The sequence below is a fragment of the Pipistrellus hanaki genome (assembly GCF_964339955.1).
Source record: "Pipistrellus hanaki genome assembly, chromosome: 3".
In the NCBI taxonomy this organism is placed as follows: Eukaryota; Metazoa; Chordata; class Mammalia; order Chiroptera; family Vespertilionidae; genus Pipistrellus; species Pipistrellus hanaki.
Genome location: NC_140505.1, coordinates 17083343 through 17154446, shown reverse-complemented (window position 1 = coordinate 17154446; position 71104 = coordinate 17083343). Strand labels below are relative to the sequence as shown.

The 71104-nt window shown below is 45.9% G+C and overlaps 2 protein-coding genes across 6 annotated transcripts; both read left to right on the top strand.

Moving 5' to 3' along the window:
* The first annotated feature begins 29209 nt into the window (after positions 1–29209).
* On the top strand, positions 29210–37320 carry DUSP26 (dual specificity phosphatase 26). Of its 4 annotated transcripts, none has more exons than XM_084877785.1 (4): positions 29210–29547; positions 32423–32711; positions 34774–34988; positions 36478–37320. In XM_084877785.1, the coding sequence occupies exons 2-4, from the start codon at positions 32491–32493 to the stop codon at positions 36675–36677; spliced, it is 636 nt and encodes a 211-aa protein (XP_084733911.1). In that variant the 5' UTR covers positions 29210–29547; positions 32423–32490; the 3' UTR covers positions 36678–37320. The 4 variants fall into 4 exon arrangements, with proteins under 4 accessions (XP_084733911.1, XP_084733909.1, XP_084733912.1 ...); XM_084877783.1 differs by lacking the exon at positions 29210–29547 and adding an exon at positions 30349–30651; XM_084877786.1 differs by lacking the exon at positions 29210–29547 and adding an exon at positions 32141–32394 and having other exon boundaries at positions 32553–32711.
* Positions 37321–53832: 16512 nt separating this feature from the next.
* Positions 53833–66609, top strand: RNF122 (ring finger protein 122). Of its 2 annotated transcripts, none has more exons than XM_084877079.1 (6): positions 53833–54271; positions 59407–59563; positions 63709–63754; positions 64110–64151; positions 65073–65152; positions 65561–66609. In XM_084877079.1, exons 1-6 carry the CDS (start codon positions 54247–54249, stop codon positions 65673–65675), a joined length of 465 nt encoding a protein of 154 aa, XP_084733205.1. In that variant the 5' UTR covers positions 53833–54246; the 3' UTR covers positions 65676–66609. The 2 variants fall into 2 exon arrangements, with proteins under 2 accessions (XP_084733205.1, XP_084733204.1); XM_084877078.1 differs by having other exon boundaries at positions 53834–54271; positions 65070–65152.
* The last annotated feature ends 4495 nt before the right edge of the window (positions 66610–71104 follow it).

Sequence of the window (71104 nt, the reverse complement as noted above, 5' to 3'; positions counted from 1 at the left end):
CAATTCCAATCAAGGGCATGTACTTTGGTTGCAGGCTCCTCCCTGGCTCAGGCCCTGGTCAGGGTGCATGCAGGAGGCAACCAATCAGTGTTTCTCTCACATTAATATTTCTTTCTATCTTTTCCTCTCTCTTCAACTCGCTCTGAAAAAATCAATGGAAAAATACCCTCAGGTGAGGTTTAAAAAAAAAATCTTTAGAAATATTTTATCTTGCAAAACTAAAATTCTACATCCATTAAACAAATCCTCATTTCTCTTGCCCTAGCCCCTGGCTACCACCATCCTACCTTCTATTTCCATGAATTTAACTACTCTAGATAACTTATGTAAATGGACTCACAAAATATTTGCATAAATGACAAATATATTTTTAAATATGGGAAATGTTGCTTTGCATCAACTTTTAAGGGACTCACATCTTTAGCACTCTAAGAAATACCAAAACAAAAGGCCATTCAAAGGCCAGAAAATAACCAACCTTATCACATCCTGAAAATTTTCTAGAGGCTAATTTGTGTCTCTGTACCTCCATTTCCTCGTTTATAAATTGGGGATTATTATTATCCCCAATAATAATACATTCTTACTATAGATTGGGCCTGTGGACTGAAGGGCCCCAAGTTTGTTTTTGGTTAAGGGCACATACCTCAGTTTCAGGCTCAATCCCTGACCCAGTCAGGGCACCTGCGGGAGCCAACCAATTGATGTGTCTCTCTCAGATTGATGTTTCTCTCTGTGTGTTTCTCTCCCTCCCTTCCACTTTCTCTAAAAATCAATGGAAAAATATCCTCGGGTAAGGATTAACAAACAATAATAATACATTCTTCAGAACATTTTGGTCAGAATTACATGTGTTAATACATGTAAAGCATTTGAAACAGTGGCTGGCACATAGTAAGCACTCAATAGGGGTTCAATATCATTATTTGTACATGTGGCTCCTGGTGTCTGGTGACTAGGTTTGCATGTATTCTATCAGTATTGTGAATATACCAGGATAAAGACACATGGCCACTCTCAAGGAGCTCATTGTCTGCACAGAACTCAGAACATGCTAGAAACTTGTCAATTGTTATTGTTTAACTAAAAGCCCAATTCACAAAATTTGTGCAAGAGTAGGCCTTCCTTCCCCCTGCTGCAAGCACTGGCTTCCCTCCGGCATCCGGGACCCAGTCCTGGCTTTATCCTGAAGGTCATTCGAAAGGACATCTGGAAGGTCATCCAGAAGGACATTTGGTCTAATTAGCATATTATGCTTTTATTATTAAAGATAGGGCATTGTTCAATAGATAAAATTAAGGAAATAAAATATATAAAAAAAATAATTTCTACAGCTGAACACTAGCAGAATGGCTATAGCCTAGCACAATAACTATTTCCAGACTATAATCTCACCAAGATGTAGCCACGAATATTCTTTTGTAAACATAATTAAAAGCAGTAGCTTTATTTTCACTGGGCAAGAATTGAACAAATCTTTACCTCTGACTTTGAAATATTAGTAGGCACCCGGGAACTTATAACACTGCTACCGTATTTGCCTGTTCTAGAGACAAATTGAAAATGTAAAATTATTGTAATAGCAATAAGAGTGGTCTTTCTCTTCTTAATGAAATTCTAAAGAGCTACAGTATCCTGTAATGCAAACAAGCATTTCTGCCTTGGCAGATACATCACACAAACCCAGCCAACCATAGCTGAACAAAGATTGCAGCCAACAATGCTGCCACCTGCTGTATGGAAGTGAAATTGATCTTCTCAAAGGGAAAGAATTTTTTAAAAATCAGTGGCATGACAAATCAGTGCTGCTGGGTTTATATGTAAATAACTCTATCATGCCAGTGGCTCAGCATATTGTTGAAGTAAGTTATTCTTTTACCTATCTATACTCACCTACTTATTGGCTAACTCACCCCTTTATTCACTAACTTGCCCCATTATAAAACAGTTTGGCGTCTTGTTTTCTTTCCTTTACTCGAGATGAATTACTTAATGTCGAAACACTGTCTGTAGGGTCAGGATTTATAACAATGAGCCCTGTAGACTCATGTCTCAAAATAGCCTGTGTACAAGGCACCAAGATAACAAGTGTGTAGCAAATTTTTTCTACTGGGAATATAAATATGCTCACATTACATATATCCTCTCAGGTCTGACATCTGCACACACCCAGGCATACTGACTAGAAGCTCATTTTTTTAAAGAAGACATACACAAAGATTTAGCTAAATACAAACACATACTGCACCCAAAGTGTACACATTATGACCTAAGCACAATTAAGCAAAAGAAAGATGAAGCCAGATTTCAGAAAACACGTGACATAATCAAAGTGAGATCTTCCGCATCCTGTTCACCTACTGGAGATATATTCTCTCTTTTCTCTTGCTTTCTACAACCTCAACATTTTGGTGCCCAGGTTTTCCTTTGGAGACCCAATATTGCAAAACCTGGGACCTCTCAGATGCAAACCTTTCCTGGTTCCTCCTTGATCACCACCCACCACCACCCCATATGAACTTACTCTTCCAGTTTTTTACTCCTGAGTGCTCTGGTTAATGACTTCTGGCAAATCACATAAACTCAGAGCCATGTTGCTGTGGCTAATTATTTAATATATTAACTATCCTCAAATGTTCGCATGGTGACATAGGCTCCTGGTGACCCATAACATAATTAAAATCATGAATAATTTTAGGCACCATGAATATTGACAGGGTAGGTAGGGGGAATAGTTAGATGGGTCAGATGAGGAAAGACTTTCCATGACAGCCTCCAATAATAGTATTGGGATAGCAGCCAGCTTCTCTGCCTACAACTAGGGGTTCCTATGCATGCATACGTGCACTCATGTGCATGCACACACACCTCTTTCCACTGTATATCCACATATAGATACACACCTGTACCTCTACACCTCTACAAAGGTCTCCCCCAGTCCAAGGAGAGAGAATGCCATCTATCTGCAAACACAAGCATCCTAAGGGTCTCTGGACACCATTCGCCCAAGAGAAGAGAAGGTCCAGGTGTGGAGTTCACTTGCTCTTTCCATGGCACTGGAGCCACCTTACATCCACACAGTGGCTCAGGGAGTGGAATGGGCTGACTTCAGGGGAAACATAGATCATTGTTGGCATGAAATATCAGGTGAGTGCCTTCATCATTTTGGGTTAATGTTCCATAACTTTTTCCCGGAGGTTCCATGCAGAAAGCCGTAGGTCGTCCCAATATGTCAACATGCTTCTTTTAAACGACTTACCCCAGCCTGCTGAAGCAGCCCCTGTCAGAAAGGAAACCCAAACTTGAATAGGAAAACTATGTAGAAGGACCACCTTGTCGAATGCTTTTGCCTTACAGCTATGGAGAAGCCAATTAAATGGTATCTCCTATCAAACTCCTATTATAGTGTGTCCTTTCAAAATTTGCCTTCCTACATTCAGAGACTGATAACATTGGCATTTTCATGCTTAATATTTTCCCCTGATAAGTAACCACTTGCTCAACAATTTGGGGCAGATAAGGGCAGGATCCCTATGAGATTTGCTATAAAGTTGTGTGCTGTGGAGTCTCTGGTGCTGCAGAAGAGAGCATCACCGGCAGACAGAAATATTCAGACAACAACAGCATGAAAATGCAAATGTAAAATGTAAAATCCAAGGGGTGGATCTGGGCAACAATCTGTTAACATTTACTTGCTGTTCACACTCTCTTTGCTTTTGTCGCTGAGCTCAATGTGAGCAGGAGAATCTACATGAGCACTTCTAACGTGTGGCATTTATTATACATTGGCACATTGACTTCAAAATACTCGGACCTGGTGTGATAACCTATTTCCCCAGACCCCACCAGGCTAAATATAAAATTCCAGAATCCTACCTCAGAGTCATGGTGAATGGTTGACACATAGCACTCACCAGAGAAATCACTACCCACTGATAACATCTCTCCCTCAGGGGTGCCCCGTATTTTTTAATTCAGTCTTGACTACAAAATATAAGTGAAGCCAAAGGCTACAAAACGTAATTAGCAGTATAATGAGAAAACTTGAAAAGAATTGGAAGACTGCTGAACGGGAGATTTGAGAAGACAGAGTATTCAATGAGACACTCCATCTTGTTAGAGTTGAGGGAAAGCTTGATGCACATTTACATACAACATATCATAATATTTAAGTTAAATGTATGTTAGTCTGTATATTATCAGCATAAAGTTGAATTTCTGCCTCAGAATGTTTACTAAGAATGGCAAAGAACTTTTCTGTGATATTGAAAGATTTGTTTTAATAGTCTTCGCACTGCTGACTTACAATTTGTGAATGTTTCTTATAGAAAACCACATTTATTAAAGGGTTTGCTGGAATAAACTGATAGATTACTAAGGTTGTAGCCTACTTTTATCAAGAAGGCTTATTTGAACCACCTACTTTGTGACAATTTACTCAATTTCTATGATCTCACTGTTTTTCTATTTATAGAAGTAAATCGACATGACCTGTTATTCAAAAAATATTGTCTTCTCCTTCAGCCTCTTTGCCCTGCATTCCTTTTTGGAAAAATCTCTTATATTCTCAAAGTTTTATCTTAAAAATAAAACTTAAATTATTTCTATTTTTTATTACTTTTTTCAGCATGGCCAATATTACTGCTTTGGTAATATTCTCCTTAGAACTTAAACTAATTAAAAAATATCATTCAACCTAAAAGACTGGGTAAATCAAGAATTACTTGTTGAGCACTGAAAATTGAGGGTCCAAACACTTGAAATGATAAAAAATAATAATAATTTTTAAAGTCTATATTCCACATGACAATAGTTAATTGAATCCGCTCTTTAGTTCATGACACACTTTTTTAGATTATGTTTACTTTTATTTTCATCCCCACTTAGCAAACATTCTAAAGTACTTGATATGTACCTTCTGCTGAATGTAGCCTAGTAAAAACATATGGTTGTGTGTGTATTTTTAGAGATAGCATTGTGTGTCAGGTCACAATGATTCTTCCTTTCTTTAATCAGCATCTGGCTGTTGTTGGGGTTTTGTTGTTGTTGTTGTTGTTGTTGTTGTTGTTGTTTAGTTGTTTGGGGTTTTTTAATATTCACTGAAGGGTATTTTCATTGATTTTTTTAGAAAAAAGAAGTAGAAAAGAGAGAGAGACATTGATGTATGAAAGAAGCATCAATGAGTTGCCTCTCGTACCCATTCCACCCACCCTGGCCAGGGATCAAACCCACAACCTTCTGGTGTATGCGACAGTGCTTAACCAACTGAGCCATGCGGCCAGACTCAGCACCTGATTTCATATTCTATCCATGTTGCTTATTAATCCCAATGATTTAAATCTGAAAAGAAACATCAATTGAGCTATCAACTGTTAAAGTGTGTATATGTTTTTTGAGATGTGTGTGTGTGTGTGTGTGTGTGTGTGTGTGTGTATAAAAATCTCCTTTATATATATCATATATTTAAAACACAAGCAAAACTTTAAAGTGAATATTTGGCCTTCTGCCTATCTAGCCAAAAAATCCCAGAGTAAAGCCAGATGTAGTTAATGTCATGGGAAAATAGTTCCTCTCCTTCTCTTAGCTTTATAGCCAGCTCTAGCCACAGGTTTCAGGTGGTAATTTCTGGCAACTGCAAGATAATGTCTACCTAAGTCTAAGTTTAACCAAAGGAAAGAGAGAGAGAGAGAGAGAGAGAGAGAGAGAGAGAGAGAGAGAGAGAGAGAGAGAGAGAGTATTTTTTTTTCTTTATTTCCTGTATAAATCCTGGGATTAACTATGATTTGACCAATTTGAGATCATTGAGCCAATCACTGTGGCCAGGGAGTAAAGTTTGCCAGTTGGCCACACCTAGGACATATATTCTCACTGACCAATCACTGGATCAGGGACTGTGCATGACTGTCAAGCCTTGGTTATACATTCTACTCCTAATGTGGGGTGGATCCAACCCAAACCATGTGGCCTGAGAATAAAGGTTTGTACTCCTGAAAATAGAAAAGAACATTTAAGATATTATTGTCATTTTTTTAAGGTGGGAGGCGATGAAAGCATCTGAACCAACTAAAAAATTACCCACTAAAACTGGGTTGTGCGTATAAAGATGAAATTTCTCCTAAGTTGAATAATGCCGTTCAAAGCCACAGTTTGACAATCATCATGAGGTTTCTGGGCTTAATGCTTTATTCCAGTAATTGTCATAATCACCATTTTAGTAATTACCATAATCATATAGAATAGATTACTTTATGATGCATGGTCTCATTTTATGTATATTAGTCTTAACAATTCATTTTTACTTTGAACTTTGTCATACACTAATTTTTGATCCCTCACAAAAACGGACAATCATATTCTCCTATTCTTTAAAATATTGGTTTTGGGGAGCTTGCTTTGGCAGCACATATACTAAAATAGTCATTTTGACCTCAAAGAAGAAAAAAACCTGAATCACGTCTAATACCATAATCAAAGGTGTGTTAGGAGTATTTAAAACCTAACTATGAAAGTTAAACTATATGTACTAGATAGAAAATATAAGGCAGAATGTTTTGGGATAACAATGGCATCTAAATAAATTTTTATTACACCAAAAAGGGAGTGGTGTAATAAAAAATATATATACTTTATTGATTTTCAATAAAGTATATCATGGACAAAGTTTGAGGATAGAGAAAAGATTTGGAAAAGGTATTTTTAATGTCTAAAGCTGACAAGGGTATGGGAGGGGGGGTAATGGTATAAGTACAGAAATAATAATTTAATTTAAAAAATTAATAAATAAAGCTTACAAGGGAATATTTTCTAAGATATACAAAGAACTATATTCAACAAGAAAACATCCTAAACACTAATAAAACCCAAGGGCAAGTAGGAAAAGGCAGTTCACAAAGAGGAAACTCTGGCCTGGTCAGGACTGGATTCTAGTCAGGCCACATGCCTGAGTTGTGGGCTTGATCCCCAGTAGGAGGTGCACAAGGGACAGCCCATCAATGGTTCTCTCTCATCATTAATGTTTCTCTCTCCCTTCCTCTCTCTGAAATCAATAAAAATATATTTAAAAACAAAAACAGGAAACTCTGAAAGGCCAACCAGTGTATGAAGAGACATTAGCAATCAGAGACATGCAATCTAGAAAAGTAATGTACCACTTTGCCATCATAAGACAAATGAAAACCTGAACGATGGGGAGGCACAGGTTAGTGGTCATATGGGATACAACTACCAGTATGCCCTGCTAGTGAAGGCATAGACTGGGGTAGCTATTTGAATGAATAGTTAGGAAGTACTTTGTTAGGTTAAATATTTATCCTATGATCTAGCAAGTATTTGGGGAGAAATATATGCCCAAATAAAATTTCAAGTCCATAAGGAGATATGTATGAAGACTATTTTGCACTGTTGTTTAAGGAGGTAGCTTATCATTCGGGGTACAATCAGGAGAGAGAAACCATGTAATAATTTGAGTAGGAAATGGAATATAAAGAAGGATAAGTTACCCATGGACATGTGCAATAGGGTGGTGAAGACCTGGGAACAGGAATAGGGAATAAAAGAAGGGGGATAACTTGGGAGGGGGAGGAATGAGAGATATCTGTAATACTATCAGTAATAAAATACATATTTTTAAAAAAGAAGATTCAATTATAATAGGGTATTGGAGTAAGATTCAATTATAACAGGGTAAGGGAGAAGGAAAGAGAATTCTAGCATAGGCAGGAATAGCAGGTATAAGGAGTAGCCATGCCTCTGGCACTGAGATAGATTGCCCAAGGGATGATGGTCTTGCCCTCCTCCAGGGTTGGGTGTAGACCTCGTTGGAGAGGACAGGGCTGTGGCTCATTCTTCTACCATGCCTGCGTAACTTGCTGGAAATCCACGCTCCAGAGTTTGGCAGAAACTCACCCTCCCAGTGTGCTGGGGGTGTCTCACTGGAAACCGTGCACCCAAAAACTTCATAAAGGGGGGGTGCTAGTGAATCCCGTGGGTGTTGCTGGGTGCGGGGCACTGCAGGAGAGGAGGCATGCTGTGTAAATACCCGACGGTAGCAGGCAGTCCCGGGAAGCTGCTGGCCATGTGCTAACTGCAGGAACCCAGCCTCGGAGAAGCCGCCTGTGCCCAGAGCCTGATGACAGATCACAACAGAGCCAGAAAAGACACTCCTCTACCCCGAAATGCCTCTCCAGCTTCCGCGACTGACAAAGCTTAGCATTGTGTCAGCTGGGAAAGAAAACTCTTACGGGGGCCCATATTTGTTATTTCAGAGCCGGCAGTAAATTGCAAACAGCACGGATCAGGAGTGAAAAGCGATCCGAGTGTCACTGGGAAAGTGGGTACACAAGCCAACATGAAGCCTGCTGACAGAGGGGTTATCCAGCTAGGAGATGGAGGGCCTTACCCAACCACAGCTTTACCCTGAAATCTTTCAGCCACTTGAGTTAATGAAGTTTCCCTTCTGTTTGAGTCCATTTGAGATGGGTTCTGTGTCAGCTACAACCTAACCTACCACTTAGAATCAAGTTAGAGCCTCGTCAGTGGGCTCAGTAGTTGAGCATGTTCACGGGTTTGATTCCTGGTCAGGGCACATGCCCAGGTTGTTGGCTCGAACCCCCGTAGGAAGCATGCAGGAGGTAGCTGATAGATACTCTATCCCTTTCTCTCTCAAAAAAAAAAAAAAAAAAAAAGAATCAAGTAAGAGGCGTGATTTACCAATCTTTCCAAGCAAGATATTTCATATGGAGAATGATTGAGCAGCGAGGGGGACTAAGCCCTCCCCTGCTGTGCAATCTGACTGATCACTTCATCGTACCCACCTTTACTCACCATGCATGGGTCTAAGGCAGAGTTTTTGGGAGGATCTAAGCCCTTCACCTTGGAGAAAAACTAAACATTCATTTTAAAGTTGTTGTGTTTTGTTTTTTTCTTGGTTTTAAACTTCTCTTCCTGTTCTCTATCTCCCCTCCCTTTTTTGAAAATCAAGAGTATAAAAGAGCTTCTGACAAGAAGGACATTGAATAAAACGAAACAGAAAAAGACAAAGAGGGAAATCAAAGGGGAAAATTCCATGCAGCCAGCAAAGGCTTCATTAGGCTCACAACAAAGAGAAGTTCAATTTCTTTCTTACTGACATTAACGAGTTTGATGTCAGTCCAACATAAAAGCCAGGCAAATCTGCTTGCTCCAACTGGGGTCCCAGGATCTCTGCAGCTGCTTGCAAATTGCTTAATTCTACAAAAGGTCATCTTCCTTGATTGGTTTTCATTTCTTTCTATGGCCAACCAATCAAGTGCTGGCCAAGCAGATGGCTCCAAGCCGGTCCTGATCGGCCAGGTCAGCAGCTGCAGCCTCAACCCCGGAACTCATCCTCCCTCCCGATCATGAAAATCTTCCAGCAGCCACTCTCTAGCTAGGCACCCAGTTGATACTTCTTGAGTAAATAAACATTACTGAATGAACTCTGCATAGCACTATGGTAGGGTCTGGGAGAGAAACAAAGAAATGTAACTCAAGAAGCAAAATGAAAACAGCTTACACAGCTTGATTCTAAGTCAATTATAGGACTGAGATGCAAACTCCTGAGTTCTATATTCCATTACCCAGAGTTTTATATTCCATTAACATGATGTTTGTCTAGGATGGGAAAAAGATGAGGGGAGAGAGAGAGAGAGAGAGAGAGAGAGAGAGAGAGAGAGAGAGAGAGAGAGAGAGAGAGAGAGAGAGAGGGAGAGAAGGGAGGAAGAAAGGAAGGGAGGGAAGAAGGAAGGAATCAGCAAAGAGATAAAAAGCAAGAAGGGGAATGGAGGAAGAATTAATAATAATTTGTTGGTTTTCTTCCATGTGACAGACATTAAACCAGACCTCTCATGTTATATTTTATCTTACTCCTTACAACAATTTAAAAGGTAGCCATGATTGACTATATTTACTGATAAGGATTCCAAAATTCAAAGAGGTTAAAAATGTTTCCAAAGTTATAAGACTTAAAGGTGGCAGAACTAGAATTAAAACACTTCCATCACCCTGTCTGGTTTGCGTGTGGATAGTGTGTCCGCCCACAGACTGAAGGGTCCCAGGTTCGATTCCAGTCAAGGGCACATACCTCATACCACGGCTCCAGGCATGTGTGAGAGGCAACCAATCTATGTGTCTCTCTCACATCGATGTTTCTCTCTGTGTGTGTCTCTCCCCTTCCCTTCTACTCTCCCTAAAAATCAATGAAAAAATATCCTCAGATAAGGATTAACAAAAAAATTTTAAAAAAGTGAAACACTTCCATTTAATGTGAAAATCCATGCCCATCAATGCTGGGTAAGAGCACCTCTCTTCCCATTCAAGTGCACGAGAGACCAGGGTGTTGCATTTGCTTTACAATAAAGACCTGACACCATGCCCATTCTCCACTACATCTATTTAAATTTTAAGAATGTTGATGCAAGTGTGATTTCATCAGAGAGAAATAGATATTCATTTAGGCTCAACTTTATTCTGGACATGCATTCAGTAATTCCACAAACATTTACTAAGATTTAGTCATTCTGCTTGATCCTAAAGCTTTAAAGACAATTAAAGCATGGCTCATTCCCTCACGGAGCTTGGAGACCACTGCAGAACACAGAGCAATCACCAACTACAAAATAGTACGCTTGCTGCCCTCTAGTTCAGAAGTCCATACGGGCTGCCAAGGGAGCTCTGAGAAAGGGAAATTCGCCTAAACAAGGTGAAACAGACAGTCCAGAGGTATTTCTTGGAAGAAAAGATGTGTGAACTGAGTCCAGATGAAGTGGCGGTGGGGTGGGAGTGAGGGATTGGGAAAGTGTTCCAGGCAGAGGGAACAGTGGGTGCTGAAGCTCAGAGACAATATAGTGCATGCCAAGAAAGTTTATTTATTTCCCATTCAATGAAGAGGAAAACCAGAATAAAAGTACCACTCTATTTCCTCTTTTTAACCTAGTACATTTTAGGTAGGAGACCTCAATGTGTCTCTAAAACATTTGATCAGCAGAAGATGACTTAAGCTGATAAAGACCTACTTGAAGAGAATTTGCAGAAATAGTTTCAATTCTATTAAGTTGTCACATTTAAAATCTGTGTTCCTTACACTTCCTTTCTTCAACCAATGACACATTATAGGGATAGTGTATATAAAATAATAACTTATAGAAAGTAAAAATCTAAAGTGTAGAGATTACTATGCTAGGTACTGGTATCAGCCTAGTGGTGACCCCTCTGCCAAGTGGGAGAATTACAAGCCACTCATTCAAAACAGACTCAGATCTCACATTGTTCCCTTATTAAAGGGCACAAAATACTGTATCTGTGTGTTCATAGTAATTGAAATCTGCTGCTGTTGCCTTTCGTGGTGCATTCAGCCTGGAACACCTTTGCAAACCAAGCACCTGGAACATTTATAGGTGGTAGCTCTCACCGTTTCCTTCCAGCCATTCAGTAAGTGTTTTGAGCACACCCCACCCCTTAATAGATCATTTATTCCATTCATTTTAAAATCTAAATGTGATACTATTGCTCCCGCTTAAAACCTTTCATGAGCTCCCCAGAGACTTGAAGATGAAATCCACATTCCTTTGCAAGAAATATACAACCCCACACACACCTCAGCACAGGCATCCATCCTTGCTTTTTGTAGATACCATTCTCTTGTGTACTTCTCTCCCTTTGCTGGGATGTGTCCTCACTCCCTGCTGAGATGTTCCCCCTGCTTTTCCACTTAGCTAATGCCTTCATATCCTTCTAAAAGCTCCAAGTTCATTCTTCCCGGGAACCTCTGAGATCAAAATTACTGCCTTTCCTCCACCCCCAGACATGCTTCCTTTTCTGAAAATTCATTAACGCCACTCTAATTCTTACCTTAGTACTTACGGAGTGAGGGATGCCTCCTTTCTCACCTTCCGCTCACCCCTACTTAATTACAGAGCGATGTGGGAACAACCAGACCCAGAATTTCAAAGGCTGAGAACCACAGAAATTGTTCTTCCTGCTTGTCAGTGAAGGGTCAGCCGTAGCTTTGATCTTTGTCTCTAGGGTCTAGGTCGAAGGGACAGTCCCCTTGGCAGAAAGAGAGAAACAAGAGAACTGGGGAAACATTCTGATGGCTCCTAATGCTCCCACTGGGAACTGGCACACTGCCCTTTCCCATCATATTGGCCAAATCAAATCATTGGGCTAAGCCTGGTATGGGTGAGCTGGGAAAGTACCCTCCTCCGTAGGCAGGCACGGTAAATCTCCTGACAACAGGCAGAGATGTCTCCTCTTGCAAGGAAGCAGAGAGAAAATAATCAGGAACAGTAATGCCATCTGCTACAAGCAACTGGTTTTCCTCTTCCATCTTCACTTAATAGAAATTAAGTCTGAAAACTCTAGGAAGGCGGCTGCATAGGTAAACACCTGTACTCACCACCTCCCACAACCACATCAAAATTACAACTAAAATACAGAACAACCATCATCCTGAATCACTGGAAAGCTGGCTGAATGAGAGTCCTACAACTAGAGAGATAAAGAAGAAAGCACACTGAGACTGGTAGGAGATGCAGAGGTGTGGAATGGGTGGCTTTTTTAAGCAAGAGGGAGATTATCTCTGCAGAGGCCATCTGGAGGAGCAAGGGGTCCTAACCCCACACCAGATCTCCAGCACAGGGTCCCTGAGCTGGGAAGAGAAGTCTTTACAGGCAGTAGGAACTATGGGCTTTAAAATCCAGTACAGATTGGGGCTCAATGACACAGATGCTGCTGGAGACCCTGCTGTTGCACTTAAAAAGCCGGCACCATGAACTTAACTTACAAGGCCCTGTTTCCTTTGAGCTCCAGTGCCAGGGTGAGGGTCTTGGGAACACAGACACATATGAAGAGGAATTGGATTGTCTGCCATCAAGGCAGGAACTCAGGGGTGGCTTTCTCCCAGCCAGAGGTGCTCCCAGCCATAGGGATCATTGTTCCTATGCTAGGACTGACTGGCAGCCATTTCTGTTTGCTCCACCCTGGTGATTCCCCAAGAGGCCACCTCATCCAATTTACAACCCCATCCAAGCTGTGTGAAGCAGCTTTTGCATATGAATGCCCTGTCCTTGCTCAGGCAAAAATCTGTCAAACAAGCTGCAGGTGGGTCAGGGAGCCCTAAACCTATCAACAAAAGGCCCAAGATCAGACATCAGCATCAGCTGGCCTTGCTTCATAGCTGGGCCTCATCTGGGAACTTCCAAACACAGCATAAAGAGGAGGAACCTACAGATCTCTCTGTAGCTCCTGCTGGGTGGCCCCAGGCAGTGGCTAACTTTGCACTGCTCTGGAGACACAAGAGCCGCTGTACCCAGTGGTCAGATTTTTTAAGAAGAAGAAAGAAATTAAGTCCATGTTTGGCTGTGCCATGTGATGAGGCAGAGTCCATCAACACCCACGTCTGAATAAACAGTAGCTCCAGTTTTCCCATTTCTTGTGTGTTGAGCCCCAAGAACTTACATCTTTTTCCTTTCAATTATCATTGACATTCATATTATTTTGTATTGGTTTCAGGTGTGTAGCATAGTGATTACACAATCATGTACTTTACAAAGTGATCCCCCTGATATTTCAAATTCCTACCTGACTCCATACATAGGAGAGTTGGGGGGGCGGGGTGGAAGCTGCACTACAGCCTGGCTAGTGTGGCTCAGTGGTTGAGAACCAACCTTTGAACCAAGAGGTCATGGTTCAATTCCCAGTCAGGGTAAATGCCCAGGTTTCTGGCTCAATCCCCAGTAGGGGGCATTCTGCAAGAGACAGCCAATCAATGATTCTTTTTCATCATTGCTCTCTCTCTCCCTCTTCCTTCCTCTCTAAAATCAATACAAATATATTTTTAAAAAGCTGCAGTACAGCACTGGCTGGGTGGCTCAATTGGTTGGAGCACCAAAAGGTTGTATGTTCGATTCCTAGTAAGGGCACAAACCTAGGTTTTGGGTTCAATCTCTGATCAGAGCACTTGCAGGAAGCAACTGATCAATGGTTCTCACACATCAATGTTTCTCTCTTTCTCTCTCCATTCCTCTCTCTCTAAAAGTTAATAAAAACATATCCTTAGGTACGGTTTTGTTTTTGTGTTTTTTTTTTTTTTTAAGAAAGCTATAGTATATATGTATACAATAGAATATTACTCAGCCATGAAAAAAAAGGAAATCTTACCATGAATGGACCTAGAGGGTATTGTGTTAAGTGAATCAAGTCATGCAGAGAAAGACAAATGCTATATGATTTCACTTATATGTGAAATCTAAGGAGCAGAATAAATGAACAACAACAACAACAACAAAACAGAAACAGACTCATAGATACAGATATGGACTTACCATCTTTTTATTTTCCCAATCCCTCTTCAAAACAGTCAGCTCAATTTTATTTCATAGGGTTATACTCCCTGCTTCTCCCAACTTACTGTGTAAAAGATTTTTGTACTCTTCTAGCTACTTCTTTACAATTACAAAAACAACAGCAACAAACACACACGCACAAGCCCTTCTCCTATTCTTGCTATGCAAGAATGTAAGCAGAGCAGTGACAAAAATGGCCTAATGGCTAAGGCTCAAGGAGCCCCTGAAGTCACCACAGTCATAATCTACCTCCCATAGCAGATATGTGGAAGCTCCAAAATACCTGTGTGAAGACAGCTTCTCCCACCTCTTCAACCTCTCACTTCACCAGTCTTCTAACAACCTAAAACATAAAAGTAGTTGGATTTGGTGTGAGGCTAATAAAATGCAAGCTTCAAAAACAACACAATAAAAACATAAACTTCGGGGTTATATTATTCTCCTATGCTACTGTCACAAAGAACCACAAACTTAGTATCTTAAAACAACACAGGTTTATCTCTCACAGTTCTGATGACCGAAATCAGCATCCCTGGGCCCAAATCAAGGTGTCTGCAGGGCCCCACTCCCTCCAGAGGTTCTAGGGGGCGTGTGCTCCTTACCTCTCCCAGTTTCTGGTGATGTCCAGCATTCCTGACCGGTAATGTCACTTGAGTCTCTGCTCACATGGTCATTACCCATCCTCTTCTGCCTGTGTCCGATCTCCCTTGGCCTCCTCTTCTGAAAACACCTGTGACCAGCCCAGATCAGCCAGGATGATCTCCTCATCTCAAGAATCATTTGAAAAGGGAGAGATCAACCAAAGGACTTGTGTGCATGCATATGAGCCTAATCAGCGGTCAAGGACAATGGGGGGGCGGGCATGAGTGGGGAGGGGTGGAAGATTGGAATGGGGGGTTGAGGACAAATATGTGATACCTTAATCAATAAAGAAATTTTAAACTAATAATAATAAAAAAAATAAATAACATAAAAGTCCAAAAAAAAAAAGAGATTCTATTTGAAAGACAAGGGGATATGGCAGTTCTATATACTTTTAACTCCTTCCTTTCCCCAAACCCAAATGTCATGAACATCAAAATGAAAAAAAAAATTGTGCTTGCTTCAGCAGCACATTTACTAAAATTGGAATGGCACAGAGGAGATTAGCATGGTCCCTGCACAAGGATGACACTCAAATTCGTGAAGCATTTCATATTTAAAAAAAAAAAAGAAAGAGAAAAGTCAACAAATAACCAAAATCACTGATTCCTGCCACGTCAGGGTACTGCACATGCAAGAAGACAGCAATCAAGGGACTTTGAGCAAGTGCCAGCAAATGTCAAGTTAGAGAAAATGCAGCCTTGTGCTTTCAGATGCTCTCCACCAGGTGGCGTGTGCTGAGCTTTAAAAAAAAAAAAAAATCCAAAATGATTTTGCATAAGTGACTTGTATTTCCTTCCAAGTCATATACGGTAGAAACTTTGCTTTCCAGGAATGTGAGGCTAAGCCCAAGAAAAGGGAAATCGAACTCAGGTCCAGTATCATGGAAGTATGCTTTTGGCCAGACTTCTGCCTTCTATTCTCTCTCTGGAACTGTGACTGTTGAATGGGAATCGGAGATGCTCCCAAACCCTTCCTGATCAATAAGTGGCTGTTAATGGTGATTACCAGAGGGAAGTGGGGGTGGAAGGATGGAAGAGAAGGTAAAGTGGGGATAAATGGTGATGGAAGGAGACTTGATATGGGATGGTGAACACACAATATAATATACAGATGATGTAGTACATAGAATTGCATACTTGAAACCTATATAATTTTATTAACCAATGTCACTCCAATAAGTTCAATAAAAAATAAGTAAATAAGTGGCTGTTAGGCTTTTCAGTAATAAGACACCTGTTTTCTTCATGTTCTTAAGTGTGTGTGAAAGGAACTGCCGTCGACTCTAAAAGGTAAAAGTTTGCTGCTCTTGCCCTAGCCGGCTTGGCTCATTGGGTAGTGCATTGGCCTGGGCATGTGCCTTTGGCTGGAACTGAACTCGGGTCCCCTCAGTCTGCAGGCCAATTCAGGTTTCACTCTTGCAGTGGCCATGCCCATCACTAATTTGTTCCCAAGTGTGACAGACAAATTGGTACCTTCTCAGGTCACTCAGACCTCACTGGACATGTGTCTAAACTGCCTTTGTCCAGTCCCTTCCCCCTTTGGTCAGCAGGAACAGACTTGGAGAGTGTTAAATTAGAAAAGCTGTAGAAATGGTATGCCTATATTGCCTAGTCTTCCCTTCCCTTCTTTCCTATTCAATAACCAGAAGCCCAGCAGGTGAAATCGAGCAGCCTCGCAGTGCTTGCAGCCTGCCCATCAGCACCAGTCTTTGGTCTTTAAGGCATTGGGGCCACGAGCTTTTTATAATATAGGTAACCAGGTTATTACAACAGCATCAGGGATAAGAAAGGAACCAGGTTGGTTTGGAGTACATTGGGTTTGAGTGCTTGTCTGATAAATATTGATACTAATACTTGTTGTGGGTTCGAACCCTGGAATCAAAAATAAGACCACCGGAGGCTGCTAATTGATTAAAAAAAGCAGGCAAGGATTTATTGAGCTGGCCAGTGACGGCTGCGAAAGCACCACACGCAGGTGGAGTCCACCCTCACGACCGCACTGTCCCAGGTGTAGGTGGTCCTTTTAAAGGTCTAAACCACAAAAAAAATTTCCTTTGTTCTAAATTCTAAATTTTAAATGCTGGATATTGGAATGTGGACCTATCTTGCGAAAGCAGATTGTACAAAAACAGAAGTGAGCCGGGTTAATAATCTCATAAAGTCATCTATAGTCTCAACTCCTGGAGCTACTGAGTCAGTGGGAATCAATCTCCTGTGGTTGTGGTCCACAGACACAGGAAAATTACCTTTGTGATGTGGGATAGATTTATGTAAGTTTCCAGGTCTCAATCTGAAAGCTGAGGTAACCACCCTATTGTTTAAGCAAGTAAGTGAGTGCAGAAGCCAGAACAGCAGGGTTAAAATTCAAACAGCAGTTTCTACCGAAGTATGGTTGCTACCATACTTCAATACTAAAGCGCTTCATTGGTGGGGCTCGCTGGACAGAGACTAAATTGTTAAAGGAAAACCAAACCTTTGTGTAAAAAAATGTTGGTATTGCTTTTGTTTATTTTCTTCTTATTATTATTAATTTAGCTGTATTTGGTTTTTATTTTTACTGTCTCCTATTTGAACTGGCTTACCGAATCTTCTTTTGTAAACATACTTTATAGTTGTTCACATCGAGGTGGTAATTCCCAAATGTTTAGAGATACTAGAAAACTTCTTTTCCTGCATATCTTTTAAATGTCCCTTCTCTAATTGGTTACCCAATGGTTCATTCACATAATGAAATACTTGCAACATTTAAATGATTTGTATTTACAAATACTTAATGAATGGGTAAGTAGTTATAAAATATTCCTAAGTTAAAAAGAGCAGGTTACAAAGTAGCACATACAGTATGACTCTAATTTTCATTAAAACACGTGGGAATCTTTACACAGAGAGGGGGAAAAAATGGAAAGTAAAACAGCAGAACATCATTCTATCTCTGAGCGTTGAGATTTTGGAATAATTTTTTTTTATTTCCTTATTGTGCCTTAATGCATTTGCCAACTTGAAGACAATTAATATTTAATCTACTAGAGCTTAAAAATTAGTATTGTGCCGAAACCGGTTTAGTTCAGTGGATAGAGAGTCAGCCTGCGGATCGATTCTGGTCAAGGGCATGTACCTTGGTTGCGGGCACATCCCCAGTAGTGGGTGTGCAAGAGCCAGCTGATCGATGATTCTCTTTCATCATCAATGTTTCTAACTCTCTATCCCTCTCTCTTCCTCTCTGTAAAAAATCAATAAAATATATTTTTTAAAAAAAATTAGTATTGTTCTCAAATGTTTTGTCTTATAAACTTATTCTATACTTGCAGTGGCAGATCTTAAAACTGAAAATAAATTCACCAGATCATCAGAACTTATCTATGGATTGTGCTAATAAGAGTAACCTGGTATTTTTTACATATTTTTTGTGTTGTTTTGCATTTTTCCCAGAGTGGAACTGTTTCTAATTAGAAGCAGGGTTTTAGAAGGAAATAGATTTATTTCCGTGCTGTGTCTCAGGAAAGTTAGCTGTCAGGAAAACACCTCCTGTTAGTCATTTGCACCTCGGTGTGAATTTGACACGTCACCTTCCGAGGTATTTAGGCTCCCATTATGCTCTCTAATGAGGAGGAAATCTGAGTTCTGTAAAGTTCAGGTGTCATGTGGCTTAGCCCAGCTACTGCCCCACTCAGAGGAGATCCTCTCTTTCTGATCTGTCCGTCTAGGGATGACTCTGTGGGTATGATTTTCTCCTTTCACCGAATTTTCTCATATTCTGGCTCTGTGGTGTTCAGGGTGAGATTGTCTGACTGGCAAAGCATGTTGGCTGCAAGGAGCTACTTATAAGAAAAGCCAGAGCATCCTCCAGTGGCTGGAGAGGTGAATTCCTCCTAGGTTTCTATTTCTTTCTCCCAAGCCCAAAGCTTTTTCTTTTTTCTCTTTTCTCCCACTTTATTTACCCTGACAGCAAAACCCAGATTGTCTGAGGTGACCCAATTTCAAGTATCCTGTCCCATGATCCCTTAACATGTACTCAGGTTTTGTGTGTGTGTGTGTGTGTGTGTGTTTTAATATATCTTATTGATTTTTTACAGAGAGGAAGAGAGAGGGATAAAGAGTTAGAAACATCTATGAGAGAGAATCATCGATCAGCTGCCTCTTGCACATCCCCTACTGGGGATGTGCCCGCAACCAAGATACATGCCCTTGACCGGAATCGAACCTAGGACCTTTCAGTCCACAGACTGACGCTCTATCCACTGAGCCAAACCGGTTTTGGCTGGACTCAGGTTTTTGTCATGCATTCTGATTGTTGGGCCAGAAATGAGGAGATGACCTCCTCAAATTATCCCTTATATATTTCTCACTTTCTTTGTGCCTCCTTATATGTCAAGTAGGACATTATAAACCCACACGTAAATATGAACAGAAATAAAGGCATGAATGGGCTATAAATAGGAAGGGTTAGTGTATACCCTCCACACTGTGGAGGAATGACACTGGCTAGTTGCTGAGAGCTTACTTAGACCTGATGCTGTGTAAGTGACTCCCATGCTTTTATCTCATCCAGTCTTCACGGCAAATCAAATCACAGAATTGATGTGCAGACTGAGATTTAAGGACTTTAAGTAACTTGTCCAGATCACTCAGGGAGAAAGCCAGGAGTCTATAAAAGGCTTTCCGCGTTTCACCATTCCACTTGAAAATCACCCCTCCAATTGGGACGGCCCTGTGTGTGATCCTCACCACAGCCCTGGGACGTCAATAGGGCCTGGAGGAGATACTCATTTCCTGGCTTCAGATGAGCAACTAAGGCCCAATGAGACTGATTTGCCGTAGGCACTGAAAAAAAAAGTCTAATCCCTAACTGGTTTGGCTCAGTGGATATAGAGCATCAGCCTGTGGACTAAAGGGTCTCAGGTTCGATTCTGGTCAAGGGCATGTACCTTGGTTATGGGCACATCCCCAGTAGGGAGTGTGCTGGAGGCAACTGATAGATGTTTCTCTTTCATCAATGTTTCTAATTCTCTATCCCTCTCCCTTCCTCTCTGTAAAAAATCAATAAAATATATATATTTTTAAAAGTCTAAAGCCAATATTCAAACATTGTGTTCCTTTATTATTTTATTTTATTTTATTTTTTGAGAGTACATTTATTAAAGCTGAGGACAGTGAAACAAGAAAGGGCTTAAGGATAGAAGAAGCAATGGGAAAGAATCTAGGTGGGGCTACTTTGGGTTCTCTAGACATCTATACTAATAAAAGGGTAATATGCTAACTAGACTGGATAGACCAGACATCTTCCAGACATCCTTCTGGACAAAGCCACAGTGGTGGGGCCGAGGCAAAGGCAGTTGGGGATGATCAGGCTGGCAGGAAGAGTGGTTAGTGGTAATCAGGCAGGCAGGCAGAGATGGTTAGAGGTGATCAGTCAGGTAGGCAGAGGCAGTTAGGGGCAATCAGGCATGCAGGCAGGTGAGCGATTAGGAACCAGCAGTCCCAGATTGCAAGAGGAATGTCAGACTGCCCGCAATCAGACATCCACCGAGGGGTCCTGTATTGGAGAGGGTGCAGGCCAGGCTGAGGGACCCCATACACGAATTTCAAACACCGGGCCTCTAGTGTTACAAGAAAGTGAGCAGCCACACTGGGCTGTGTGGACTTGTTGGTGGCCACAAGAATAGCACCAGGTGTTAGGCCAATGGAGTTACAGCAGACCTTGGTTTAGCAACCTCAGTACATACTTGAGTTCTGGATAGGAACAAATACAGAGGTAAGACTCAACTATAAGAGAATGTTTATTTAGAAAGTCACAGAGGTAGAAGAAATGAGCTCAGGAAACAAGTTACAGAGGCAAGAGAGTGCTCTTGGAGCTTAGGAGAGGAGAGCTAGAGCTAGAGCTAGAGCAAGAGCTAGAGCTAGAGCTAGAGCTAGAGCTAGAGCTAGAGCTAGAGCTAGAGCTAGAGATAGAGATAGAGATAGAAATAGAAATAGAAATAGAGATATAAATCTTCCTCTAAGGGAATGTACTGCATGACCAGCAACATGTCAGGGGAGGAAAGGTTAGGAGAGGGTCCAAGCCACATGACCAACAATGTGTTAAGGGAGGAAAGGTTACCTTGGATTAAGGTCCTTGTTTTCCCAGTTTTATCCTGGTGACCTTCTGTGCCTGGCCTAGGGTCCTTATCTGAACTTGTCTGTCTAACTGCCTCCCACAGACTCACAGAGAAGTAAAAGTCTCAGTGACAGAAGTGAGACAAGGTAGGGCTGCTTTTAGCTCACTCTTCAAGGGGGTTAGCCCAGGACCAGCTGCCACTGGCCATTGCTCCCCTGGTTGCAAGTCTCATAGGGACTCTTAGAGTTTAGGAGATGAACTCCTGAGAGGGAGGAAAGGCATGGGTGTGCTGGGAGCTGGGAGGTGTTCCTGTATTTACTCCTGCTTCCCTGTGCCCTGAAGTTCCCTCAGTAGACAAGCCTTTCATTCCATCATTGGGAAGAAGTCCCAGATGCCAGCTGAACTTGAAGGAAATGACTCATTGTGAATAGCTGTTTTCTAGATATCAAAGGTCTAGCTTTCTTATCGCCCATTTCCACTCCTTCTTCTTGCCTTCAACCCCCTTCCTCGTCTCTGCTTCAGTCAGTTGCTTTCAAACCATCTGGGATAGTCTATGTATGACTGTTTTTGAATATGAGCTACAGAGCATCCTCTCTATACACATGGCTACTATTGCCGCTGGGGCAAGTTCCCTAGCAAAGCATACTGCAGAAGTTACAGAGAACTGGTGGAGGAGAGGTGGAGGAAAAATTGGGTCCATGTTCTCAAGAGCATAAGGGAGGCACCAAGGTTTCACTGATCTCCTTCAACAGTTCATCCAACACAATTATTTCAAAGCTTCTTGTCTTCCTAGGAAGAAAAGAGTTGAACTTACCCTGTGTATGACAACCCAAGAATATCATGATAAACCTAATAGCTAATATTGATTTAGTGCTCACCAGGTGCCAGGCACTGTTCTAATCGCTTCAAGTATATAAATTCCTTCATCAATATAAACTAATTTATTCAACAATTTTATAATGCTCCAAAACAGCCATGCCCAAGGGGCTATTGAAGTATTTGGGGGCTACTTGCCTCTACATGTTTTAGTTCATGGACTTTTCTCTTTTTCTGTGCCTCCCATTGCTATTAAGTTGCTAAATATTATCACTGTCAAATTTTATTTTCTTCCTTTAATTTCCTACAGGTTTAGAAGGATAAACCAATCATGTTGGAATAATATGTAGAGAAAGTTGAATATGCTTTGATAGGGGTGTATAAGTAAAATATATTTACAATGTGCATGTGGTACACAGATAGAAATAGAGTCAATATATTTATTTTCATTCATTTTAAGTAACAGACCTTTATTTTTAATGTTTTATATTGAAATAATTTCAAATTTACAGAAAAGTTGCAAGAATAGTACAAGAAAATTCCCTTCAGTCCACAGCCCAGTACTCTATTTGCTGAGCCAAACCAGCCAGGGCTGAGTTTTTTTTGTGGGTTTTTTTTTTTTTTTTTTTTTTTTTTTTTTTGAGCATCCAAAATGCTCAGTTTATTTTGTCTCTCAAGAGTAAGAAACCATTTTAAGGCAACCTTTGGTCATGTGATTAAATTTTTAAAAACTCCTCTTTTGGTGGAAATCTGCTTTGTTACTTACACTAGTAGTTGTCTCTGTCGTTATTTTGTTTGCATCTTTTACAGGAAACCTCACAGGGAAAGGATGGGTGTAGGCCTCCAAGTAAAGTCACTTATCAAACTAGCCCTGGAGACATAGCTGGTCAGTAATCTGCTGACAAACTTTGTCTTGAGTCACTCATCAAGCCCTTTTGGGTTTGTTTGTTTGTTTTAATAATTGATGTTTTATATAACATTTATTTATTGAGGATATACTTTTTTTAATATTTTCAATTTATTTTTTTACAGAGAGGAAGGGGGAGGAATAGAGTCAGAAATATCTATGAGAGAGAAACATCGAAAGGAGGGTAGGGATAAAAGGGAGAGATCAACCAAACGACTTATGTGCATACATATGAGCCTAACCAGTGGTTGAGGACAATAGTGGGGTGGGGATATGAGTGTGGGGGTGTGGGGGATTGGAATGGGTGGTTGAGGACAAGTATGTGATACCTTAATCAATAAAGAAATTTAAAAAATAATAACAATAAAAGAGAAACATTGATCAGCTGCCTCCGGCACACCTCCCAATGGGGATGTGCCCACAACCAAGGTACATGCCCTTGACTGGAATCGAACCTGGGACCCTTCAGTCTGCAGGCTGACGCTCTATCCACTGAGCCAAACCAGTTAGGGACACCAAGCCCTTTTGAGAACTTTCCTCAGTCTTGTCTTGTTTTGTACATGAGAGTCTAATTCTGGAAGCGGTTTGCTCTCCAAAACTTCTCTGCTCTTTGGGCACTATAGACCTTGCTGGGGTTTATAACTGGATGACAGAGCTGTTGGGTTGTCACCTCAAAATATAAGGTACAAATGCAACGTCATAGACCTACTGCCCCTGGACTCTGATGAGCTTGTCTTGGTCTAAAACCAAGTCTGCACTCCCTCTGGGCCAGAGTTCTGCTGCTTTCATGTATATATGCTATAACTCAAATTTGAATATCTTTTAAAATGATGTAATTCAAAAAAAGATCATTAGAATTACAATGGCTACGCTGTGGAACATTTGATGTAAACAAAATTGATTATTTAAGAGGTGCATTAGAATTTAAAGAATCAAACTCCACTTTTTTTATTTGTATGAAAGAAATTCAGATACCAAATTGCTTTCTTGCTTTTTTTTTTTTTTTGTAAGGGGTTTAGAACATGCTTATTTATTTTTTAAAAAATAAATTAAGCCGAGACTGGTTTGGCTCAATGGATAGAGCGTCGGCTTGGGGACTGAAGGGTCCCGGGTTCAATTCCTGTCAAGGGCATGTACCTTGGTTTCGGGCATATCCCCAGTAGGGGGTGTGCAAGAGGCAGCTGATCAATGACTCTCTCTCATCGATGTTTCTAACTCTCTCTCTCTCTCCCTTCCTCTCTGTACAAAATCAATAAAATATATTTTTTAAAATAAAATAAAAAATAAATTAAAATACATCTCCTAAGGAAGCAAAATTGCATTCTTTTTTTTAAAATATATTTTATTGATTTTTTACAGAGAGGAAGGGAGAGAGATAGAGAGCTAGAAACGATGATGAGAGAGAAACATCGACCAGCTGCCTCTTGCACACCCCCTACCGGGGATATGCCCGCAACCAATGTACATGCCCTTGACCGGAATCGAACCCGGGACCTTTCAGTCTGCAGACCGACGCTCTACCACTGAGCCAAACCGGTTTCGGCAGATCCCAAGAAATCTTAACTCCAAACCTTACAGCCTTTATCCTGCAATTCCTCTTCCCAAATTGTGTTCTTCAACTTTCCTCTATCTCTGTTCTCCTTTCCTCCTTGCTGGCCAGAAACCCTCAAAGCTCAATTACCCCTTGAAATTAAACTTCTCTTTAAACAAGGAAATGTTCTTTTGGTTGATTTTTTTTTAATTTTTTTTAATTTTTTTTAATTTTTTTATTTTAGCTCTTATCTTGTTCTAAGAGCCATTGTCCAAAACCTTAGAAAGCCTACACAGGGTAGACAAATTTGCGGGGGGGGGGGGGGGGGAATCATTTGATATGAGGTGTCTACAACCTGGAGAATCCCACCGTATCTCTCAAGTGATGAGGCATTTGTTTTATTGGGCCTGTTGTTAGTCTGTCATTAAAGATCTTTGCAAAGTCCTACCTCTCTCAGCTACTTCACTGTGCATGTCACCCAACATTCAGGAGAGATGGAGAGAAAAAAGGGAATTCTAAGACTAAAATTAGCAAAGTTATTGGAGACTCTCCAACTTCCATGGCCTCAAGTATTGCCATTGGCTTTAATGATGATGAGATAACTGCTTCTGGTTCATGAAATTATCCCGGTAGTGGTACAGAATAGGAGCTGGCTTAGACCTGATATTGGTCTCTGATAGGGAACAGGTACTCTTTTAGGGGGAGAATATTGTGCTTACATCTCTGCAGACCTCTCTGGAATCTTTAATGTGACTAAAACGATCTAAGAAGCAAATAAAAAAATCAGAAAATTAGGTAATTTGTCTAATGACACCAAATCTGATTTGAAAGGAATCTTTACCTTAGTGATCCGACCTATTGTCTTTTTTTATAAGTATATTTTTATTGATTTCAGAGAGAAAAGGACAAATCGCTAGGATCTTGATTTATGTGGGCACTCTTGGCTGTCAGTGAGAAGAGTGACAAATTCTGTACATAATCCTTCTCTTAGTACAGTGGTCGGCAAACTGCAGTTCACGAGCCACATGCGGCTCTTTGACCCCTTGAGTGTGGCCCTTCCACAAAATACCACAGCCTGGGCGAGTCTATTTTAAAGAAGTGGCGTTAGAAGAAGTTTAAGTTTTAAAAATTTGGCTCTCAAAAGAAATTTCAATCGTTATGCTGTTGATTTTTGGCTCTGTTGACTAATGAATTTGCCAACCACTACCTTAGTATTTGTCTATGTTGCAGTGTTGCAGATGGGTGGTCTCCAGAGTCCTAAATGCTAAAGAACAACAACTGTCCCTTCAAATAATTCAACAAACAATTATCATACCAAAAGAGAGGGAATGTCTGATTTTGTGGAGGTTGAAGCAAACATCTTCAGTATCTTGAAGGCTGAACCAACCATTCCCAGAAACTGGGTGCAGGATGTGATGTCTCAAATCATTGCGAAGATCACACTGACCACACACCCAATAACTAAGGACTTATCTTCAGGCCAGGATGGAAAAGAGCCACGAAGGAGGAAGATGAAAACAGTTTGCTGTCTTCATTAGCATGGCTTTCCTATTCCATAATTTTGCTATCCCAGGAGACTCTCCTCCAGAAGATAATAGTTGCAAATAACTTTGTAGTTCATCCTAGGAACTTACCAAAAGACCCAGCGGGGGCGGGGGGGGTGGGGGGGGGGCATTGGTATATGTACAAAAATAATAACTTAATAAAATAAAATTTAAAAAAAGACCCAGCAACTCAGGAAAGCATCAGTATAAGAGTTTATATTCCAAGATGCTTTAGACACCCCACTTTGCTGTTTCTACAAATCCTATACTCTTATATCATGATATTTACCCAATTCCAATCAAGTCCTTGCATTGAAAGACCCACCTTAAATCAGACTTCAAAATCATAATAATTCAGGCTTTGCTGTTTTTTCTCTGAGACGCTATGTGTCGAGTTAGCATTCATTCTCCCTTTCTCTAATGAACAATAAACTCAATTTGTGTTACCAAGAGGTTACTTGGGTAGTATTTGAGAAGTGAGCAATCTACAAGGACAAAGAGAAAATAATAAAGACAATAAAGAAAAAAGGCAGATTACAATAAAATAATGGCAAGAACATTAAGAAAAACAAAAACTTCTCATCAACAAAAATAAATGCTGGAAGACAAATAGCTAATATCTTTTTTTAATATATTTTATTGATTTTATTTTACAGAGAGGAAGGGATAAGGAGAGAAAGTTAGAAACATTGATGAGAATCATCGATCAGCTGCCTCTTGCACACCCCCTACTGGGGATGTGCCCGCAATCAAGGTACATGCCCTTGACCGGAATCAAACCTGGGACCTTTGAGTCCACAGGCTGATGCTCTATCCGCTGAGCCAAACCAGTTAGGGTGAGCTAATATCTTTGATACACTGAGGAAACATCATTGGGAACCTACATTTCTAAAGTCAGGCAAAAATATCACTTCCAAGACAGGGAAAACTGGAAACTTTTAGACATTCAAGCACTTAGAAATTTCATGCCAATAGTCTCTTACAAAAAAGAACTACTGAATAAATGAACTTGGAAGGAAAAAACAGAATAAAGAATCAAGAGTATGCAAAAAAAAATTTTTTTTGTTAAAATATACTGATATGTCTAACTAAATATTGAGTGTTTTTAAAAGCTTAAAATATCAATTATTTTTGTGTGTCTTCAAAAACCAGCTGGCACTCCAGTTAAAGATAGCATTTTTTTTTTAAAAAAAAAAGCATGCAATTCTGCTTCCTCCTGCAACCCCACAAAAAATGACAGTCCAAAGATGTTTTTTAAAACATTAAACCTACCAGAATGAAAGGATAGGAAATATTTCAGTAGCAACAAAATGTTGACAAATGTTGACGATCAATCTGATTTGTACCACAGAGCACCCAGAAGGCCGGGGAACTGGCAGCAGTAGGTATTTCTGGATGTGTGAAGATGAGCTGAAAACATAGACTTGATTGGAAGTCTGTTTAACTCCACAGACCTCCTGTCACTGCACCTGCTCCTTCCCTCCCCAGCATAAGCTCCAAGGCTCATTCTCTGAAGGAGTAAAACAGAGAGTCTCTTGACTGGAGGGAGAGCAAGCATATTCGAACGTGGTGGTAACCTACTAAAAGGGGCTGCCAAAGGTAGAAGGAAATCCCTGCAGGAGAGTAACAGCTCTGCATTAGTCTAGAGATTCACCAGTCCAGATGGGAATCAGGCAGAAGGCTCCCAAAAATTTTTATGGGAAAAATTATACTGAGAAGCCCGGCCAGTGTGGCTCAGTGGTTGAAAGTCGATCTATGAACCAGGAGGTCACGGTTGGATTCCAGGTCAGGGCACATGCCCAGGTTTGCAGGTTTGATCCCCAGTGTGGGGTGTGCAGGAAGCAGATGATCAATGATTCTCTCTCAGCATTGATGTTTCTATTTCTCTCTCCCTTTCCCTTCTGTTCTGAAATCAATTAAAAAATGTTAATAATAATTTTAAAAAAAACAAAACAGAAACCTGTGAATTTTGTGTATCTAATAATAGAGCTTGGTATCCCAAACAAAAAATTTACTGAATTAGATGGAGAATTTAACAAGCCCACAAACATGTGAAAGATTTTAATTTATTTCTCAAACCCTGGTAAAACAAGACCAAAAATTAAGAATTTAGAATATTGTAAAGCCTTGCATAGAAGAGAAATAAAGATAGAAATTTGCATCCCAAAACGGAGATTGAATATTCTCTTCAAGCATGTGTGAGGCAATTCCTAAAATTGGCCACATTAGAAGCCACTAGGGAAATCTGAGCCAGTTTTACAGAGCTGACAGTTATAATTACTTCATACTGACTGGAGAAAATGTGGGAAATGTAGACAGTTTAAAGCACAAGAAAAAAAAAATCATATGCAGTCCCACTCGGACCAGAGTTTACCACTTTTACAATAATATTTGACGTATTTCCTTAAGTCTTTTCAAAATGTGTATTTATATACTTTTTCTTTCCTTTTAAAAAAAAATAATACTGAATTTTGTAATATATTCCCTTGTATCCTGTTTTATTTGCAGATAATAATTGTGGTTTATTTCCCCTACAGGTCCACTCTATTTTCATGACAAAGCCAAGCTAATTGGAAGAATATCTGCTACCTGCCATAGTGTGAGGTTCCCGGAAGAAAATTCATCACCGTGGTCAGATGTGTTCACCCCAGGAAAGTCAGGGAGAGAGCGGCTGCTGAATGCATTGTGGAGAAAAAAAAGGTATTTATTATCCCGGCCTAAAGCAAAAACCAGATTCTCACTCAAAGAATGGGACCCACTTGCCTTCCTCCCCAAGCAAGAGGGGAGAGGGGGGGGAAAGGTCCCCATTAATACCAGCCCAACACCTGAGAACACAGCACCCAAAACCCTAGCGGGGACCTAGGGGTTGGAAGTGCTAAATAGGGGCCAAGAAAGAAGCCAAGGAAAGACATGGACTGGGGGCAAGCAGGTATAGAATAAGTCAGCATCAATACCGGGCGCCTCAGAGGGCCCTGGGTCTTGCTCTGCCCTCCTTCCCTCACCACACTCCCATCGCGACATAAAGTCACACCCGTTGGGCTTCTGCTATGGGATCCTTGAGGTGAAGGATCTGTTTAACCCTGCGAGGGCATGCAGGGTGGACAGCGCAGGGAAGACGGGCCTGTCCGTACTTTGGAGGCCCGTCACTCCTTCTGCGCCCCTTCCCTGGGGCCTGGGGGAGGGTTAGAAAGATCTCCCCACCTCCAGCACACCCTCTCCGTCCTGCCTTTGGGGGTCGTGTCCTCTAGGAGGAGGGAAATCAAGCCCCTGCTGGCACCTCTTCTTTAGCACAGAACCACCTGGGGATGCTGGTACTTTGGCCAGGATCTTCTCTGACCCGAAGATGAAGCCTGATCTGCCCGCCTGGCTGCGGCTGCGAATGTAGTCAGCCCTGATCCGACACCGTTTTCTCATCGGAAACCAGGTTCCGCCTGACCCTACCATCTATTGTACATCCTGCCTTCCTCCTGCCGGACAGTTCTCCCGGTCCTCTTGGCTCTCAGCAGCCTCATCTGGTCTCATTCATTATGGTCCCACCTCGCCCAGCACACGCCGCGCTGGGCCTGGGGGAGGCGGTGCAGTCTTTGCCCTGAAGTGTCTCCGGTCTCCGCGCTGGTAGATGCGGAATGGATGGACACAGACCACAGTGAGGTGACGGCCCGGGGTGGGGTGGGAACCGGGTGGAGGGAGGTAAGGGGCGGGGGGGAGGGGGAAAGAAGGGGACATCTCCACAATGCAGATTAAGAGCATATGTAAACAAGAAAACAATCTGGGAGCTGCAGGTGCTTAGAGCAGAAGGTGGGGTGAAGGTAAGAGGTTGGCATCACCAAGAGGCCCAGGAGGAGCTCCCTGCCAGCTGAGCTGGGCACTGGGCCCTGGCAAACCCGCTGCGCCTCCCCCGGAGCCGCAGTACCGGCTTAGGGGGCTTATAAGGACCGGACTTGGGGGCCAGGCTGCCAGGATTGGAAGTTCAGCTCTGGCCATGCCCCGGTGTCACTTGGGCAAACTCCTAAGCCTCTGGAGCCTCAGCCTCCCCCGCCCTAAGATGGGGGCACCTGACAGACCTGTGGCGAGCATAAAAGGAGCTGGGCTTTGTGACACACGGTGTGTGTGTGTGTGTGTGTGTGTGTGTGTGCACGGATGAGTCCCTGGCTGTGATGTATGGGCGGCGTGTTCTCAGAACCGGGAGGGTCCAGGTGCGTGTGCGTGTGTGTGTGTGTGTGTGTGTGAGAGAGAGAGAGAGAGAGAGAGAGAGAGAGAGAGAGAGAGAGAGAGCGTGAGTGTGTGTGTGTGTGTGTGTGTGTGTGTGTGTTCAGACACCATCCGGGCCGCTTGCACAATGGCATCCTTAAGCGAAGTGCCTGCGAGTGGCGCAGCTCCGAAAACACACATGCACACGGGCGAGCAGGCATGCGGGCGGGGCTGCTGGCGGCGCGGCCCGGGCGGGTCCGCACACAGGAGCGCGCGGGCGGGGTGCGGGGTGCGGGGTGCGGGGTGCGGGCGGAGTTGGGGGCGGACCAGCCCGCACTGCGCGTCCCCCTCCGGCCGCGGGGCGTGCGGCTGCGCCCGGGTGTCACGGCGCGCACGGTGTGAGCCGGGCCTGGACGCGGGTGTCGCGGCTTAAAAATAGCTGCTCCGCGGCCCAGCGGTCGTGCCCAGGCGGCCGAGACAACGGCACCAACCAGGGAGCCATGGCCCAGGGGCTGCGGGCGCCTGCGATCGGCCTCCGGGACTGAGACCCCGCGGCTCGGAGAGGTAGAGGGGCGCCTGCGAGGGGAGGGCGAGGGGCTGTCGCCTTCCCAGCGGGGCTGTGGGGAGGGTGCGGGCGCCTCCCGGGCTCCCTCCCGCGCCCTCCGCCGCCGGGCTGGCTGGGTGGCAAGGGCTGGGCGACAGCCATGAACCTGTTACCACAGCGGAGGGAGTTTGGGGGAGGGAGAGGGGGATGGCGCAGAAGAGGCCCCTGGAAGCCTGCGGATGGGTTGCAGAATGCAGAGAGAGGTACCCCGAGACAGAAGGGGACTTCTGCGCCCCCCACCCCCCAGGAGAAAGAGAGTCCCCTGGATGGGACTTCTTGTTACCGTGCAGCATCCCTCGGGCAGCAAGTCTGCTTCCAGGGGGGTGGGGGTAAAGACATGGCTCCTCAGGCCTGAGGGCACAGGTGGATGGTGATGGTGGCAGTGGTGGCGGCGGCGGCGGCTGTAGGGCTGTGCTTTGGTGCTCTGACTCAGACACTGGTAAAATGCCTCCCTGCGCACCCCCAATCCAGGCGCCCTTCACCACTCCCCATCCTAATGCCCCCCTCCTTCCGCCCTGGAAGTGCGTGGTCTGCGGCCCAGGAGAGAGAGGAGAGCGGTGGGAGGACGCCCTGCTGAGGGCTCTGGGGCTGAAGGCAGGGAGAGGGCGGGAGAGGGAGCCTTCACACCCACCTCCCTGCCTGTTCAGACACAACCAGGGCCCCCGTGGGAAAGGAGGGGTAGGGAGGGCTCCTGCCACAAGGTCCCAAGTCTCCAAGGCTGGCCCTGCCAGCCTGCAGCTCAGCACATGGTCCCCCTTTCAAAGGCCAGCTGTCCGGAGCGAGGCAGAGGCAGGGCCCATGGCCCTGGGAGGTCATTCAGCCTGGGAGCCCCTCCCCTCCCCTCACCCCTCTTGCCCAGCAGGATCCCTCATTCTCCCCTTTCCTCCCACTTCTCCCATCTCCTACCCTCATCCCTCCTCTCCCCCCCTCCCCAACACACACACACACACACACACACACACACACACTACGCTGGTCCTGCTTCAGCTCAGAAATCCTCACAGTGGGGATGAGGTTTAATCTCCTATGCTGATCAGAGGAGGGTGGTTTGATTGCGGTGCACACAGATTGGCGCCCTCTCCCGTGGGCTCAGGCATTCAGCAGGTATTCTTCCAACTTACACTCCCCTCCATTGCTATTCCCACTCACCCCATGCCCCAACAGGCACATCCATGCAGGCTTATCTCTGAGTCCGTGGGAGGGTGGGCATGGATTAAGGCAGCCCATCTGGGGGGTGGGGGGGAGAGGAGGAGGAGAAGGCTTGACATATGTCAGGGCCCCAGCTGCCTCCATGGTCTTCCTGCCGATTCTCCCTGGATGGAGAGAGCCACCTCACCTCCCATCCCAGCCTCTCTGGCTGTAGCCCCAGGCAGATGAACCCGGATGTGGGCTGGCAAGAGCTCTGGCGTGGGCACTGCCACCCAAACACCACGTGTGTGGGGTGGGGGCAGTGGGGGTGGGGCGCTGGAGCAGAAGCGGGCAGCTGGGCAGCTCCCTCTCCCTGTAAACAAGGACATGTAACTCTCCCCCCTCCTTGTGTGGCAGAAGCAAAAGAGCAGAGAGATCAGAGCTGCCGCAGCTGAAGGAGAGGGGAATCCCGGAGCCCTGCCAGGGCCAGTCTTCCCTGCCCTCCCTGGAGAATCCGCTCCCCAGGGCCCAGCCCTGTTGGCAGGAGGGGAAGTCGCTGCTCTGGACTCACTCAGGTGTGTTTCCCTTCCCTTCCTCCTCCAGCAACAGCTACCTGGAGACTGAGCCGGCTCCGCGGCGGCCGCCCCGGCAGCGCTGCGGTTCCTGCTAAGATGTGTCCCGGGAACTGGCTCTGGGCCTCCATGACGTTCATGGCCCGCTTCTCCCGGAGTAGCTCCAGGTCTCCCGTCCGCACCAGAGGGGCCTTGGAGGAGATGCCCGCTGTCCGACATCCCTTCCTCAACGTCTTCGAGTTAGAGAGGCTTCTCTACACGGGCAAGACAGCCTGCAACCACGCCGACGAGGTCTGGCCCGGCCTCTACCTTGGAGACCAGTATGTACCCAGCAAACGGGGGCCAAGGCCGTGTGTGTGTGTGTGAGTGTGAGTGAAGGAAGAAAGGAGAAGGGTGGCAGACAGGCAGTGAGTTGCATTGTGGGTTCCAGATTGAGGTTCAAGGGGAGGGAATGTATGGACATGGAATGGAGGCTCCAGGGTTTGGGGGTGGGCAGGATTGTTGATCTACCCAACTCTGGTCAGAAATACTGTCATTTATTTAGCACAATTTTTACTCTTTTGGGTTTTTTTTGTTTGTTTGTTTTGTTTTGTTTTTTTAATCCTTATTCTAGTAGTGAGAATATTTTTTCCATTAATTTTTTTAAAATATATTTTTATTGAGAGGAGCTGAAACCAGTTTGGCTCATTGGATAGAGTGTCAGTCTGCGGACTGAAGGGTCCCAGGTTCGATTCTGGTCAAGGGTATGTACATTGGTTGCAAGCACATCCCCAGTAGGGGATGTGCAGGAGGCAGCTGGTTAATGTTTCTCTCTCATCGATGTTTCTAGCTCTCTATCCCTTTTCCTTCCCTTCTGTAAAAAATTAATAAAATATATTTCTTTTAAAAAAAAAAGAAAGTTAGAGAGGAAGGGGGAGGGTTACAGAAATAGAAACATCAATGATGAGAGAGAATCATTGATTGGTTGCTGCACGCCCCACATTGGGGATCAAGCACACGACCTGAGCATGTGCCCTGACCAGGAATCGAACCATAACTTCCTGGTTCATAAGTGATGATCAACCACTGAGCCGTGCCCACTGGGTTCCATTGATTTTTTTTTAAAGAAAGTGAAAAGAAGGGACGAGGGAGAGAGAGAGAGAGAAACATCAATGTGAGAGAGGCACATGGACTGGTTGCCTCCCACGCATGCCGCAACCCAAGAGTGGGGATTGGACCAACACAACCCAGGTAGTGCCCTGGACCGGAATGGAACCTGTGACCCTCTGGTGCACAGGCCAATGCTCTACCACTAAGCCATGCCGACCAGGGTGCAAGATTTATTATTGAAGGCTCCGTGCTGGGTATAACAGATGACTTATCTACCTTCCGTCTATTATGCTGCAACGTGGGGCTGAGGAGGGAAGGGCATCAGAGGAAAAATAGTCCGCTTCTCTCTCTCCAGGGCTCTGTAGCATACAAGGAGTTTTTCACATGCATTTTCTCTCTTAATCTTCACAACAGCCTGTGAGGTAGGTACCACTATCCCCAGGTTACAGATGAGGAAACTGGAGCTCAGAGAAGTTGTGACTGGCCCAATGTCACACAGGTCGTAAGTAGCAGAGCCAGGACTTGGAGGTTTCAGTTCAGTGCTCTTTCTCCTTGAGGAGTTTGCACTGGATGGGGCATCTGCCCTAAGATAACGGCCATGTTGCCTGAGAGGTGTCTGCCACTAAGTGGAGGGGTATGGGTCACGTGAACACCTAAAGGTGACGTCATAAAGCAGGGTAAATGTGAGCATGAAATAATGGGCAAAAAAGGATTCTGGTTGTCAAAGAGAAAACAAAGTAACAGGGGAGCCGGGTGTGGGAGCAAGGGCCGGAGTCACATCATCTCAAGGTTAGGGGGGATGGTAAAAGGGAGCTGGTCCAAACTGATGGCCCATCTGATGTCCCAATCCCTCTGTTGCATCCATGCCCGCACACTTACCTCCTCTCTCGGCTTCAATAGCCCGGTGACAGAATTACTCTCTCCCAGGGTCCTAGCATCTTGCATTCCCCTTCAGCAAGATTCCACCATTAGTATGGACTTCTTGCATGGAGTTCAGATCCAGTAAATCCTTCCTCCAGATCAAGTAAAATCCCCCATGCTCAAAGCTCTCCTCAATGTTTTATTATGGCTTTTGTTTACCTACCCCCTTAGTCTCTTCTTCTCTGGGCAAAACCTTCCCAAGGCAAGACTCCAGGTCATTGCTTATCTTGGTTCCTCCCTTCTGGGCCATCAGTAAGCAGAGTGGAGGCCTCGGGCCAATGACATTAGCTTCGCAGTGGGCAGGGCACAGACCAGGGAGTCCGCCCCACAGCCTCGCTTCCCCACCCTTCCTCTAACCTCTACTCAATGCAGGGACATAGCTAACAACCACCGTGAGCTGCGGCGCCTGGGCATCACCCACGTCCTCAATGCCTCGCACAGCAGGTGGCGAGGCACACACGAGGCCTACGAGGGGCTGGGCATCCGCTACCTGGGTGTCGAGGCCCATGACTCGCCAGCCTTTGACATGAGCATCCACTTCCAGACAGCTGCTGACTTCATCCATCGGGCTCTGAGCCTGCCTGGAGGTAGGAGGGGCAGCAGGGAGGGGAGGGACAGTGGACATTGAATTGGGGAAAAGCCAGAAGGTCGGGTCCTGGTATGGGGGAAAGAGAGATTTTAATGACATGACAAAATTCCCAGGATATAATGTGAAGGAAAACATGCTGTCAGCCATTTAAGAAAAAAAAAAAAATACATGGCTGCCCTTGCCGGTTTTGCTAAGTGGATAGAGCATCAGCCTGCTGATAGAAGGGTCCCAAGTTCAATTCCAGCCAAGGGCACATACCCAAGTTGCGGGCTCAATCCCCAGTAAGAGGGGTGTGGGAGGCAGCTGATCAATGATTCTCTTTTATCATTGGTGTTTTTACCTCTCTCTCCCTCTTCGTTTCTAAAACAATAAAATATATTTGTAAAAAAATAAAAGTAAAAAATACATGATGTTCACTTCAGCAGCACATATACTAAAATTAGAAAATACACAGAAGATTAGCCCTGGCGCAAGGATGACATGCAAAGTCATGAAGCGTTCCATATTTAAAGTAATAAAATAAAAAAATACATGAAATAATGTAAAGACGTAAAAAAGAAAAACAAAAAGGAGAAGGAATGACTCCAAAATGTTAAGAGAGTGGCAAGTTGCACCTGGGTGGTAGTATTAAGGGTGATATATTTCCATCTTTTGTTCCTTTATGTATTTCTAAACTTTCCAATTATTTCTACTTTGAGCATGTCTTGCTTTCGTGATCAGACCAAAAAAGTGTATAAAAATATATTAAACACCCCACACACAAAAAATGGTTGCTAGAAACAGCAAGATAGAAGGTGGGGAGACGGAGGAGCGACCAGGTCAGACTCAGGGTGCTTCCCAGGATGAGCTCAGCAGTATCAGCTGAGGCCCCACTCTGCACAGAGCTGGGTTTGCATTATTTATGAGAGTCTCTCCCTTGAGCTCTCTCTGGCTTTATGGATGCTGACCTGCTGCTGTTCTTCGTATCATTCAATCTAGAGAATTTGCTGGGGAATCTGCATTCTTTTTATTTTTTTTAATATGTTTTTATTGATTTCAGAGAGAGGAAGGGAAATGGAGAGAGAGAGAGAGAGAGAGAGAGAGAGAGAGAGAGAGAGAGAGAGGGAGAACATCAATGATGAGAGAGAATCATCCATCAGCTGCCTTATGCATGCCTCCCACTGAGTTGGAGGCATGCAGAAGGCAGACGAGTAACACTCACAGACGTGTTACTCCAAGCACTGGGGATTGAACCCGAAACCCGAGCATGTGCCCTGACTGGGAATTGAACCGTGACCTCCTGGTTCATAGGTTGATGCTTAACCACTGGGCCACACTGGCCAGGCGGGATCTGCATTCTTACCACCACTCATCTGCACCTCACTCTGTCTTCACACACCTCTGTCACATCTCCCTCCTCACACTCTGCATAGCCCTCTCCCTAGCCTCCTCCAACCCCCCACCCCCCACAAATAGTGCCACAGCCGCCTCTGTGTCTCTCCTCACAGGGAAGATCCTGGTGCACTGTGCCGTGGGAGTGAGCCGATCTGCTACGCTGGTGCTGGCCTACCTCATGCTGTACCACCACCTCACCCTCGTGGAGGCCATCAAGAAAGTCAAGGACCACCGAGGCATCATCCCCAACCGGGGCTTCTTGAGACAGCTCCTGGCCCTGGACCGCAGGCTGCGGCAGGGTCTGGAGGCCTGAGGGGTGGGACAGGGAGTTCGGGCCAGGCGCGTGGGTCCCTGGCTCCCAGCTGGAGAGAGGGGGCCCAGTGACAGGTATGGGGAGGCCCAGAGACCCCATCCTCTCCTATAGGCAGGAGAGCGAGAGGGCTGGAGTGTGTCCCCACCATTGCTGTTTGTCTTGATGGGGTGGGGAGTGAGGGCCAGGGTGTGATGGACACCCAGGAGGGAGCAGCTAGGCTGTAGGCAGAAGTTGGTCCTGGGATTCAGACCCCTATTGGATTCTGAATCCAACTGGTGCCCCCAGTGACTGAGAGTCCCTCCCCCCTCCCCTTTGTGCCCTGGTGTTCCCCTTTCTCCTTTGTCAAAACAAAAGGTTCCTCTCTGCCCTGGGCTGGTGCAGGGAATCTGAATATGATGGCGCAGGGCTCCGTGGAGATGGTGGTGTGGAGACAGCCGGTGAAGAGGTGGCATGGAAAACTGTGACACCCGAGGAGGAAACCCACAGACGTGTTACTCCAAGCACAGGAAGAGGAGGTGTGGGAGGGTTGGCACTGTGCCCACGGGTGCTGACTGTGGCCCAGGACCACAGCGGTGCATGACTGGGAGCCTTTCGATGATCGCTCGCAAGTGTCTGGAGGGAAAATAAAGATGGTGGACAAGAAGAGAGCCTCCTGAAGTCATTGACAGCTTGTTTGAGTCCTGTGCCTCTCCGCTGAGAACCCAGCCTTGCGGGGACAGCAACAGTTCTTGACTCCCTCACATTGGTCACAACTCTCCCGCTAGCCCAGGGGTCCTCAAACTTTTTAAAGTGGGGGCCAGATCACGGTCCCTCAGAGAGTTGGAGGGCCGGACTATATGAACTACTAATTCCTACTGTAATACCTCGGCTGCGCTCACTGCCCAAAAAACCTGGCGGGCCGGATCAGACTCCTCTGCGGGCCGCATGTGGCCCGCGGGCCGTAGTTTGAAGACCCCTGCCTGTGAGCCTCCACCCCCAGTTCTTAGGGGAGGTTTTTCTCAAGTCCAATTTCACACTTCAGCTTAGTGAGATTTTGAATTGTTATTTCCAGCTGTGTCCACACAGGAGCAGCAGAGGACCAAAAACTTCAGGTTTGCGACCATTTTTACACACACACAAACACACTCACACATACACACACACACATACACACACACACACACACACACACACCATCTCCTGAGTTTAAAATACTGTTCACAAGCTCAAGTATGTAGGAAATAGAACTTCATTCTCAAAAGTCAACCTGGTTTCTATAGCAGGTCCCCACCAGGATCGGATAGCAGGATATGATCTTAAACCAAATCCCAGCCTAAATCCTTCCTTCAGATTTTTTGTTTTCCTGTTGCCAAGGAACAGGAGGAGGGAGGAGATGTTACTTAATTGCTTCCTCTTCTAATCTTTCTAGGTTTGCCTAAGAGAAGCGGGCTTCTTAGTAAACTTAATTCGACTCGACAACCAGGGAGAAAAGGATGGTCACTGTTATCCCAAGGGCCAAACTGCCAGCTACCATCTCCCTCCTTTAAAAAAGGCGTATTCCCAGCAGAATGTCTGCCTAAATGGGAGAAAGGGATGGGATGGGAGAGGAAGAGGAAAATATAGCAAAAACCATCACAATATATCTAAAGTGTATGTCCTACCCCAAAGTTGAGAAACAAAGTGGTTCCATTCATAGAGGTTCCATTTCCACTCTCCATAGACAGAAATCGTCTTTTCAATGTCTTTGATGATAGTCATCCAGCATTTGTTTGGATGTCTCCGATGGTAAGAAACAGCCACATAATTTCCACATCATTTTACCAGCTCTGGACATTAGGAAGCGCTAATACAATACCTGTATCCCAGTCGGAGGCCGGAGAATGTGGCCGACGGGGTCTTTGCATGTCATGACCTTTTCCCCACCTGGTTGCAGGCAGTAGTTCTGTCTACCTCCACGGGGTTGCTACTGGTATTTAATTAGATATGAGACAGCACACCCCACGCACAGTCGGCATTTAATACGTGTTCTTCCTCTCGCTCTGTCTTCCGTCAGCCCTTCCGTGGTTTGACACCAGCTCTCCTGTGTCCTCCCACTTCCAACCTAATGGTTCTGTTTGTTTCTGAGAGTCTTGACAAGTTTCAAGGTTCCTCCTCAGCTTGCCAACCCATATTGGCAGTTCTTTCTGATTGTGGCAAAGAGACATGGTTGCAATGTTTCAAGCTAGACCTATAGGAGGCCAGCAAGATCTATCAGCTGGGCCTCAAATGCTGGTTTTGAGGGACAAACTTAACAAGGGATAGAGCGAGGCCTTCGTCCAGAATGTTGATGCTGATTAAAATGCGTTGGTTCCATGTCCAGACCATGAGTTAGAGGATTTGAGTATAACCAAGAAGAACCCCAGAAGAACTCAGGCTCTTAGAGGGACTATTACCATGATCTGGCTAGTATAGATGACAAAACTCCTTGGTTCTAGTTTAGTAAGTATGTTACTCTTCATGCAAACTACAGTAATTGCAACCCTACTTGTGCAATCTGATTGTGCCTCAGCTCACCCCCTCGGTTTCCTTCTGGGTGAATCACTTGAGAACTTAATTCTAACTTCTAGCAGTAGTGTAGCTACTAAAGTACATTTGACCAGAAAACAAGCTTCCAGATTCTCCTCATAGAGCAGATGATCCGTGTTTACTACTTACAAGGCCAACCTGTGGCTGTGCCAAGGTGCTTTTCTGCCTTTACAGGAACTAACTCATTGTGCTGGAAACCGAAACAGAACATTGTCACTGGTAATAAAATGTAAAGGGAGCTGGCCAACCTGGATGGCTCTGAATGGTTGGAGCTATTAACTCATTGACTCTAGGTTGAGTCACTAGTGGTAAAATGTAAAAAGAGCTGGCTAACCGAAACCAAACATTGTCACTGGTAGTAAAATGTAGAAAGAGCTGGCTAACCTTGATGGCAGAGCTATTAACTCATTATCTAGTTGAGATAGTTGAGGCAACTTTAATTTGTTGATCCTTTGTAAATTCTTGTTGATTTTCTGTTGTTGAAATTTCCCACCTAAGAGATGTCTTTGTCTCATAATTTCAATAAAAGGAATGGTAAAAGCCCAGAGCAATGGAGTAGTCCTCCCTGAGAGGTGGACTCCTGCCTGGCCCCATTTTCCCAAATTAACTATTTTCTAGCTTCTTCGTTTTAATGTGCAGCCTTCTCCAGAAATCGGACTCTGAGTGGGCCCTGAACCACGCTGGTCGTGTTAAGGGATCCCACATCATTGAATCTTTATAAAAACCATGTGAGGCCGGTGTCATGGTCACTACTTCGGAACAGAGAAATTGAGGTGATGTCATTTCCCCCAGGTCACACAGACGGTCAGTGGAAGAGCTGGGATGCAAGCCTGGGTGCTCTGGCTCCAGAACAGTGTGTGTGACCGCGTCACGCTGCAATGCCTTGCCTCCCTCTAACTCCACCATTTAAGGTTGTGTGTGTGTGTGTGTGGGTGTGTGTGTGGGTGTGTGTCAGTATATGTGTGTTGGTTGATGACCTATGCAGTTCAAGGGACAAAAGAAGGGTACACAGCCTAATCATCACACAGAATCAGTCATAAGGGAGCTGATGGTGACACCTGTCACAGGTGGGTCTCACTCCCCCTGCCAAAACCAAGGTTAAATGTCCCGTCTTCCTCATTCTGTTCTCTGAGGGCAGTAAACTGCTTAAACCCAAGCAGAGGACTTGGCAATGGACAGAAATGAACGTGCTCTTAAATGAACGTGCTCTTGGATTCAGCTGTTTCCAGCCAGCTGAGCCTCCCCCTTTGAGAGCTGTGGCCCGTGTCAAGGTTGTCATCCTGCCCTGCTCTGCTCTGGGGCCTCCAGCCTCAGCCTCAGGCCCTTGTGGCAGGCCCTCAGGAGCCTGTGCTGCCTCTGGGGAGAGGGAGGAAGCTTTGCCTTAGGTCAGTCCACTCTGTAACAAATCCCAGCTGAGAAGTTCCACAGGGAACAACCTTGTGATGGAGAGATCACAGTGGAACCAGAGAGGCAGCTACGAATGCGCTGGCAAGAGGGAGCGCTGGGCAAGGTTGCACCCAGGGCCTTTCTTCCTATCCCTCGCCCCTAGAAACCATCCCTTAAAACAAGGGTAGGGAAGGTCCAGCCCATGGGCTGGATAAGGCCCACTAAATCATTTGGTCTGGCCCTGTAGGTGAGGAGACAGAAGAAAGCTAGGTAGCGAGGGATGGGACCATGGGAGAGGGGGCACGGAGGGGAAGAAAGTAGACAGGGGAACACAGCTGGTGGAAAATACTAAGGCAACCCAGCTGGGTGTGGAAAGAAGGGCCCCAGTAGTAGACGTGAACTTTAAAATATATAGATGCTACTAAGATAGGAATCTTACAGATAACCAATCACAAGGCAGTGAGGCTTGTAACCACTCCTAAGGATGTTACTAAGGCATAATGCTTTGAAAGGGCCAATTAGGAGCTAGCAAGCTACGCATCCACCCCTACACAAAAAGCATGTGCTTTCTCTCTCCCTGCCCCCTCAATTCCCCTGTGTGCAGAATGGGTTCCTGACACTCCTGTGGCAGGTATGCGTTCCCCTGTGCACAAGTGGCTTATGGCCATGTCTGACCAAATACAACAGGCTAATTTTTAAGTTGATAATTTTGTATGGCCCTCAAATCCTATTTAATAAAGAGGGCAATGTGCTAATTGACCATCACGCCCTCACAAAGATGGCAGTGCCCACAGGCAATAAGGAGGGAATATGCTAATTGACTGTCACACCCTCAAAGATGGTGGCACCCACAGCCACAAGATGGTGCTCTCCAGTCCCCTCAGCCTTGCTGGGGAGGCAGGCACACAGCACCGACAGGCTCACCCCCAGGCGAGTTTTGCAGCCCTGCATACCTGCCTCTGGAGTCCCCAGGTTCCCTCAGCCCCCCAGGGCTGGCCCAAGGTGCAGGCAAGCCTCCAATGGTGACTGCCCAGCTGCCCAGGGTCACCCAAGGTCAGGTAACCAGGGCCGGCCGAGGCTTACACTGCCAGCAGTAGCAGCGTCACCTTCCCCTGATCGCCAGGTTGCCTCCCTCCCTTGAGGACTCCCGGACCGTGATTGGGGGCAGGCTGGGCTGAGGGACGCCCCCTCCCAGTGCATGAATTTTCATGCACCGGGCCTCTAGTGATGATATATCAAAATGGCCCTTGGCAAAAAAAGGTTCCTCAACCATGAGAGAAAAGAAAGACTGACCAGAGGAGCAGTGGGCCAGGTGATCAAGAAAGATAAACCCTTTGTCAGAAGTTTCTGTCCTCTGATAGAAGGAGCAAAAGAGCCAAGGGCTCAGGCAAGAGCCCTGCTCACACCCTTATCCCTGGAATTGGTCAAGACATGGCCCCAGGTGGTAAAAGGGGGGTTGTGGGTGTGAGTAAATTACAACCTTTTGATGGAGAGATCACACTGGATTAGAAGGTGGGTGCAGTCATGGGAATCCTTTAATGCAGAGACACTTTTCAAATTGTGGGGAGAGCTCTGACATCTGACATGAGGATGGACCCCACTGCTAGCTTTGAAGAAAGGGGGCCACCGACTGAGGAATGCGGGTGGCCTCTCAAATCTGGGAAAGACAAGAAACTGGACTCTTCCTGGACCCTCCAGAAAGGAAGGCATCCCTGCTGACAGGGCTGACGGCAGCCCAGCGAGAACCACGCCAGGCCTCTGATCTACCGTAAGAAACTGCAGGGCAATCACCTTGCACCAGATAAGCCATTAAGTGTGTGATGATCTGTTACCCTGAGGGGCAGAAATAGAATATTAGGAACAGAAATAAAATATTAGGGACTAGCTATTAGTTACAAGAAATATTAACCATGCTCTGTTCACCGTGACTCTTTTGTGCTCATCCAAGAAAGCATGTTTTAACCTGGCTGGGAGTTGCATGCTCCAGGACCTGGGAGCTATCCTGGAAATGCCGACCATCCTCCACATCCAAGAGCTACCTATTACCAGCGAAAGATTAACAACTTTGTTGCCCAATGGAGTCCCGCCCCAGCCCACATGGCCTGGGATTCGTAACCATTACATTCATTTTTATTCCTTTTGCCTACTTCCCCATGCCTGTATTACTTGTGTTGCATACCCATTCTTTTTGTTTGTTTTGTTAATCCTCATTCAAAGATATTTTTTCCATTGATTTTTAGACAGAGTGGAAGGGATGGGGAGAGACAGAAACATGGGTGTGAGAGAGGTTGCCTTCTCCACGTGTTCCAACCCATGGGGGGGGGGGGGGGTGGCGCGGATCCAGCCTGCCCTGGATCGGAATTGAACCTTTGCTGCTCCAACCACTGAGCCAAACACTTAGGACTGTACACCCATTCTCATTCCTTTTGCCTACTTCCCCGGGGAATCTTTGTCCTACCCCCTATAAGCAGTTGGCTTATGGGGGTTGCAGAGCAGATTTTCCTGGAAGGCGTGCTGCTCTCCCACACTGCCAGCATTATTGGAATAAACGCTCATATATGATTCAACCCTGTCTCTGCTCAATTGGCTCAAGTAGTGACAGGCAGCCCGGACCCATTGGTTGTCCAGTTACACTGCAACAGGAAACTCATAGCTTCCCCTTGACTTGCATGAAGATTTTTTTCCCCGTGAACATCTGGTCACTGGCTAAAAATGCAGGAACTAATCACTAGCGCACACAGGGAGGAAGGTTGTTCAACAAGGGTGAAAATTAGCACTTGGCAGCAAGGTGTTTCATGTTCTGTGCAATGTTTCTGGGAGATGTGACCCAAAATGTAGGTTTCCAGCTCCCCTTACAAAGCTGGAAGGTATAGGGAGCCCACAGCTGCAGGTGGCAGTGTCAGTATGGGCTGTCCCATACGGAGGAGGGGAAGCCTGCTCTTGGCTCATCACTACCCATCGCTACCTGCTTTCTTACACAGAACCTGCTTTACTTCTTAAGATCATTTGCCACACTCTTGGGGATAAAGCCACCCCCTACCTCTGTGTTCTAATGCCTTACCCAGATATGTAAGATACTCCTCCCTCTAAGAAGCCCTGAGTAATCCACCTCCCCTCATCTCCCAATCCCCCACCTGCTCCTAGACATTCTGGAATGTTCTGTTTGTGGGCAGTGGTCACTGGCCTTACAAATTGGCTGGGATTGTTCCCCTGATTGAGCAGATACTTAAGTCATCTGCCAGATCCCCTTTCAGCATCTGGAGCCAGGGTGAAGGTAGCTGGCACAGCTGTTCTCTGAGGAAGGTACCTTGGAGGAGGCGAGTAGAAAGAGGCCCAGCCGGGGGTGGGGGGTGGGGGAGGGGGATGGGATCCTGCAGGAGCTGGCTTCTGATGGTCTGCAGACTGGAAGAAAGGAGCTCCTTTCCCCCTAGGCAGCTTAGCCTGGGGCAGTTTGCATTTTTTAGGATTCTGAGATTACCTGGGGAAGAGAAAATCAGAGGGGACTGGTCTCTCCCTTCAGGTCCCTGGAGTTCAGGGGTGTGCTAGTCCACATTCTCCATCTAGAACCGTGACTGAGCCTGAGCTCTTGATCCCAGGTGAGGACAACAGCAGCCTTGAAAGATCGAGGCAAGAGGGATAATAAAAATATAAACCTGGGGAGGGAGACAGGTTGTGATCCAAGAACCTCCATGTCCCCCCACCCGAAGGCCAGAGCACTAGGCTAAGTTGTACTGGCAACTCAAAAGTACTCCTTCTTGTCCTAGCTGGTTTGGGTCAGTGGATAGAGCCTCTGCTTGTGGACTAAAGGATCCTGGGTTTGATTCGGGTCAAGGGCACATGCCCAGGTTGTGGACTTGAACCCTAGTAGGGGGTGTGCAGGAGGCAGCCAATCAATGATTCCTTCTCATCATCGATGTTTCTATCTCTCTCTCCTCTCCCTTCCTCTCTAAAATCAATAAATATGTTTTTAAAAAATACTCCTTTTTGTCTCCACAGTGGCACTTCAGCCCCAGTACAGGGATGGGGCAGGTACCCTCCCTTGAATTAGAAAAAAGGAGAGGTATGTCACAAGACCAGGAAAGGGGTGAAAGGAAATGAGATGAGGCAGGACACCCAGGCTCACTCCATTTTTCTGCCAATGCACGCCAGGAACCACAGCTCCCAGCTGCTAAGTAACATGAGATGGTGACCAGCCCAGCTCAGGGCACACAGGTGAATGATCACAGCCTCCAAAACGCCCAGGCTGGAAGGAATCCAGGAGAGCTTCTCATGCGGTGATTTTCTGATCGTGCTTCATGGGGCTCCAGTATTGCAAAGCAACTTTCCCTGAGGCTACTGATGTGGAGGGGAGCAGGAAGAGAAACACTACCACCATGGGATTCAAACAGAGCGGCTTTATGTTTACGTCTTTTATACATGGAGCTTCTGCTCTTTACTATTATTTCATAAACTAGATTCTGCCCTATTCCCCCCCAAAAGAGAAAAAGGTTTGAAAACCACCAATCTTATTTAGTCGTTCACTTTATAAATGAGAAAACTGAGCCCCAAAGAGGTGAATAACTGGAAGTCACAGAGAAGGTGCCAACACCAGGGCTCGGTCATGGGGAACTGGCTCAGAGTCCCCCAGATTTTATTCTCCACTTCTTCCTGTTATTCATCAAACTGCCCTGAGCTTCAGTGAGGCTCACGACTGTCCAGCAGGAGACCTCGCCCCCCAGTCCTATTTACAGATAGATGTGCCATGCAACTAAGCCCTCATCGATGGAATGGGACAAAAGTAATGCTCAAATTATTGTTATTTTTAATGCTCAAATTCTTACAAATAAAATGCTGTCCTCCACTTCTTCATACCCCCACTCCTTCGGGTAAGAACATAGATATATACCAGGTAAGCCAGTTTCTGCTGTATAAACAAGAAACACATCTTAGCACAGGGACAAGCAGCAAGAAAAAAAGAAGCTGGGTCTCTGGTGGCTTCATCAAGCAGAACCACCTCCTTTCTTTGGAAAATTCATGACATTGAAACAAACTAGATTGCCTGAGTCTCTGAATTTTTATGTCTTTTTGTTATAGTAGCTTTTATCATTTCTCTATTGCTAAATAGTAAATTATCCCAAAACTCAGTAGCTTAAAACAACAAACTTTGTTATCTCAGAATTTTTGTGATCAGGAATTCAGGAACAGCTCAACTGTGTGCTTGTGATTGGGCTTGAGTATCCTGTTTAGAGCTCTCAGCAATCGATAGTGACTCCCTCTGCTGGGGCTGGGTGCCTTTGGAAAGGACTAAAATGTGCACCAGGGTCTGTTTTTCCTAGGCCCAGCTGGATTAGATCAGGCAAAGACTCCAAGCCTTCAGAAACCCACTTCTGCCTGCAGTCCCATTGATACTCAGATTTTATTAGCCTCAGCCTATGGACCACAGAATGGGGAGAGAGGTTTTCCAACAGGGTGGGGCAACTGCCTTCCTCCCAGGAAAAAACTGGGTAACAAAGGTTTACTGGAGAAAGATGTTCTCTACAGCAGTGTTTTTCAACCTTTTTTGGGCAAAGGCACACTTGTTTCATGAAAAAAATCACGAGGCACACCACCATTAGAAAATGTTAAAAAATTTAACTCTGTGCCTATATTGACTATATATAAAGTAATTCTCTTGAATAGGAATCAAATAAACACAAAGAAAGTATTTTATAATTACTTTATTATGAAATATTAAGTAAACAAAATAGTGAAAAATTATAAAATTCTTGTCTTGTCTGCACCTACGGCACACCAGGTTGAAAAACGTTGCTCTACAGTGTGAGGTAATGACTCAGCACAGAAAACCCCAGAGCCCTTAAACTTGGTTTCTGCTCACAGAGTTCCAGTCCACTCTGCCCTCCCTCTGCCAGAGCCCAAGGTGAGTGGCTGCACACAAAACTGTGTGCTGGCCTTTTAAGACGGTGCCTGCATTTCCAGCCATTTCTTGCTGGCAGACAGTGACCCTGCTGCTTTTCACAATCAGATATTCTATTGGCACCTTTTTTCACTTCTGGTGATCTCTGCTGGAGGTCCCAGATTGGAGATTAGACGCCAGAGTTCTCAGTGGCAATCCCCCTCAATCCCCCATAACTTCAGTTGCTCTCTGTGGGAGCCTACCAGCCTTTTCCCACCTCTGCCCTTCCTACCAGTTCTATGTGGTCTCCAATTTCCCTCCTTGGTTATCAGGGTTATCTCCAGCTAGTCTTCAGTTGATTTTTCAGGGTTTTTTTTTTTTTTTCTTTTTCTTTTTTTCTGTATTTTAGTTGTATTTCCAGTTTGGTCCTGGGAGAGTATCCGTGTAGCTTCCACTTACTCTGCCACCATTTTGGAATCTCCCCAAGGACACTTAAGAGTAAATGGTTTGCACTTCTCCTCCCCAACCAGAGGATAAATAGCTTAAATCACCCTAGTCAGGGAGACAGATATCAGAAATCCAATTAAGTGCCATTTGCCAACCACACACAAAGACAGACAAATTAAACAATAAATCTCACTTTGGAACATCAGCATAAAACTGATGAGTATTCTATTGATCTTCCCCTAAGACCTCCCCTAAACACCCAGCCTTTAAAACCCCTGAAAATGAATGTCCCAGCACACTCTCCCTCCAGGGAGCTTGCCTATGCCATTCCCTTTCCACCCCTGCTCCACATATCCACTAACCTCTAAGGGACCCCACAAGGCTTGCAACCAGGGGAACAATGGGCAGCAGCAGCTCATCCTGGCTAACTCCCTACACAAGGCCCACTTTTCTTTTCTCTGACTTCCATAGTTAAAGCAGCCCAGCTTAGGCTCTCCTGCTGCTTTCTCTAAGCCCTTCCTTGTTTCATTGCCTAAAGCATGTTTTTGCTGGGGTCAATAAATTCTTGCTTGCTTTTCTACACTTTTATTCTTGGTTGAAAATTTTCCTTCAAGAAAACAAGAATGGAGGTCTCCTCATCTCCTCCTCTCCCTGGTAACATCTTTTTGGTTAAACCATATAACCCACTAGAGGCCTGATGCATGAAATTCGTGCAAGGGGTTCCGCCCTCACAGCCTCAGTGGCTTGCCTCGGCCCTTGCAGCCATGACTTTGTCTGGAAGGTCATCCAGAAGGACATCCAGAAGGTCGATTGGCTGTCTGGTCTAATTAGCATAGTACAAATTTATTATTATAGATGAGTTTGGGGCCATTGTCTCTCTCAACTGGCCTCCTCACTTGGAGTATATCTTTAATAAATCTCACATTGCTTTACTTTTATTTTTGTTGACCTTAAAAATCTTTTCAGCATTGATGAGAAAAACTGAGGTCTCAGCTGGTAACCCCAATTGGTAACATTGGAGAGAGTGGCCAAGAAGGAAAGTACAGGGCATTTTTTTGATCCAGTCTCCAAAGTCAAGCACTATCACTTCTACTTCATTCTACTAGATGAAGAGTCCCCAAGTCCAGCCCCGTCTCAAAGGAATGGAAACCAGGCTCCACCTCTAGAAGGGAGTATCAAAGAATTTGAGGACTTATTTTCAAATCCACCACAGGATCTTAGCCTGCATCCTAATGAATACACTAGATGCACTGGCTCTGGTTATGGCTGCCTCAGAGCCATGATGCTTCGTGCTGCAGTTCGATAACAATAATGATGAGCATTTATTGGGGACTTTTGATGTATGAGGCACATGCTCAATATGTTTCAAACACTTTGTTCACTGTGGGACCCTCGGTGGTAGAATCTACTGGCCCTAATTTCTAGGTGAGGAAACTGAGGGTTAATGTAGTAAGACTATGCCAGATCCCAGAGGCCTCTCTCTCAACCACTGCATTCATGTTGGGGAAAGAGCATACTTTGTGGAGATATACAAAGTGTGGTTGGAATTCTGTCACTTGAATTTCATGATTTTTAGTAAGACTTAACCTTCTTGGGATTAAGAGAATAGTAATACCCTGAGGGTTGTGGAAAGGAATAAACGAACATGTGTGAGGCACTGAGCAAAGGTGTTGGTATGCAATGAGGGTCCAATAAAAGAGGGCTCTCTCCTCTCCTCTGCTTTTATTCTTGAATCTCCACTTTCATATAGGAGATGATTCAGACCTGACCTAGTGTAATGACTTCATTCCACCAATGCAAAAACATAGCAGGTCTATGCAGAATTCCCGGAACCAGGTTAGCCTGAACCCCATGGCTTCTGTTGTTTCGCAACCTCCCTGGTTTGTAGGAGGAGCTTCCGGGGATGTTTGAGAGACTTGGGGAAAGCCCAGGCATCATTCCAAAAACTGACTCAGCCTCTGGAGAGAGAAAGGAGGACCGGCCTCCTCAGTCACACCAAGGCCATTTTCTCTTGTTGGACTTCCATGTGGGTGGGAGCTGGGGGAGGAGTGGGGAAATTGTTACTTCACTTTCTTGGAAAAACACACACCAGAATCTGGGGGACATTCCTGGGTAGGTTATGAATACTTTTGGCCAAGAGTGGCATCAATCCCCTAAAAGCATCCTGGCACTGAGACCTCTAATGTATCTGGACAGAGGAAGACCAGATCTTTTAAGAGTGAAATGAGTGAAGGGCCTCATTTGCTCAAATATACAAATAAACAACCTAAACTCCTTCAAAGAATTGTGTGCTCCTCTCATGAAAACTGGTTTCTTAAGAAATAGCACTGTTTTGGAAAATGTTGTGACAATTTGTCTAACTTTGAAGTGTGACATGTTTATCTGCATTTAATTATCACTTTTTCACAACTGACCGTGGTTAAGCATGCTCTTCTGTATTTTAGGGCTGCATTTGGAGGCCATGATAGAGAGAAGAGAGTCTCTTATAAAGGTACAATGAATGGTGTGCTTACGATTTCTATGCTCCTCCACAGAATTAGCCATTCTCCCCCCACCCCTCAAAGTGTTTCTCTAGTGCTTACAGGGCCTTAAATGAGGGGGTTCATGGGATGAATGGAGAATGTTAGGATGGGGCAGTGAGAAAGAAGAGAATCCCTGGCTTCTTAGAAGTTTTCCATGGAAGAGTTAGAAACACAGTTCTATTTCAGACTTCTCAAGTGGCTTTGAATATAATTCATCATCTTCTTTACTGTTTCTGTTTCTTCCTCATAAGATGACCAGATGTGTCTTCCTGATTCACAAGAAGCTGGCCTATGAAGCATCACCTGGTTGGGGTGGGGATGGGGTTAGTTATCGAAATTGGATTGACATGATGTGAGAAATCAACTTGTTTTTTGATAGGGGCTTTCAACCTAGGAAAATGCAGGGGCCAACTCAACATTTTAAAAAATGCCAAGGTCAAAGCCCTTCTTTCAACCTACATCTCCCAATCTAAGCTGTCATGAGGCATTCCCTCCTGGCCACAATAACCGGAAGGATTGAGAGTGGGAGATTGGAAAGGTATGCATCAGGTCTTCTAAATTAAAGTCCTTAAGTATCCCAGAAGACCTTACTGAAAGCTTATGATGTCAGGCTTCAGACATGAATTTTATAGGGGTCTCCCATTTAGAAGCAAGCCCAAGCCTTTCCCTTCTCTCTTTTCTTTTTTTTTTTTTCCTCTTTATTTTTTTTAAGGTATTATATGTGTACATACCTTATCAATACCCACCCCAGGCCCTCCCTCCCCAGAGTTTTTCGTCCATTGGCTATGCTTATATGCATGCATATAAGTCCTTCAGTTGATCAGTCAATGAAAGAAAAATACCACATGATCTCACTCATTTATGGATAATAAGGAACATTATAAACTGATGAACAAAAAGCTAGATACTATTATCTTTCTAACTCCCAAGCTCCAAAGGCCCTTCCTTTACCTCTAACTTGTTTCCTAAGGCCATTTCTCCTACAAATTACTTCTTCTTACTCTGTGATTTTATAAATAAACTAAGGGCCCATTGCAGGAAGATTCCTACAAGAACAGGGCTTCAGGTGGGCTTCCCTCCCACCACCGTCACCTCTCCTACCGCCCCCACCCCTCCAGAAGTCACCTCTCCCGTATTCGTGTAGACTAGATGACTGGTACACATGCACCCATGGGGACTCTTGGGCTGGCCCATGGGGATCAGGCTGAAACCAGCTCTCCGACATCCCCTGAGGGGTCCCGGATTGGGAGAGGGCAGTTCTTGGGTGATGCACCCCAGAATCGGGCTCCCTCCTCTCTGGTTTTGGAGTTGTCATCCAAGAACTGCAGCTGCCAAGTCACTGCACCTCAGCAGCTCCTGTGTTGAGTGTCTGCCCCCTGGTGGTCATTGTACATCATAGCTACTGGTTGGACAGTCTGATGGTTGCTTAGGCTTTTATATATTTAGATGTTCTCTTATAGTTTAGAAAAAAACCACACATGAATTGTTATAGAACATTTTGATGACCACACTCATACAGGTGCCACTGGGATATTACTGTCCTGTGTGACTGGCTCAGTCTGCATGAGAACTCCCATGGTTCCCACCTTCATCTTCTCACATCAGCTCCTAGTCTAGGTGGGGGCGAGACATTCCTCACTCCTGACAATTTTCCTTCCTAGATGCACCTAGCAATTAGGCTCACCTATAAACACCTTTCCCCTGAGTCAATGAATATAAAGAACTATTGGATAAGTAACAATGACGTTTTTTAATTACTTACACTGCACCTAGAACATGGCTTAAATTAAATGCTAGTTTATATACATGAATGCACATATATACATCCATTCCAAAAATATTTATTGAACCAAACACTGGAGCCACCACAAAAATGACTCATACTCTTGAAAATTCTGTTATAAGGAAGGCTCACGAAGTGATCAAATTCAGTAAGTTACATCATTATCCTTAAAATCCTACAATATACTACATTGTACATGAAAAGCGCTGAAAGAGATGGAGACAGGGAAAAGATGAGAATGGTGGGCCACGTAGAGATGAATTTTTAGCTGAATCTTACAAAATGTCAGGCACAGAAAGAAAAGAGCACATTCCAAACATAAGCCATGCCGTGTACAAAATCAGTCAAGAAAGAATATACTGTATTTGAGGAATAACAGCAAAAGCTCCCTGGCTGATGAATAGCGTGTGGGAAAGGAGAGCGCCAGGAAACAGGCAACACCAGACTGAAGTGATTTGAATGCCATACTCTGGAGTTCGACTGTATCCTTAGACCCAAGGGGCCAATAAAAGTTATTAAGCTCAAGAAATAAATGATTAGATTTATGTTTTAGAAAGGTAGCTCTGCGGCCAGCAGAGAGGATGGATTTCAGAGAAAGATCGCAACATTAATTTCTCTCAGAATTTTGGGGGTCAAGGGATGTTATATAAATACTTCTGGGGTTCACCCTTTAACTACCGAATCAAAATCTCTGGGCTCCAGGCCTGGAAGCCTGCACATATAACATCTCTAATATCACGGGCCCTACAAGTCTAAGCCAGAGTCATTGAGGCCACTTAGAAAGGTCCAATTGTCCAATTCAAAGATGAAATGAGATCAGTACAGGATGCCCTTCCAGAGTAGCTAATACATTTTTTTAAGGCAATTATATAATTAAGTGCCAAACATTTGTTGCAGACTGCTATGTTATCTTGGCCAAGTAATTGGATACCTTGACATCAGGCATTTCTATGACAAAGCACTGATAGGCAAATCGTATTGGAGCATCACAAATTCCCAAGAGATCAAGTATTTATCACTTTCAACTAAGGAGTTGTGGGAAGATTAGATTAAGCCATTCTTATTTGCTTGTTTATTTACTGTCTCCTCTCACTCTCCTGTAATTCCCAGGTGAGTAGAAACTGTTGACAACTAATGGGTCTCTGGTGCAAAGATGCCAACCCAAAGTAAAAGTAAATACATTCTGAAAAAAACAAAACAAAAGGAAGATGTAGGAAAGGCTGCAATGTCTGGTGAAAGAAAGCACATTGGTCAGGGAATTAGGAGATTCCATCCTTTTCCATGTGGTACTTAACTACTCATTCAACTCCTTCAGGGTGCTGGATGCTGAAGACATTACCCCAAATGCATTGCCAATGTTGATTCCAGGGTTTGATCCCGCTACTCAGGATTATGGAGCCCTGACAAGTTTACATTGTAGATGAAAAAATGGGTGCTGTGGTAGATCATAAGTTCCTAGCTGGATCTTGGTGGGTGGTCAAGACCCAGGCATAGCCGAAACCGGTTTGGCTCAATGGATAGAGCGTCGGCTTGGGGACTGAGGGGTCCCAGGTTCGATTCCGGTCAAGGGCATGTACCTTGGTTGTGGGCACATCCCCAGTGGGGGAGGGGAGGTGCAGGAGGCAGCTGATTGATGACTCTCTCTCATCGATGTTTCTAACTCTGTATCTCTCTCCCTTCCTCTCTGTACAAAATCAATAAAATATATTTTTTTTTAAAAGAAAAGACCCAGGCATATAACTTTTTAGTAAAGGGTTTATCTGGGTTTACCCCTGCCCATTGTGTCTGTGGATTTAGAAATGCTTATTTTCAGACCCCTCCTTCAAGATACAACTTCCCAGGAGAGAGCACATAATCTTAATCCACCACGCCCCTATCTTCTTTATCCTCCCTTCCCCTCCCACACCTTGCTTTCTTCCACTTTCGTGTAACTTTCCTTAAGTCACCTCAATTTAAAATGCACAAAAGAAAACTGTAAAACTGTTCTTCTGCAGCAGTTAAGATCTGGCTTCCTGGCCATTGTCGTTCCCTTAGGTTAATTCCCTCCAGGCTTGTCCATTTCCTACATGGACCACATTAAGTTTAAACTTCAAGCCTTCATGCCTAAGTAAAATGAGGAGGGACTTGGCCAAAAAGGAGACGATTCCAGATTTCACTTGGGCCGTTCATCTTCTGTATCTGCTGGCTTACAGTTCCCCCTCCTACGTGAACAAAGGGACGTGCTCAGGCGCCAGATCCTTGCCCTCGGAGCAGAAATGTAACCACTCCTCCGAGAACTGGTTTCTCCGAGAGCGATAGAGACTCCGTGCTGGATGTGGAGACGGAAACCCATGTGGCACTAACTGTTCGGCTTCTCCCGGGTCCCTGGTGGGGGAGGCTGGTTCCTCCAGCTCCGGGCCAGCTCACGCTCCTCCATCCGCTGAAGTTTCCCCGGGTTGGGAAGGTGAGGGGTGCGCGCCCCACCTTGCAAAGACGCTCCGCCCTGGAAGGGGGCGGGCCTGCAAAGACTCCCCGGGGCCCAGAGGAAGACTCCCATTGGCCGGAGGACGGATGACGTAGGGGGCGGGGCTCCCCGGGGGGTGTATATAAATAGGAGGGGGTGTGCACAACCTGTGTCAATTTCGGAGTCTCTGGCCTCTCTCCTACTCGTGGTGTGACCTGAGCCGTCCCCTAAGGCTTTTCTTTTCCCGCAGCCTGGGTACCCCACATCCTCTGTGGCACCCCACATCTCCCTCCCCCACCCCGGGGTCCTTTTCCTGCATTTCCGCGGTGGTGCGTGCATTCGGGGGACTTTCTATTTGTTTCCTTCTCTTTTCTCTTTGTTGCTCTCACACACCGGCCGGCCTCCCCCCCGAAGCCCCTGCACTCCGAAGGGAGCTCGACGCCAGGAGACGGGCGGCTGCTGCGGGCTGCACCGGCCCCACCTGCGGATCCGCCAGCCGGGGCGCTCGCCCGCCCGCCCGCCTCTCCCGCCGCCCGCGTCCGTCCGCCGGGGAAGCCGCCACGCGTTCATTGATGCACCCATTCCAGTGGTGTAACGGTGAGGCCGGGGGCGAGGAGGTGGTGGTGGTGGGGGGGGGGGGGGGTGTCGCGCCGGACTTCAGATCGAAGGCTCGCTCTGCCTCTCGAGCCAAGTTTCTCTTGCAATGGGGCGGCCGAGAAGGCGTCCCGGAGCCCAACTCTGCTGCACGGCGCGGAAATGGAAAAGCAAACAAACAAACCAACGCAAAAGCCCCGATTTCCCTGGCGGGCAGGGAAGAGGCTCCGAAGGGGCGGCGGCGGCGGGGTGGGGGTGTGGGGGCGGGCGTGGGGGTCGCGGCCCCTGTGGGGCGGCTTCGCTCTCCTGCCCCTGCCCCTGCCTTTGTGCGCTCCAACTCTGCTCTTTGTTGTGATGGTCCGAGGAGCCTGGAATCCGCGCTCGGGCTGGGATCTCCTAGAGGGAGCTCAAGTTCCCTCCTGGTCTGAAACTTTGCAGGCTATTTGCAATGTGCACACAATGCTTGTGCTGCGCGCGGGGCAGGCCGGGGGTGGCTTCCTCTGTGTCTTTGTTGGCTTCGCCCTGGCCGCTCTGGGGCTCCGAGCCCGCGGAAGGCGCCGGATGAAAGAGCGTGGCTTTATGGAGCGGATAACCCTTTGCAGATACGTGTCTCCCCTGGGCGCAGGCTAATCTGCTCCCCAGAGCCTCACCTCCAGACCCAACTGCCCCGTTCACTAGCCATCCCCCTCCCCCCCCTCCCACACACACACACACACACATACACACCACCACCACCACCACCGTGATGCTAAATTTATCTCATCTGAGGCTTCTTTTGTGGTTCAGGTGATAACAAGTTGGGCGTGGGTCTGATTCCTCACCCAAGCTAATTGAACTGGGGGCCTTCCTCGGAGATCAGTTCAAAACCTTGAATACTAACGCTCTCTAATGGCCCTAGGATCTTCACCGCCTAGTTCTAAGGCTGGTAGAGCTGGGCCAGGTCACAGCTAGTCTTATCTCTGAGTGTTGGCAAACTGGCTAGTTAGAGGGAAACATTCATTCTGAAAGCAAGCAGACTCACTCTCTCTTGCCAGGTCTTGGATTAATTATTTCAAGAGGCTTTTGTTTTAAGGCAAGGTTTGGGCAGCATGTGTAAGAATGCCCTCCCCCTACCCCCTTCCTCTTGCTGGTGGTATCGAATTTCCTGACAATGAACCAAGCTGTGTGATAGGAAGGCCTTGCGGGAGAGGGGGCGGAAGACGGGAGGAGGCAGAACTGAGTACCCCAGCATCTGGGAAAGATTCCCTTGTCTGGGAAGGAGAGGCATTTCCCAGAGTCTCTGGTCTTTTCTTGGCCAGCCCTTCTCTTGACGTCATTCCCGCTCCCAGCCCACTCATGGAGATGAAACATTCTGATGTCAGGGCTTGCGGAGGTCCGCTGAGACAATGGGAGAAAATACTTCAGGAGAAGAGCCGGGGGGGTGGTTAGTCACACTGGCCTTTCTTCTGGCAGCCCTCTTTCAGAGAGGTTCTCAGGCCAGCCGAGGACATGCTGCTTTCTCTGTTCACTTCTTAGCGACGGAGAGATCCTGTTCTTCGACTTCAATGAGGGAGCAGTCCCTCTCCCCCCACCATTTTGTGAAAAATCTCTGGCCCCCCACTTCCCTGGGGTTGGTGTTCTGCCCAACTTTTAGAGGAAAACTTCACCAACCAAGCAATTGGACCATCTCTTTCTTGGCTATGGAGCTCTTCTCACCCACACCCCTATCATGTAAGAGTCCTAAACTCCGTGACTCAATCCTGGGTCATCAGACAAGAGCAGATGGTGAAGATGGACTGCTGAGGCCAAAGTGCCTGCAGAGTGCATACACAAACCCTCTACAATAGCTACTGCCACCCCTCTGCAAGCTCCCAGAATAGACACCAAGTGAGGTTCTTTGGAACCCTAAAGATACCAGGATCCGATCTGTAAAAGAATGCAGAGAGAGTCAAGGCAGATTGGAGGTTAGTTCCTCGTACAGCATCAGATGGTGTTGGGGGCATGGAGGTATGGAGTTGCTCATTGATATTGTGGGCACAGTTTCTTGAAGGGAAGTCCTAAGACCCCTTTACCCCTTTCCAGAATAGACTCAGTCCACCATGATGTCTTCAAGAAAATTTGACTTTTTTTGGCCCATCGAGCAAATATTTGAGTGGAGGGGTGGTGAAAACTTTCTAAATCCTGCTAGAGACTAGATGCAAGGGTATAGCAAAGTTTAGTAGCTAATTATTTCATTGTTTGCAGCTTAATAAAAAAAACCTTTCAAGATAAGAATTACTTCTTTTACTTTTTGTTTACCCACAATGTGTAGGTCATTGCATAAATCAGGCCTTCCACAGTACTTGTTCATTGACTGGTCATCCATTCAGCTGAGGGCAGTTTCTAGGCAATTTTCCCAAGCATCAGTCTACTTTCCTACTTTCTTTGGAGTGTGAGTTTCTGCCACGGGTGCCAAGTTTTGAGAAAATTAGGAGTTATTTATCTGTTAACTAGTTTTTGAGAACAAGCCAAACACTAGACTAGGCACTGGAAAATATCCAAATTGCTTTCCTCAGACCTCAGAGCATTCAGGTTGTCAAGGACTTTCATCTCTGGTCTTAGGATTATAGTTGCTCCTCTACTGTGCTTCACTTTGTATGGTGAAAACCTTTGTGTCTGGCCCTTGCTGGTTTGGCTCAGTGTTTAGAGTGTTGGCTCTCACACTGAAAGATCTTGGGTTTGATTCCCGTTCAAGGACACATACCTTGGTTGCAGGGAGGAAACCAATCAATGTTTCTCTCTGTCTCTCTCCCTTCCACCGTATCTCTCTTAAAAAAAAAAAAAAAAAAAAATTCAATGGGAAACGTATCCTTGCATGAGGATTAACAAAAACAAAACAAAAAACACCTTTGTGTCCTTTTCCCTAGAAGGTAAATCCATCTACTCATTTCCCCCCCCCCCCCCCCTCCCCGCTGATTTTATCTTCAGTGTCTATCATGGTATTTGTCATATAATCAATGCTTAATGTATGTTTGTGTTAAGTTGATGCTAGGAACAACTTGGCAATGTAAGATAATTACCAAGTATTCAAGAGCCAGAACATGTGATAGAGCTGTGAGCACACAGAATTCTGGGACGAGAGGGTCACTGGAATATTACAAAGACCAGGCTTGGTGGACTTTAGGAAAGCAGGGAGTTTCCAGTGGGGAAAGCTGATGAACAAAGGTATGGAGGCAAGAAGTAGTGAGGAGACAGGCCCACATGGGGTGGTGCTGGAGGACATTGGCGGGAAGGTTAAGAGGGGACCCAATGCACACATGTTTAGGAGAACTTTAAACTAGTCATGAGTTTGGGAAATATATGATAGAAACAGAGTAGGAGGAAATGAAAGACATGTGGGCTAAATTAGAGGAAGGACTAGACATCAATTAGGTGACTGGATAGGGACTTGGAATAGATTTGGGCACGAAATATGAAAGGGGTTTGGAGGGAGCTCATTATATGGTCACTGGATTGATGTAGGGGATGAAGAGAGGTATGAGAAGCACATCAAAGATGACTTCATCTTTCAAGCGAGACTTCTGCTGAATTGTAGCTCTGGTAATTATAATGCAGAGTTCTGAAGTATATATTAATGGGTTCTGGCTCTTAACCAAGATGTCAGGAAAGTTCCTAAAACCCATGTTGAGGGCTCGAGGACAGAGCCAGGCCTTGTTAACTGCTGGAATACAGACAGTTCAAAGATGGAGTCTTTTTAAAATTAAACTGGTATATTAGAATGTACTTGAGATGTAGCAGGTATATGTTAAATTCCAGTTTTCTTGTCTCACCGCATTCTGAAATAAGAATGTTATGCTTATCTTTTGGATCACAATGGTATTTTTGCCTGCAAGCATGAATAAACACTCAACCAGCTTATTGTTTATATCCTATCTTCCCCCTGCCCCCCCTTTTCCTTATGGTTTAACATTACAGAAAATGTACTGTCAGAACCAGTAGTCCCAAGGTAAAGAATGGCTCCAGGACTGGCTAATCTAGCAACTCAACTGATAAAATCTTTCCTCCTCTTTGTTTCCCCTGCCACAGGCTCTATATTATATTGACCTCCTCTCTTTCCAGCTATAACTTGGCTGCCACCATGACAGGTGTTTTGAGCAGACCTTGTTAATGTGTAGATTCTGATTCATTTCTTCTGGGGTGGGCCCAATACTCTGCATCTCAGATAAGCATCAGGGGATTTCATTGCTATCGTGAGACTGCACAGTGAGGCTTTTTTAAAAATATATACATTTTATTAATTTTTCACAGAGAGGAAGGGAGAAGGATAGAGAGAAACATCAATGAGAGAGAAACATCAATCAGCTGCCTCCTACACACCTCCTACTGGTGTACATGCCCTTGACAGGAATCGAACCTGGGACCTTTAAGTCTCTGCAGGCCAACGCTCTATCCACTGAGCCAAACCAGTTATGGCTGCACTGTGAGGCTTTGAGTAGAAACCAGGACAGTAGACAGTAAGAGTGAACTGCAACCCCCACCCCCACTTTCTGGAACTCAGCCTTGGAATGAATAATGTCTATTCTGGTCCTATTGCAGATTATCTCCTGGAGCAGGTGGCTTCATAATGACAAATGACCTTTGGGGTTGCCCTTTGCAATTTACAAAGCATATTTCTTTTAAAATAATATATATATATATATATATATATATATATATATATATTATTGATTTTAGAGAGGAGGGGAAAGGGAGAGAGCGAGAGAAACATCAATGATGAGAGAGAATCATTGATCAGCTGCCTCCTGCACGACCCCCACTGGGGATTGAGCCTGCAACACAGGCATACACCCTTGACCAAAATCATACCCAGGACCCTTCAGTCCATTTTTCTGCCCATTACCTGAAATCTTGACGCACAAACCCCCCTCCCCCCAAAATGGGGATGCAGCTTTAAGTACTGCGTGTAGTAGTCCTTTTCATAGATTGGTTACCTGACCCACGATCGCATAGCTAGTAAGTATTAGAACTAGGACATACACTTAAGCCCCGGAATCAGAAGTTTAGGAGCTCAGAGCCTGCCAGTTCTCTCTCCATCCTTGTTGACACAGAGTACATCAGTCCCAGAGGTACATTTCCAACAAACTAGAATAATATTATTTTTCCTCCCCCTTTCTCTGCAGGGTGTTTCTGTGGCCTGGGACTGGTCAGTACTAACAAGTCCTGCTCAATGCCACCCATTAGTTTCCAGGACCTTCCTCTGAACATCTACATGGTCATCTTCGGTACAGGCATCTTTGTCTTCATGCTCAGCCTCATCTTCTGCTGTTACTTCATCAGGTGAGTGACTCCCTGGCTGGCCTGGAATGGGGGCATAGGGGAGGATGTAGGGTGAGCTGAGCGAGGCTCACCAGCCTCCAGCGGGTGTCCTGCCTAAAAGACAGGACTTAGCCAGTCCTCTCCTGGGCCCTCGAGGCCTGGTGTTTCTGTTTACATTAGCCTATCAAGTTGTCCCAGAGCATCTAAGGTCACTATGTGTTGTGCTGCATCCTGCCTCTTGGCCAATTATGCTAAGGTTGCCTAGAATTACTGTCTGACAAAGTAACATCATTGATGGTCCTTTAATTGTCTCTCTTCCCACTCATACCCACCGGGTAGCCGGGGATACGTAAGCATGAGTTACACCAGTGGCACGTCCTTCTGCCCTCCTGGGAAATCTTTCTATGTCCAGCAGATGCTAATATTAGCAAGCTGGTGTCTGGAGATCTGCTTGTTTATTCTGCCTTGGAAGCTCTTATTTTTTTGAGAGTGAAAAAACGAAAAGCCTTCCTTATTACACAGGACCCAGGGAAGAACTGGAGTTTCTCCAGGAACTGTTTCTTCTCCTGCTGATAAGACATGGGAACTGTGGCTATTCCCTACAGAAAATGTGGGGCCTAACTGGAATTTAGACTGGAAATTAGAGTAGTTGCTAACAAGAGCACGTGTTTGGTGTTAATATTTCTGGATATTGGGGAGTGCTGAACGCCTCTGAGTAGCAGAACATGGCTAGAGCCATCGTGATCACTAACCCCCACAGATGCCTGAGTAGATGTCAGCTGGAGTCCAGGCTAGTGACTGATCAAATCACCTAAGGCGATGAAATTAGGATGGAGGAAGCAGGAGATCTGGCTCCCCACGGAGGTGTCCTGGTGGATTTGAGTCCTTCCCCCAGAAGGAGGCTAGAGAAGATACTTGTCCTATTCAGGCTGGAAGATCTCTCTCTAAGAGGAGGAAATGCATGCAGGCCTGCTCCCCAGTGCTCTCGGTTCTTTCTCAGAACTTTAAAAAGTCCCTACAACTAGAATTTTCCACTGAAGCCACTATCTTCTGTAAACACTTTTATTTTTTTCCTCTTGTACAATGATGTCTAGAATTTGCATCTCACTCTGAAGTGGGGGTGAGGGTAGGTTTCTGGTATTGCCTCACTCCCTCATCCTTCCCCAAGCCTGAGTTTTGTTCCTCAAACTCTTTTGTCTACCTGACCACCAGCCACTCCCATCTCATTTCAAGCAATTTGTGTGGTTCCCCAGAGACTGAAGGTGGACACCTTCCAATACCAAAGATTTGTGTGTGACACTTGGAGGAGTCTGTAAAGCCAACTCCACTCTGTCCGTTTACACACACACACACACACACACACACACACACACGAGCTCACACATGCCACGCTGCAAAGGTGATCAAGTAAAGAAATCTTAGAAAATCACTCTGGGCCACTAAGTAGATGACCACCAGGGCTCATTTCCGAATTCTGCCACTAATGGGTGTAACCTTAGATTTTTAACTATTCTTTACCAAGTGCCACCTGCATGCCAGACATCATGGTTAGCATTCTGTAAGATATTTAGCTCACTTAATCCTCAGAACATCCCTGCAGGTCCGAGTTATAAATGCTGATTCTTACTCCTTGACTGAGAAGTGGAAGGGGGAGCTGTGGCCGTGGCCACCTCTTGACCCCTAACGATTAGGTGTCTGCAGAAGGGGAGGCTGGGAGCTGGCTGATTCAGTTTTGGTTGGCTGGCCTGAAGGAACAGAGCGACAGGACTGCACGATGCCAAAAGCCTTCCCGTGGCAGGGCTGCTCGGCACCACCTGTCCCTTCTGCAGTCCTCTGCCCCCCCTACACCTCCCCACTCTGCCCTGCAGCCTGCTCCGAGCCAGCCCACCCCGCGGTCTCATGGTTCCAGAGCTCACTGCTGTGTGGCAGCCTGTGGGTGTCTATATATAGAAAGACACACAAGTGCAGAAGCCACTTCCTCTCCCCGCTTCTTGGTTTCCTCCTCAGCCAAAATAGGCCTGTGACCCCCACTCATGACCTGGTGAGCTCATTGGCCAAAACCAGCCTCCACTCCCAGCTCCCCAAACCCCCCCCCCCCTCCACTCCTTCTCCCCCAGCCCCCAAAAGGGCTAATCTCTGCCCCGCACAGGATGGAGGGGCCGGTGAAGTACACATAGGCAGGAAAGGGACAATTATGTGCAGGATCTGGCTGCATTGTTTGCTCCAAAAGGGAAAAGAAGCAAAGGGAGAGAGAGAGCTCACTGGCAGTGGCTGGAAATGGTGTCATTGAGATCAGGGTATTTTTAGCGACTTTGCTCACCCAACAGCTGAAAAGGCCACCTGTCCAATGTCGTTGGCTCCGTGTCCCCTGCTGGGATGGCCCGGCGTCTTTGTTTTGTTTTGTGTTTGCTTCCTTTTGCAACCTGTTTGGCCCCGTTTCATATCAATCTAAACCTTCCTGACCCAGGAATCTACATGCAGGGTGCAGGTGCAGCTTTAAGCCCCTCCGTGTTCAGAGCATCCTGGGCTCCGAGAGGCAGGCTTCTGGGGTTCTCTCAGATAAGACCATTAAAAGGAGGGCGCCCCAGGCACCCGCCGATACTGCCTGGCACACACGACGTCATAGCCATGTTGCATGGAGGCTCACAGTTAGGTGTGGCATGCCCTCACTCTCTGGTGAAGAAGCAGGCTCCTCACCGCTTCCTGCGTCACTCTGCACATACCTGCTAAGCGTGGCTGTCTCCCTCAGAAGCTAGCTCTACACACACCCTACTGAACATGTCTCCTTTCCCCAGTGTCTGTCGGCTAGCGGTTATGTAAGCTTTGGGTGCATCCTTCCCGCCCTTCTCACTGGGACGAGGGGCCAGAGATGCCTGGGAACATATGAAAGTGCAAAGTGAAGGATGGGGCAGTGGGAGCCCTGAGGAGGCCTTGAACCCAACCCCCCACTTTAGAAACCCTCCAAAGAGGGAAAAGAAAGGGGGCGGGGACTTGCCACCCAGGCCTCAGCCCCGTGTGGCTGAAGCCACTTGGACTGGAGTTCGTTCTTTTTTTTTTCTTTTCTTTTCTTTTTTAAATATATTTTATTGATTTTTTTACAGAGAGGAAGGGAGAGGGATAGAAAGCTAGAAACATCGGTGAGAGAGGAACATCGACCAGCTGCCTCTTGCACATCCCCTACTGGGGATGTGCCTGCAACCAAGGTACATGCCCTTGACCGGAATCGAACCTGGGACCTTTCAGCCCGCAGACCGACGCTCTTGCCACTGAGCCAAACCGGTTTTGGCTGGGGTTCGTTATTTAGAGGATCCAGGCACACGTGGCCTGGCCAGGCCCCCGGACGATGGCGTGTTCCCCTAATTGGTGAAACAGGCCACATGTTGTGTTCAAGCGCTCGGGCTCTGTGACCAGAGAGACTTCCATTCAGATGCTGCCAGCCGGCTCTGAAGTTTGAGCAAGTTAACTTCTCCCGCTTCCTTTCCCCCTCGGCTGTGGAAAGGGAAGCCTCTCCCTCTAAAGCTGTTTGGAGCGGGTGAGCAGGTCCATGGGTGTGTCAGTGCGGGGATCGGTGCACCGCACGTCCTCAGACGGTGCGCTGAGGCCTGTGGAAACACGTGCCCGGTTTTGGCTCTTGCGGGTGAGGCAGCGTGCAGGCCACCAGCTGGAAACAAAAGGGAGCAGACAAAGAAGAGCTCGCCTGTGCTTTCCTGGCACCGTGCGTGCGGGGAGAGTCCTCTGTTGGCAGAATACTGTGTTCTCTGGGCAGCACGTCCCGCAGGGCCAACAGACGCTTCTTTATCCCGCTCCCCTAGCTTACTGGGAATGGCCCTTGTAAGAATATCTAACTTCTCTACGCTCGGAAGTTGTTGATCTGCAGGGTTTGGGAGCCTGCAGGAGTTTACCTCCTGAGAAATGCGGGAAGAGGGAAGCCCCCAGAATGTGGGAGCTGCAGAAAATGTCGAGGCTGTTGAGCCTGGGTCCTTAACTCACTCTGGGTGACCCACTGAGGCCCAAACCTGACCCCGTGGCCTCTCTAGGGTGAGCCACCCCTGTGAGGAGCACCCATCCCACCCCCAGAAGAAGCCAGGCAGCCCGCCTGCCTCTCCTGCTTACAACGGCTCCGCTGGTGCCATGATGACCACTTCTCTCCCCTTTTTTCCCCCCAGCAAACTGCGGAACCAGGCGCAGAGCGAACGATACGGATATAAGGAGGTAAAGCACGGCATCTTCCCCTGAGACTTCCTCCTCTGCTCCTTGTCCTGCTAGAGGCGGAAGAGGAGGAGAAGCTTGAGCTGTCCTGGCTGGAACCCCCCTCAGCCTCCCCTCTGGCCTTCTCTGTGGTTCAATCCTTTCACTGTCCTCAAGTCTGGCTGGCTTAGGCAGTGCCCAGAGTCCCCCTTAATGAAAAAGAGGGAAGAAGGAAGGGGGGGCAGGGGGGAGAGAAGGGGAGAAGGGAGGGAGGAGGGGGGAGGGGAAGGGGGATCCTGTGCAGAGCTGGGAGCTTCCCTCATTGGCTGATACCACCAGGCTTCTTTGGCTGATACCATGCTGCCTCCTTTCTTCCCAGGTGGTGCTTAAAGGGGACGCCAAGAAGTCACAATTATATGGGGTGAGTGTGTTGGAATGGCATGTGGGAGGGGCCCCATGGGTAGAGCACAGGGCACCCTCAGCTTTCAGCCTGGACCCATTCGGGAACCTCTGAAAAGAAGGTCCTTTTACCCTGTATATACACTCTGCCCTAGCAGACTATGGAACTAACTAGTGTGCCCATGCCTCTGGTTCCTCCCTGTCCGCCCATCACTCTGCTCACACCCAACAAATCCTGGGTTCCCCCACACTGACTCTTTAGGAATAGGCCATTCCTACTCCTTTCCCATCTGTCCCTGGAGGTCATCTAACTCGCTGCCCAAAGCTTATGTCCATAACTAGGACCTCCTGTACACAGTGTTTGTGGTTGTCTGAACATCACAGATATCACTAGACACAGGACTACTGAGAAATGGCACATTTTGTCCCTGTTTTTAAATATTTTTTTTAATTGATTTCAGAGGAAGGGAAAAGGAAAGAGAGAAGTATTAATGATGAGAATCATTGATCAGCTGCCTCCTGCACGCCCCCTACTGGGGATCGAACCCAGGACCCTTCAGTCCGAAGGTCGATGCTCTATCCACTGAGCCAAACCAACTAGGGCTGCCCCTGTTTTTCATATCTCAACAAATTCAGATGTTTCCCAAGCCCTCTTCTAGGAGAGTAATTCCGTTGAGATTGAGGGGATTCATAGACATGAACAGAAGGCTGGATTTAAAGAAGGTAACAGACCACATGCCCTCATCCTTAACCTCTCGTTATTGAAACATCTCCCCTTGCCAAATGTACTAGGCTAGAAAGCATTAAAAACCATTCTTCTAGAATAGCACAGCAAAGGGAACCTGTGAACCTGGGGTGGCGATAATGAGTGTTCAGGATGGTGAGTGGGGTTCTTGCCCAATCTCCTCTCACACTGCCCCTGCCCCGTTGCTCTCCACAGCAGACCTGTGCAGTCTGTCTGGAAGACTTCAAGGGGAAGGATGAGCTTGGTGTGCTCCCGTGCCAACATGCTTTTCATCGGAAGTAAGTGTCGATAGTGGGGATGTGTGCCCAGGGTGCCTTTTATACATATATATATATTATTGATTTTTCATAGAGAGGAAGGAGAGGGATAGAGAGCTAGAAACATAGATGAGAGAGAAACATCGACCCGCTGCCTCCTGCACACCCCACCAGGAATGTGCCCGCAACCAATGTACATGCCCTTGACAGAAATCAAACCTGGACCTTTTAGTCCTCAGACTGACGCTCTATCCACCGAGCCAAACCTGTTTCGGCCCACCTACCTCTTGTCAGTGATGTCCTACAACCTGTCTGGACAGCAGGCAAAAGGGAAGGGTTCTATTGCAGTAAGGATAGGATGGTCTGTGTCTGAGAAATGATAGCCAGCCAGAGCAGACTGGGGTCTCTCACATCTTCTGTGGCCCACAGGTGTCTGGTGAAGTGGCTAGAAGTACGCTGCGTCTGCCCCATGTGCAACAAGCCCATCGCCGCCCCCTCCGAGGCCACTCAGAGCATCGGAATCCTGTTGGATGAGCTGGTGTGAGGGCTGCCTTTACATCAGGCCGGGAGAAGACATCTTGCCTCATGAGTGCCTGGTCCCTCTGCAAAGCTGCAATGAACAAGACTGTTGGGTGATAATGGTCGTGCCTACCTGAAGGGGAGGTAGTACAGGACTGGTCTCCCACCATTACTGAGAGACCAGACTTGCCCCTCCTTCCTGCCTCCTGAGGTCTTCTTCCCTATAACTCAGTACTGAAAGCATCGCCCATCAAGACCAATGTGTCCTGGTACTGGATGATTTCCCTGCCTGTCCCTGCTCGGAGGGAAGAATCACCCTTGGAGCACACAGTAGAGATAGAGACCATATGACCACAAAGCCTAGAAGAAGGGATGATATGGGCTCTGTCTTCCCCTGCCCCCCATTCCTTCCATCAGAAGGTTAAGCAGGTAAGGAAGAAAAGACCAAGGAACCAAGTACCTCCAGTGGAAGTGAGGGAGGCTCTGTAGGAAATTAGGAAGAGCAAGGACATAAAGAAGCAAAGTCAATGTTTACATGGGACCTATGGAAACAAAGGCTGGCCGGCCAGCCTGACTACAGGGTAAGGAGGGCCCTCCCTCCCCCTGCTAGGGTCTGAGGTGCTATCCACTCGCTCTCTTCCTCCGTCGATCTCGGAGCTTCCTAGTCCACGTCGGAGTCAGAGTGCCCCTCCGGAGGAAGGGCTTGCTCTACACTCACATGGATTTCCAGGGGCTTTTTCTAAAAGAGCAAAAGGGGCCCGGGGAAGGGGGTGTCTGAAGGTGAAGATAGCGACACCTTCTTCCCCCTTGTAAATAGTATTTTTGTACTTCATCCTCACCATCTCAGGGTTTATATATGGAATGGAGGGGGTGGGGGTTTCCGTTCCTCCCCAGAGTGGGTGAGGGTGGGAGAAGGTGTGTATTTAAAGAAAATTAAATTTAATAACAAGTTTCTCTAACCTTCTGCCTGTGGTTGTGGCCTGTGTCTGTTGGCTCTTGTCCACCACCAAGGAACAAAACTCCTTGTAACTGCTGCTTCTCACTTCCCCACGTTCAAATCAAACACACACAGTCTCCTAACCCTTAAAAAGAAAGATTGGTGATAGATTACCGCCTGTACAGCACAGGCTGGGACTAATGTCAATGTACTTTATTACCTGAATAAGCCAGGTTCATTGGATTTCTAGAATTTTTTAAAAATATATATTTTATTGATTTTTCACAGAGAGGAAGAGAGAGGGATAGAGAGTTAGAAACATCGATGAGAGAGAATCATCAATCAGCTGCCTCTTGCACACTCCCTACTGGGGTTGTGCCCGCAACCAAGGCACATGCCCTTGACTGGAATTGAACCTGGGACCTTTCAGTTCGCAGGCCGATGCTCTATCCACTGAGCCAAACCGGTTTCGGCGGATTTCTAGAATATTTTTAAAGAAAGTTGATTCACCATACCATTCTGCCAACTAAGACATAATAGAATTCTACTTATCTAAAGCGGTTGTGCTCTTTAACCCAACCAAAAAGGTCTAGGTTGCTACCATGGAGGCTTGATCTCTTTTCCCTTATACTTTTTCTTACTTATTAACTCACAATCACTGACCTACCATACCCATGCCCCAACTGGAAATAGGACTAAACATTTGACGCCCCTCTGTGCACTCAGATCTTGGACCCCAATATCTTGCAACTTCGCTCTATGTGTCCCAAGGGGGTGGTGTGTCAGTAATGGATATGCAAGGTGGGTTGAGTGGCAGGAACAACTGGGCTGTGGTCACCCTACTTGGTGAAAGATTAGTGCCAATGGTCACTCCAGGGGGCAAGCCCTGGGTACTGCACAGGAGAAGCATCTGGAGTGGTGGGTCACTGGCATGCAAGCGATGCCCCTGCACCCAGAGGAGCCAGGCCCAGGGGTGGGTGACACCCTCACCCCTGCAATTGTACTGTGGAGGCGCTCAACACAGTCAGTGCTCATGCTGGACAGAGCTGAGGTGCAGCTGGGGCATTTAGTGGGGACCTTTGCCTGAGGATGTGCCTGTTTTTGTCATTTCACTCTTTCAGGGGTAATTCTATCTTCCTTAATGCCTCTATATCCCCTGTCTGCTGCTGCCAACCCTGAGGCCTGGTCTTCATTGAGGGGCCACTTCTCCCCCTAGTCCTTGCTTTAGTGTAGGAATAAAAAGCATTTTCTAAGCAAAGCTCTCCTTCTAGCTCCAGCTATAGGCGGGGAAACCAGTGGTCTGCAGGCTGGTTTCATCTACACACTTCTCCCTCCCCATTTCCTCTTCCTCTCAAGGGAAATCCAGGGTTGGCATGTTGACATTAAAATGTTGGCACTGGATGTCTGTTTGCGAATTTAAATAGCATTGTCCCGGAATCAAAATGACAGTGTAAAAATGCCTTGTGTTACCCTCGGTGCTTCAATACAGCTAGGCAGGATAAGACTCCACAGAGGGGGAAACGAGATGTTTGGCCTGGTCACATATGAATTGTTAGAAGCCAATCACAAGTTAAAAAAATATATTTTATTGATTTTATACAGAGAGGAAGGGGGAGAGAGAGTTAGAAACATCAATGAGAGAGAGTCATTGATCAGCTGCCTCTTGCACACCCCCTACTGGGGATATGCCCGCAACCAAGGTACATGCCCTTGACCGGAATCGAACCCGGGACCTTTCAGTCCCCAAGCCGACGCTCTATCCACTGAGCCAGACCGGTCCCGGCAGAAGCCAATCACAAGTTAAATAGTCACAAATCCCAAATTCAGAGTCAGTATGGGCTTGTTACTCAGGTCAGCATTCCTGGGGCTGCTGCCATCTGTGTGAGGGGAAAATCCTTACCTGGGGAAAGGGTGCAATCATGATAATTTGGGTCAGCAAGCTCGTTGTGGTAGACAGACCCTTAGCTCCGCTCGTGTGGAAATCCAGGACAGTAGGGATTTATTTCTGCAGGAAGAGGATACCTGAGCTGAGTCTTGAGAGTGATATGAATAAAAGTACCCTGGCCTGTTGTGTGCCAGAGAGTGCAAACAATTCAGTGTGAAGTTGTGCTGGGTGTTCTGGGTGCAGTGGGGGCCAGACATGGCGGGGATCTCCCTTTTCGTCGTCCCACACAGAGAGAGATGAACAAACCAGTTCTAAGTGGAGGCGGCAGGGATTGAAAAATAATAGAAAGAAAGAAGACACAGAAATAGATTTAAAGCTGGGAGCTGGGTGGGCAGCCATTCTGTCTGCTGGAGAGGCAGGAAAATGATGACCCCTCCCAGCACATTGATTTTATACCCCCAATATCAGGAAGTTATCACCAACTTATTTGCATTCTTAAGTAGGCCCTAGCATGCCTGGATTTACATATCTACTCTTGCCCCTGCCGACACCAGGGCTTGATATGAAGGCCAAGCTGATTACACTTTCCGCCATCTTGGGGAAATGTGTATCCTAGAGCAGTGTTTCCCAACCTTCTCTCATGATGAGAATCACCTGGTGGAGTTGTTAAAAGAGATTCCTGAATCCCAACTAAGAAGTGCTAAACTAGGATTTTGGGGAACATATAGGTAAAATTGTATACTTAACTAGTGCTCTAAGACAGATGTTATATACAGAGCACTAAGTTAGGTATGCAATTTTACCTATATGTTCCCCAAAAATCCTAGTTTAGCACTTCTTAGTTGGGATTCAGGAATCTGTGTTTTAACAACTCCACCAGGTGATTCCCATCATGAGAGAAGGTTAGGAAACACTGTCCTAGACACTGCTCTGCCAATTGTCTTGGTCTCAGCTGGCAACAAATAAAATGCCCAGGTGCCTTCACAGGCGGCCCTCTACAGTGTGCTGCCAGGAACCTGGGACTTGATAGACGGAGACTCCTAATGTTTCTTTAGATCAGTCTTCTAAAAGATCTGGGAACTAAGCCTATATTTTTCTTTGCACAAAATATTCATGGGCATCTACACTATACCTTGTGCTGCTCCCATTGCTGAAAAGGAGTTTGCATTGTAACTGTGTCTCAAAGGGGAACAGAGCTGAAGGAAGCTAGCTGATAATCATGTGCACCTGATAATGAGCACCTGGCCACCAAGTTCTTTCACAAAATACAATTTGCTTTCCTTTCTGTGCGCACCCCTCTGAGTTCGAGATAGAGTGCAGACAAAAGCAAATGAATGGTGTGCTCATAATTACACAGATAAGCATCAGCACCGAAGCACAAACCCAGATTGTACGGATCTAAGTTCAGTGTTGGCTTCGATACAGAATAGCTCTGGAGGCAGGTTGTGTTCCTTGAAGATAACGGAGCAGGTTCTATAAGTCCTGGGCTAATGCAGTAATATAGGACAAACCCCAGATAATCGTCAAATGATTTTTTTCACTTCCCCTTATCTAGGACCATGGATTTAAAAAACAAAACAAAACAAAACAAACAAAAACAAAAACTCCACAGTGGATTGTGACTTTTAAAGAAACTTAAATGGATCAACCATTTACAAAGTTGGTGATTAGAGTGAAGGTGAGAAGCTCAAAGCAGAATTTGCAAATCACTGACTTCCATAGATTGGGACAATGGGTGTCATCAAGAATTGGCCCTTCTGTTCCCCCTTCTCTCCCTCCATCAAATTTTCCATTTCAATTCAAAGTCACCCCATTTCTCATCTGGGCTTTTTCCATTCTCGATAGGGCCTCTTAGGCCTCTCCAACTTTACAATGATTTACCCCCTAAGCTGAATCCAACCCCTGCCCTCCATTCTACCTTCATCTTCTGTCTGGGTGTCATAATAACTTTGATGACCTTGGTCATGTCCCTCACTCACAGGTGAATATTAAAACCGAGACAAACTGATCACCAGTCGTGCAGGCTTATACCACAAATGTCACTCATGAAAACAAGTTAAGTTTGTTTACCGTGCCTCAGACCATAACATTGGATCCTCTCTGTTAAAAAAAAAAAAAAAAAAAAAAATGCCCATTTGATTCCTCCTGCAATAAGCTGGCATGCTGTATAGACAGGACATGACCAAGGTCACCTTTGGGCCTTGGCATGGTTTCTGATTCTGTTTCAATGTGACAGTCTCAACAACAAACTAGGGCATGTGCTCTGCACAGCTCCAGGAGCCACAAGAATACGTTTTGATGGGTCTTGTTTGCAGAAAAATAGACAAGCTACAAAAACTTCCTGGAGAATTTTATTTTTTTTATTTTTAAATATATTTTATTGATTTTATACAGAGAGGAAGGGAGAGAGATAGAGAGTTAGAAACATCGATGAGAGTCATCGACCAGTGCTCGCTTCGGCAGCACATATACTAAAATTGGAACGAGAGTCATCGACCAGCTGCCTCTTGCACACCCCCTACTGGGGATATGCCCACAACCAAGGTACATGCCCTTGACCGGAATCGAACCCAGGACCTTTCAGTCCCCAAGCCGATGCTCTATCCATTGAGCCAAACCGGTTTCGGCATTC

Excerpts from the sequence above, each read along its gene's own strand:
- DUSP26 (XM_084877785.1), top strand. The coding sequence starts at position 32,491 with ATGTGTCCCGGGAACTGGCTCTGGGCCTCCATGACGTTCATGGCCCGC. Across the intron at positions 32,712-34,773 it reads GGCCTCTACCTTGGAGACCA|GGACATAGCTAACAACCACC; the intron begins GTATGTACCCAG and ends TACTCAATGCAG. Across the intron at positions 34,989-36,477 it reads GGCTCTGAGCCTGCCTGGAG|GGAAGATCCTGGTGCACTGT; the intron begins GTAGGAGGGGCA and ends CTCTCCTCACAG.
- RNF122 (XM_084877078.1), top strand. The coding sequence starts at position 54,247 with ATGCACCCATTCCAGTGGTGTAACG. Across the intron at positions 63,755-64,109 it reads AACGATACGGATATAAGGAG|GTGGTGCTTAAAGGGGACGC; the intron begins GTAAAGCACGGC and ends CTTTCTTCCCAG. Across the intron at positions 65,153-65,560 it reads CAACATGCTTTTCATCGGAA|GTGTCTGGTGAAGTGGCTAG; the intron begins GTAAGTGTCGAT and ends TGTGGCCCACAG.